At 46.5% G+C, this 71,633-nt stretch overlaps 1 protein-coding gene and 1 pseudogene across 1 annotated transcript; both read right to left on the bottom strand.

Moving 5' to 3' along the window:
- Positions 1 to 1,793: 1,793 nt before the first annotated feature.
- On the bottom strand, positions 1,794 to 16,053 carry LOC139702671 (sulfotransferase 2A1-like). The gene is made up of 6 exons (XM_071604294.1): positions 15,921 to 16,053; positions 14,100 to 14,308; positions 11,270 to 11,396; positions 7,454 to 7,548; positions 5,210 to 5,387; positions 1,794 to 1,906 (listed from the first exon to the last, which is right to left on the bottom strand). The coding sequence occupies exons 1-6, from the start codon at positions 16,051 to 16,053 to the stop codon at positions 1,794 to 1,796; spliced, it is 855 nt and encodes a 284-aa protein (XP_071460395.1).
- Positions 16,054 to 52,101: 36,048 nt separating this feature from the next.
- LOC114085642 (GTP-binding protein 4 pseudogene) lies at positions 52,102 to 54,002 on the bottom strand (annotated as a pseudogene).
- Positions 54,003 to 71,633: the final 17,631 nt, after the last annotated feature.

Here is a 71,633-nt window from a genome sequence, read left to right as displayed (position 1 = left end):
CTACGTCCACATTCCTTCCTTTCATTTTCTCCCTTGATGATTCCTACTTTTAAAAAATGATAGCCTACACCTGTAATCCCAGCAGCTCAGGAGGCTGAGGCAGGAGGATCAGGAGTTCAAAGCCAGCCTCAGCAACTCAGTGAGACCTGTCTCCAAAGAAAATACAAAATAGGGCTGGGGATGTGCCTCAGTGGTCGAGTGCCTCTGAGTTTAGTCCCCGGTACCCCACCCCCCAAATGTTGTGTTGGGTGTTATAATTGTACACAGCAGGGGGTCCAAGCTAATGTGTTTGGACCTGTATACATGGGATCCAGCACCCCCCTTCCCTTCCCTTCCCTTCCCCTCCCCCGGGGATCCCTCCTGAATCCCTCTCCTTTGCTCTACTCCTTTCCCTTCCATTCCCACGATATTCCTTTTTAAAAAATTCCTGTTTGTTCTCTTTAGCTTTTGCATATGAAGGAAAATCCCCACCCGTGACTCCTGGCCTGGCTGTTTCTCTGGGTGCTGTCCTTCTGTTCCATCTGTTCACCAGCACATGCCATCCTTTCTCCCTTCTTAAGGCTGGGTAAAACTCCACTGTTCTGGTGTAGATAGGAGGTGACCCCCAGAGGCTGGTGTGTGAGGCAGTGCGAGAGTATCCAGCCTTTGCCTGACCGGGCGTCCATCCTCTGATGGGATTTCCTCTTTCCTCTTCCTTGCCCTCTGCCATGATGTCTGCCTCCCCTCTGGCCCAGAGGAACAGAATCAGCCATCTATGGACTGAGACTTCTGAAACTGCGAACCTCAAATACACTCCCCCCCATAATTTTGTCAGGATCAAGTTTTCTTTCCCACTCATCTGCTGACAGACTCCCGGGCTGTTCCCAACTCGGCTGTTGGGCGTGGAACACTGTAGCGCGTTGAACAAATGCCAAGGAGTGGGCTCCCTGGGTCGGTTCCATTCCTAGTGCTTTGAGGAATCTCCTTAGCACCAGGTACTCTGTGGGGTGCTAGCCCTCATTTCTCAACATTGGGATCCTGGATGTAGTCAACATTCAGCCTTAACTCCTGACAGACCCCTAGATGAGACGACTTGCTCACACCCTCACAACACACCTACGAGACAAGCGTGACCCCTCAGACCCCAAGCCTTCAGTGTGGACACCTAAGACACCAGAATGATCTTGTAAGGGAAAAGACATTGCTATTTAACAGCAGAAAACAAATTTGACAGCACTGTAAGATTTCTAGTTTTCTGTAGCCTTCTAGACATTTGTAATATCACAAAGAGTTTTTAAAAACCCGAGTGTGCCAGGAGGTGAATAGGGAACCTGGTACCTTTGAACAAGCAGGTGGTTAAAGAAGCAAAGATCTGTGAAAGCAAAACGAAAGAGAATACACAAAGAAAAAGAAATGGAGGTGACCTTGGCAGCCAGGGACATTTTCAAGGGGAAGCGCGGCAGCCACAACGAGGGTGTGGGTCTATAGAGTTTTAGCAGAGTCAGGTCTTTGGGAGGAGGTAGCTACTCTTGGTGGGCTTTGGGTGGGCAGGGGGATGTGGGCTGAGTCATAGCAGGAGATTTTTTAGCTGCAGCAGGAGGGAGTCCTTGAGCAACCAGAGGAAGGATGATAGATAAGGGACAATGTGAGGGTTCAGAGTCCCCAGTTTCCTTTTTCCCTGGAGGGGTGTGAGTTTCCACCTCTTTAATTTGATAACTCGAGCCATAGGATTTATGCTACGAATCCCCATGAGGTACAGGTGCAGGGACAGGAGATGAAGCAGGGAACCAGGTGAGATCTGGAAGTTTCAGACATTATTCCCAGGGGAACAGCCCCTCAGGAAAACCTTTCATCTTCTCCTGGTACAGCTTATCAAAGGCTTCGGCTTGGGCCACTGTGAAGTGATTCTTCCAGTCCCCACAGGTGCCTGGCAAACACAAAGCAGAGACTCAGATGAGAGCTACCCACAGGTCTGACCCCAGCACATCTCCCTGATGTGTCTTGCCATCACCTGGGAAGGACACTGGGGTAACAGCAGAGCGTCCAGGGCTCACCGGGGAGCCACCTGCCATCACACCCTTTCATACTTTACCCACCTGGAAATGATTTCCTGCCTTCCCTCTCCTCTCTCCGGGCCCAGCCCACACACTATGCGCCCTTAATGATGGCGGCCACATCTTCTGATACATCTGGAACCTATCTGCTTCTCACTACTGCCATTTCCACCACCTTTGGCCAAGCCCACGGCATTTCCGACATGGATGACCGCAGTAGATTGTGAGAGGTCCCTGGGCTCTGACTGCTCACCTTTGCAAGTTGTCCCCAGCACGGCAGCCACTGTGACCTCTCCCCAGGTCCAGGGATCCAGCCCCTTCCTGCTCTGTCTCCCCCAACCTGGGTGTGACTCTAGGTGACGGGTCCCTTGTGGTTTCCCTCGCCGTCCCTTGTGACTCTCCACTTGCCTGTCACCTGGTTCTCTGGCTCAGCCTCACATGTGACAGGCTTCCCTCTCCTCAGCCGCATGTCTCGTCCCTCTTCCTCGGGGCTCTCCTAGCAGAGACTCACGTCTCGTCATCCCATCCGTTGGCCTCATTCAAGTCTCGACTCCAAGGCAACATTCCAAGTGAGGTCTCTCATCACCATTTAGAGTCGTTCATCTCCATCCTTATTTACTCACAGCAGTGATCAAGATGGACCTGCTCTGCGTGCAGCTTGTGTGTGCATATGGTATGGATTTCTAACATATCAGGAAATCAACATTCTTAAAAAAATGCCCAAGACTTCGTGTTTCAAAGAGTGACAGACATATTGTATATACTCAATAAATAATGACTGAAGGGATTTATGGAAAAACAAGGAGTGTACTAACAATGTGGCCATTTTACAGGTGAGAAAAGAAAGTCCTGGGTGGGCAGCCCAGCGAGAAAGCGATGGATGCAGAAACTATGTCCCCCATGTTGATGGGGAAGTCATGAGCGCAGCATTATTTTACGTATCCCATAAGTTAATTTTGAAGTGGTAGGGCAACATGTTAGTTAAATTAGTGTGACCTTTAGACTGCATACTAGTCTATTAATTGATATAGATCATGTAAATACAAATAGCATAACTCAACTCGAATGGATATGAATAATAGGGCAGAGGTCTGGTATGTACCTGGTATCCTGTAGATGTTACTCTCGTGTTCATCTTTATCTTCCTGGTTAGAATAGTTGTTTTTTTTAGTGGTCAGTGGACTTTATTTTATTTATTCACTGCGGTGCTGAGAATGGAACCCAGTGCCTCCCACGTGCTAGGCAAGCGCTCTAGAGCCCCAGCTCCAGCCTTAGGAGAGTTTTTGTGGATTTTCTCTGCTCATGTGTTGCCCAGAACATGACTGGCTACTGGTGATCCAGAACGAGGTCCTCCTTCCTAGAATTTTGGTAAATTTAGGATGTATGGCTTCCCACCCTGAAACGGCAGGCCCGAGGACTTCACCACAAGGTGACTGCGGGGCGTGACTCCACCCTGGCTTGTACCTGTGAACGCTTTGCCACCATAGACCTTGTGAGGAAACAGGGTGAAGGAAAGTTCCAAGCCACACGTGCTGCACACAGCCGGCGCTTATCTCAGTGCTGCAAACAGAACCTTCCAGGAAAGCTGTGATCCAGGAGGGAAGTCGGACATCAGCGGGGGAAGCACCTGCGTGTTGTGGTGAGGCTCCTGCTCGCTGGACGCAGGGCACCTGCTGATCCCGGAGCAGGATGAGGAGTGGGCTGCTGGGGCCGGCTGCTCGGGGTCTGCTCACTGGTGGTTGGACGACTCCGCGGGTTACTTTTCCTTTGTCTCACTGTGCTGGTCAGTCAGAGGAGAACCCCGTATTTCTCCTCCTGTGCCCCACGTGTCTGACCAATGCTAATTTGAAATCCTGCAGATCCTGCAGGTATCAATTTCTGTTTTTCCTCAATCCTCAGTGGTCAGACGTCTTACTCCAAATTCTTGGGCGAGGGCTGCCATAGCCACAAGGTGGGGTGCTCCTCAAAGAGTGGAGGCTGGAAGTCTGGACGAAGGTTCTGGAAGCTTCCTTCTGAGGGTTTCTGGGAGGATTTGTTCTAGGCCTTTCTTCTTGCTGGGGAGATGGTTGTCTTCTTCCTGGGTCTTCAGATTGACCTCCTTCCATGTCTCTGTCTAAATGTCCTCTTTTGCAGGCACGAGTCACAGTGGCCCGTGGCCAGTGTAATGGCCTCCTTTTGACCCAGACACCTGGGAAAGGCCCTGTCTCCAGAGGCAAGCGCGCTCTGAGGTCCTGGGGGCTGGAGCCGACACGGACTGTGATGTGACAATGGTGTGATGTTTTCAGGAAACCCAGTGAGCTCAGGGTCTCTTTATCGTGTTTACTCTTCTGTGTTAATGACTTGAGCGATTTTGATATTCTGATCAAGGGAAGTTTGGATGTTATAATGCGGTGGGTAAAGTGTCTCTACCCATGCTGGTGACTGCACTTTAACTTAAAAAGTCAGCATATGCTTTGATTAATATGTCTTTCTGTTGATTTAGCAAAAATCGTTGTAAAGTGCCTATTCTGTGATGTGTAATAACCAGAGACAGGAATGTGCAGAAATATCCAATAATACAGTGGTTCCAGGGCTGATAGTAATAACTAGAGGTAATAATAACCAGGATTGCCTGGGGAAAATACGACAGCTGAGGTGTGGAAGTGCCACCAAAGCCAGAGGGTGGCGACCTTGGCCGCTGGGAGGCACCTTGGGTGGAGCCTGGAGGATGTGGATCTGGTGGGAGGGATGGGCCATGGGGCAGGCCCTGAGGGCCACAGGGGTCCCTGTGGCTCTGGTCTCCCTCTCTGTCCACCCAGACCACCAGGAGCGGAGCAGCCCCCAGCCCCAAACAAACCCTTCCTCCTGGAAAGTCTCAGGTCCTTGGTGGCCCATGCCAAGCTGACTAATGGGACAATGGTGGCTCCCATCTACCAGGGTATAAGCACCAGGGGAGATTCTCCGGGGCTGGGCTTGGGGTTGTTGTAGGTGTGGGAGGTCCGGGAGGGCAGCAGCTCTCTCTGCTGTCACAGTGGCCCGCCCAGGCAGGACACAATGCCGCCTGCCCCTCCCAGGCCCTCTCAGCTTCCCCCAAGCGCCTGGGCGCCAGGAGTCAGGGTTGGTGGCGCAGTCCCCTCTGGTGAGTGGGCACGGCCTCCAGTCCTCCCACATTCCCAGGTCAGAGCCCTTCCTTTTACCTTTTCTTGTAACTAAGAACCCGGTGTTCATGAGCTCCTCAGGAAGGACAGCAAAGTTGGACATCTTGTTTTGTTTCATGACTTGGAAGGAGCTGTTCTTGAGGACGGAGTCCAGTTCTTCTGGATTTAACTGCTTCCCCAGGAACTGACAGATCCTCTCTATGGTGCTTCTTGGGTTCTAAGAGGAAAAAACCCCATGTGAGGATGGGAAAGAGCGAGACAAAAGCGAGAAGGAGAGGAGGGGCTGTAGAAGGAGGAGACAGAGAAGCAGGAAGAAAGAGAGGACCATGATCTGGAAGTGAGCAAGGACCAGGTGGAGTGGGTCAGCCTGAGGTCCCAGAGTCTCTGGAGGCTGAGGCCAGAGGATCACAGGTTGGAGGCCAGCCACACCTTGATAAAATCCTACGCAACTCAGTGAGATCCTGTCTCAAAATAAAATATAAAAAAGGGCTGGGGATGTGGCTCAGGGGTTAAGTGCCACTGGGTTCAATCCCCAGTACCCCACACCCCCACCAAAAAATCCTTCAAAAAACAGAAGTGAGGGCTGGGGTTGTGGCTCAGAGGTGGAGCGCTCGCCTGTCATCCATGAGGCACTGGGTTCGATCCTCAGCACCACATAAAAGTAAATTAAAGACATGGTGTCCACCTATAACTAAAAATAATAAAGATTAAAAAAGAAAAACAGACATGAAAAAGGATTGATTTGGATATAAGAAGAAAAAAAAAAAGGAAAGAGGCCAAGAAGAGCGGGCATGAGGGATGTGTAGGAGGTGAGGTGAGGACAGACGTGGGTTTCCTTTTTTATTTTTTTTATTTTGACACCTCCAAGACAGGGCCTGGGGTTTCTTCTCTATTTCTAGCAGTTTTATTGGAACACAGCTTTGTATATTTATGTGTTCATTGTGCTACTGGGGACTGAACCAGGGGTGGTTTCCCAGTGGGCTGCATCCCATTTATATTTTTATTTATTTTTTTCAATTTTGAGACAGGGTCTTGCCAAGTTGCTGAGGCTGGCCTTGAACTTGTGATCCTCCTGCCTTGGCCTCCCGAGTCACTGGGATCACAGGTGTGCACAACGACACCCAGCTTGAGGAAAGGGATTTTAATAACAAGAAATGATGTGCTTGGGATGGACGACCTTCTTCTCAGGACTACCGTGCTTTTATTATCATTTTTGCTCCATGGGCCCCAGTTACCATCTAACAAGAAGGTGCGTGGCTGTGGCAGTGACTCACAAGTTCTCTCTGAGTTGGGGGAGAAGTGCAGGGGGGCGGGGGCTTGCTCTGGAGCTGGGGCCAAGGCTTCCTGGCCCAGGAGGGCCCTGCAGCAGGCCGTGTGGCAGGCGGGGGTGTCTCAGGGGACGGAAACACCTGTGTCTCTGCCTCCCTCTGTTGTCTGTTTCCACTAAAGGTCAAGTTCTTTTCCAATGGTCCAGTCGCTGTTAGGGTTGTATTTTTTCATACTTTCTTTAAAAATTCCAAAAAATCAGAAAATTTTGAAATTTCTAATTCACATTAATCCCATTCATAATTAATTGACTCCCACAGAGCAACTGCACGTATCTACGATGTCGCTACAACGTGCCACGACCAGAACCAGGGCCCCGGCATGTCTATGCCTCAGACTAGGTCACCAGTCCGTGTGGGCGCCTTCAACTTCCTATTAGCTGTTTGGAAAGGCCTGAGCCCTCGTTGCCCCTCGTTGTCCCCTGGGCTGCGGGACAGCAAGCTCTGGTTCTGCTCTCCAAGGAGCCCCAGTCCCTCCTTCCAGTTTTGAGCACCCGTGGTACCTTTGGCACGTCTAGTTCTGGGCGTGTCCAATGCTTGTTGACACTGAGCTCCATCTCTGTCCTGTCTCAGGCAGCAGAGATGACAGACAGTTGGACAGCTGGACACACCTCGGGGAGGAAACCGTTCCCACCCGCCCCTCTCAACACTAGGTCCTCAGCAGCATTGTACCTCGTGCTCCCAGGAAAACCTGAACCCCATGGGGTGCAGGCCAGGCACAGGAGGGCCCTGTGGATGGTGCAAGAGGAAGTGAACTGGAAGACGTGGGGAGGGAGCCGGAGCTTGGGGAGGGTCAAGCAGAGCAGGGCGATGGAGGCCCAGGGCTCATCTCACTCTTGTGACCCCTGAGAGGCTCTGCTTTGACAGGGAGCGTGGAGGGGAGAAACTGAGGACCAGGGACGTCAGGGGGAGTGAGGATGTTGGGGCGCGGGCAGGCGCTGGCCATAACGGGGCTCACCTTCTGCAGATCCTCATAACTCAGCAGTAGGACGTTCGCCCTGTGTCTCACGGACATCCAGCCACGAATGTGCTCAAACCATGATCCATAGGGCGCTGCAGGGCGGGCACAGGGGGACAGGTCACACACTCCAGGAGAGCTGAGAAGCTACACTCCCCCCCCAGCCCCTGCCAGGCTGGTTAGGATACAGCTCACAGATGACACGCCTATGTACTTACAGCGTCCACGGGTTCCTCTTCTCACCATGGTCACCACTCTCTCTACATCTACCTTCCTCAGTGGCTCTGACAAAGATTAGCCTCAGGGAGGTCTCTAACAGTGGGATTAGCTCTTGGGTCTCCACTGCCCTACACACATACACACACACACACACGCATGCATGCACACACACACATGAACATACATGCAAGCACACATAGGCACACATGCATACACACGCACAAACACACATGCATGCCCACACTCACATGCACACACACACATGCACACACATGTATGCACACAGACATGCATAGGCACACACGCACAAGCACACACAGGCACACATGAACAGGCACACACACAGGCACACACGCACATGCACACACACACATGAACACACATGCATGCACACACAGGTGCGCACACACATGCACACACGTGTATGAACACACATGCATGCACACATACACATGCACACACATACATGCACACACATGCCTGCACACACACATGCATGCACACAGTGACATGTTGGGATCCAGATGATTGGCCTAGTCTTCACCTTGCACGCCCATGGTTGGTCATCGCTGGTGGCTAGGCAGCCTCCTGGATTGTGCCATGGGAAGGACCATGCACAAGAGGGGAAGCCACCTCTCCTCCAGGACCAGAGGGAGCTTGGAGGGCGGCTCTCTCTAGGAGCATCCGGATTCCTCCTGAGGGCAGGGCCTCTCCCACTGTCACCTCTGACAGGTTCCTGCCCCTCCCAATGTTGTCACCCTGGTGCTAAGCTCATGACACATGGCCATGGGGGGACATTTCAGCCATATCCAAACCACAGCGTTCTGCCCTGAGCCCCAAGGCTTGCCTGTCCTCCCCACAGGCCTGAAGTCCCAACGGTCCAGCACACTCAAAAGTTCAAGTTCAAGGCTTCATCTAAGACTCATGCCAACGTCTTTCAGGTGGGAACTCCGTTTCCCTGCTTCTGGCGTCCCTGGCTTGCTTCCTGTGGCTCCTGTGGTGACAGAGGTCACAGAATGACAGGAGCAGACCCCTGGGGCCTCTCTCAGCAGTGGAGGTGGGGTCTGGAATTTGGTGGTCTCAGAAAAGAAGCTTTTTCAGGGCCACAGAGCATCTCTCCCTTCTGCTGGTGGCACCCAGGAGGAAGGAACAGTGTCAGCCTGCCCCAGAGGCCACCAAATTGGGAATTGAGTGGGTAAATCTGCATAAATATGGGGTAGACGCCACAGTGGTTTTACTATATTTACTCTGAGCTCCCGGTTGGTGCTATGTTCTGAATGTGGATTGACGCCCCAAACTCAGACAGGAGTCTAATCCTGGAAGTTAAACTCAGGGTATTAAGAGGGACAAGTGCAGCTGGCCGTGTACAAAGGCGTGACCTTGGGAAGTGATCTGTTTAGGTCACTAGAGTCATGGGTCCTGATGGATCCCTGTGGCTTTTCAACCCCCCCTTCTTCATTTTTATGGCACTGGGGATTGAACCGTGGGTCACTCTACCACTGAGATTCACCCCAGTCCTTTTTATTGAGACAGGGTCTGGCTAAGTTGCTGAGGCTGGCCTCTAACTGGGGATCCTCCTGCCTCGTCCTCCCAGGTAGCTGGGATTACAGACATGCACCACAGTGCCCAGCCTCTTATGGCTTTGTAAGGAGGGGAAGAGAGAGCACACAGAGATACAGGAGCACTCTCCTCAGGATGAGAGGCAGCCCAGGGGCCCCTCACCGGTGCCCATGCCATGCTCTTTGGATATTGTACTTCTGGAACTGTGAGCCCACATAAACCCTTTTCATTTTAAAGTAGTCTGCCTTGGGGATTTTGATAGAGTAATGAAAAGCTGACTAATACAACTGGATAAGCAAGAAAGAGGCCTGTGCAGGAGTTCAAGGGAGATGGGGGCAAGGGTGGGGTTGTAGGTGATGGCGTCATCACCCACCACAACTGATTCCATTTTGTAAGATTCCTGGGGACCTCTGAAGCACAATCCAGACTTTTCTAGACACCAATGGCAGGATCAAATACACCACTAGTGAGAGGGACTCCCTGATGTCCATCATGTGGCTTCACTGCCCTCTTCTTCTGAAGGGGAGGCTGGGCGAGGCAGAAAGGAGGCCTGAAGCCTTCAGCTGGGGGCCGCGCTGCTCAGACAGCACTTTATGCTGAGGACGGGGATGGAGGTGTAAGGAGAAGGTCAAGTGTGCAGTGTGTGGCAGGTGACTGCAGTGTGGCATGCAGGGGAAGCCCAGCGGGGAGGCCACCAGGATCCAGGTGAGGAGCAGCAGTGTGGCTGTGGAAGGGATGGCTAGTGGATACTGTTACTTAACAAGGGCGATGAGACACCTGCCATGGGACAAGAGCCATCCCAATACCTGGGGACCAACCATGAGCTCTGGAGGTGCTGGGGTTGTAGTGTGAGGCTCAGGGATAAGGAACTAAATAGGTGCCTGTTGGTGACAAGGACCAAGGAAGGGAGCAAATAGATATGAGTGGAGCTGGGGGTGGATGTTGCCTTAATAGGAAGGAAAGATCCCCGACTGGTGACAACACAGGGCTCCATCGAGGTTCTGGGACTTGGTTACGAGTTAGATAAGGGAAGGTGGCCAGGGGCATGAGACAGGGGTGGCCAAGAGAGGACACCGTGCAGTAGGGTGGAGCTGGGCCTCACAGGTGGCTGGTTCTGCTGCCTGATCAGGAAGAATGGGAGGCGGCGAGTTCGGGGTGTGGGGAAGATGTGCTCAGGGGTGGACACAGGGCTTCGGTGCCTGTGGCGCCCCCTAGTGGACACACTGGCTTAGGTGCCTGTGGAGCTCCTGGTGGACACAGGGACTTAGATGCCTGTGGTGCTCCCTAGGGAGCTGTCTTGGGGCTGCGGGCTTGCGAGGCCCTCGCAGTGGGGATGTGGGCTTTTCACACAGCGTGGAGAGACACTGCAAAACTGAAAGCACCAAACCTCTGCTCCCAGAGAGCACAGAGCTCAGACTTTTGTTCTTGGTACCAAGGATTGGACCTGGGGCGTGTAATCACTGGGCCACACCCGGAGCCCCGTTTTAATATTTTAAAATTCTGAGACAGTTCTCACCAAGTTAGCCTCACCGAGTTGCTTAGGGCCTGAGTTGGTGAGGCTGGCCTTGAACTTGCAATCCTCCTGCCTCAGCCTCCTGAGCCACTGCGATCACAGGTGTGTGCTACTTCTCCCGGATTACTCAGCAAATTGTGAAGCAGAAAGGAAAAGAGGAGAAAGGGAGCTTTGAAAAGAAACGACTTTTCCAAAGAATGGTGGAAGGTCAGGATTTCATTTTTCAGGAAGACAAGGACAAGCTGACTTTCAGAAAGTCCCAAATCAGGGAGAGCTGAGAGAGGAGCGTGAGCAGAGGGTCGGTGCCGGGAACTCAGGGAAGGACAGCCAGGCGGCTCCCCACGGGCAGCGGGAGGGCTGGGCTGTGCTGGTGGGCAGCAGAGCAGGAACCTGGGCAGGTCTGGTTTCGGGGGTGATGGGCGGTGCATCCACAGGAGGCGGGAATCAGGGCCGCGGGTTGGGGCCAAGTGAGGTCTGAATGGGGACCCTGTGCACCCCAGCTTCTGTGCGTGGAGGACACTCACCATTTCCTTGGATGAACTGTTCAAAGAACTGTTCCAGTGAGTCTGGACTCTTAACAAAGTTGGTCCTGCTCCAGAAAAAATAGCCAGACACAAGAACATCTCTGGGATTTCTGATGATATAAATCACCTTAAATGGAAACAGGAGAGAATGAACAGTTGATACCCTCATTTCCACCTTTTTTGATCTTTACCTTTATTTATTTATTTGGGTACCAGGGATTGAACTCAGGGGTGCTTACCCACGGAGCCACATCCCCAGCACCCCCCTGTTTGGTTTTTATTTCGAGACAGGGTCTCACTGAGTTGCTTAGTGTCTCTCTAAGTTGCTGAGAAGGGCTTTGAACTGGCGATCCTCCTAGCTCAGCCTCCTGAACTGCTGGGGTTACAGGTGTGCGCTAACACGCCCAGATTTTACCTTTAATCTTGAGCTTTAATTTGCATTAAATGTCTCCTAAGTACGAATGAAATATTTTCGTGTGTGTCTGGAAATTTAACACAGCGGTGTGCTGAGTGAAGCTACCTGCCGTTTTTATTGTTTTTTGAGACAGGGTCTCCCTAGATTGCAGAGGCCGCCTTAAACCTGCAGTCTTCCTGCCTGTGTCCTGGGTTGCTGGGCTCACCAGTGTGTGCTCCCGTGCCTGGCTGATTGGATGATCTCAGTGACCACAGTCATTAAAGGGACATGCAGGTGAAGGTTCCTAGGAAATATCACGGTGGCCGGATGGACAAAGGCAAGAGGAACCCCTCGTATGTTCCTTCTCACCATGAGAAGTCTGTGTGCTTTAAGGATTGCCAACGGGGTGATGGATAAGTCATGGCATATTTATAGACATACAATATACAGTCATTCCCCACCCACGACACACATTCCATTGGGCGAATGAATCCAGATACCTAGGTGCTCACAGCCTGAGTCCATGTGCGGGAATAAAGAACAACCAGAACTAGTCCACACCTGGGCTTGGTGTGCAGTCCCGCAGTCCCTGTGGCTTGGGGGCTTTAGGTAGGAAGATCACAAGTTTGAAGCCAGTCCCACCAATGTAGTGTGGCCCGAAGCAACTTAGCAAGACCCTGTCTCCAAATAAAAAATAAAAATGGCTGTGGATGTGGCTCAGTGGTTAAGTGCCCTTGGGTTCAATCTCTGGCAGAAAAACGCAGCAAAATAAAACTAATTTACAGCTGTAATTAAGCATGGTATTTGCCTTTGTGGGTGGGCACTGACTGAGTGGGCATGAGGGAACTTTCTGGAATGGTAGAACTTTCTGGAACAACTCTCATCTGGAAGATGGTTACTTGCTGCAACAGTAGACTTTCTGGAAAGTAGAAGTGTTCTCATCCTATCAGGAAGATGGTAACCCAGTTGTGTACGTATCATCCAGATAATTATTTTTGTAGATGGACATGGTGCCTTTATTTTTATGTGGTGCTGAGTATGGAACCCAGTGCCTCACATGTTAGGCAAGTGCTCTACCACTGAGCCCCAGCCCCATACCTGAGATAGTGTTTGAGATTCACACACACACACACACACACACACACAAAGACACACACACACACACCCCACACACACACTCGGGCAGGATCACTTGGAGTTTGAATATCAGAATTTTCCTTTTCGTTTTGCAACAATTCTCCTGTGCATTATTCAAGGCCTCCGTTTCCCAGCCAGTGATTTATTTGCCAGACTCACATAGACACCTGCAGATAGTTGTAAGGGGACAAATTCATTGTTGCTGCACCCACATGACATTTCCAAGAGAGGAGATGATGATGAGGATGATTTTCATGCTGGGGATTTCCCTCAAGAGCACTGAGCCACATCCCCTTCCTTTTAATTTTTTTATTTTGAGATAAGTTCTCACTGAGTTGCTTAGGGCCTTGCTAGATCACTGAGACTGGCCTTGAATTTGTGATCCTCCTGCCTCAGCCTCCCAAGCCGCTGAGATTACAGCTGAGAGTCACTGTGCCTGGCCAACAGAGGAGATTCTGAGGTGATGTTTCCAGATGTAGTTTAAGTATAGAAATTAAAAAAAATCATACACAAATGAATACCTTCCAGCAAACTGTTTCCAAAAACAGCATGCAGTGGCTGGGACCCTGGCTCTCCCTGTTCCTTCTGATCAGCTCTAAGCCCCAGGGAGGCTCACGCGCTGGTGGACTCAGGCCCCTGCTCTGTGCAGCAGGTGGCCATCCTTAGAGAGAGTGGCCAGGCCTCCAGAGCCACCTGGGCTCCCGCAGCTGATATGACCAGCTGACTTCACTCTGAGGCAGGAGACTTACTATTCCTCTGTTAGGGCAGCAAAATTGGGGCAATCTAGTACATAATGCAGCTGTAAATGTAAGGTTGTACTTAAAATGTCATTTTCTAAGATTCTGTTTTTGTCCTTTTACACCAAGCTTTTTTTTTTTTTTTTTGTACCAGGGATTGAACCCAGAGGGACTTAACCCTGAGCCACATCCCCAGCCCTTTTGTACATTTGATTTAGACACAGGGTCTGGCTGAGTTGCTTAGGCCCTCACTAAGTTGCTGAAGCTGGCTTTGAACTCTTGATCCTCCTGCCTCAGCCTCCTGAGCTCTGGGGTTACAGACGTGAGCCACTGCACCTGGCTCCACCTTAACTCAGGCTCCAATAACCTGTGGGCCGTCCAGTCCTTGTCCTCAAGCATGGTTCTAGGTGTGGCAACATGGGCCTCACCGGATGCCCGCGGGTCCCAGTCCCTCTCTTCCTGCCCAATGAGAAGGCACCCCCAGCAGGATCTCTGGGGCTTTGGGGGCAGGTTAAAGTCTAAGAGGCATTTGTCAAGCATTTCTACAGCATCAGGCACTGACCTTGCCCTTGGAAGTGAAGAAGGACTTGGGGAAGAGGTGGAAAGGAAGGTGGGAGGTGAAGAAGCATGGGCCCTCCGAGTCTCTGTCTAACTGCTCGGTGTCACTTCTCTCTATCCAGGGCGAGCGCATCCAGAAGGGCACTGATTGAACCCACTTGGGGTCCCCGCGTGAGTGAATCAGGCAGAGAATTTCAATCAACCATAAGGTTCCTGGAAAAGAGGGAAAAGTGACGTTCACTCCTTTCAGTGTGACCTTTGAAGTAAAAATTATGGTAAAATAGATGAGCTTTCTGTGATAACCATTTAACGTTTTTTATTTATTGACTTATTTTTTGCAGTATTAGGAATTTCACCCAGAGACGCTATACCGCGGAGCCCCATTCCCAGCCCTCTTTATTTTTTTATTTTGAGACAGGTTCTTGTTGGGTTGGTGGTGCATGCCTGTAATCCCAGCAGCTCAGGAGGCTGAGGCAGAAGGATGGCAAGTTTGAGGCCAGCCTTAGCGAATCAGAGAATCCCTAAGCAACTTAGCAAGAGCCTATCTCAAAATATCCTGGGCATGAAGCTCAGTGGTAAAGTTCCCCTGGTTTCAATCCCTAGTATCTAAAAACAAAACTACAAACAAACAACTCCCCCAATCAAAAATAAAAAAATAAAAAAGCAAACAAAACAAGACAAAGACCCTCCCCTCCCCTCCTCAAAAAAAAAAAAAAAAAACAAAACCCTGGAGATAGATTCTCATTAAGTTGCCTGGGACTTGTGATCCTCCTGCCTCAGCCTCCTGAGCGGCTGGGATTCCAGGCATGTGCTGCTGCGCCTGGCTCATGACCACTTGAAAGCATGCACTCCATAGTGTTGTGTCCATTCCCAAAGTTGCTCAGCCAAGGTCCTGAGCGTTGTCATCTTGGAAAATGGAAACTCTGCTCATGAAGCAGCAGCTGCCCCACCTCTTCTCTTGCCCCTGTACCACTGTCCTGTTCTCTGTTGCCATGGACTTGACCACACTAGTAGTTTGCATTTTATGGCGCTCGTCCTTCTGTGCTGAACTTATTTCATTTAGCACGATGCCCTCAAGACTCATCTCCTGGGACAGCATCAGAATTTTCTTCCTTTCCAAGGCTGACAACTAAAATCGTCCATGTGTCACTCGACCACATTTTGTTTGGGCTCTTTTCTGAGATCCTTTTAATATGTTCCCACTGCCCTTGACTTTCCAACCCGTTCCCCTTCCAAGGCCATTGGCCTCAATGCTCACCCAGTTTGCAATTCTCCTGCCCCCAGTCCCCTCACATAGATGTGTAATGCGAGTCCTTTCAGTCCCTTGAATTTTCCAAACCCTTGCCGATTCCCAGCTGTTGTCCGTGCTGACTCCCCTACTCTGCAATACCCACCATATGACTCCATTCAGACTTTCATCTCTATTGAGCGGATATTTCCGTATTATGTGCTCATAGTAATATGAGCTGGGAAGTCACTGGTGTGGGACACTGCTCTTGCTTCCTTGCACCTCAAGACACCCAGAACATAGAGATTTCCCCAGGGAAATGTAGGGTGCCCTCTCCCACCCCCTTCTCCATACCACCACACAAATGCCTGAATCGGCTTAGGCTTCACTGCTACATTGGCTTCCAATACCTTTGATGATCTCTGCCGAGCACTTATGTCACTCTGTCCTGGTCTGAATGGAAGTGTCCTGGGCACTGCGCCTTTCTCCCCAAAGCAGCGCTCACTGGCGTGGAGAGCGCGGGCAGTCCCTCTACTGAGTGGATGAGGAACATCGCCCTGGCCTTTCTCATGGGCGGTTCCTGTCCTGTTTCCTCACCTGATTTGGGGTAAGACACGATTACTGTGTCTTCATCCTTCATCACAAACTTCTCACATGCTGTTCTTAAATTTTCAATTTGGTAAAAATTCGGGAAACGGATCCCTTCGAACCACACACCGTCCTCTGACATGCTGACAGACTGTGCGCGTGGCGTTAGGTTCCAGCTGTAGAGGTCGTGGCAGATGGCGGAGATGGAATTCAGTCTTAAAGTCAAAAGAATCATTAACTTTCCCAACTTTGCAGTGGAATTAATTGGCCGATAAGGAGAAATAAACATTGTGATCTGTGGATGAGAGGTTCCTCGTGTTGAGCAATTGTGAACCCAGCTCAAGGGCATCCTGGGGCCATCTGCTGGTGAGTGCTTGGCAGGAAGTGGTCATTCAAAAAATACACACACGAAACAAACATTTAGAAAAAGATTTATATTTCAGAATGTTTTTAGATGTCTTGAAAAATCATAGAGTACAGGAAGTTTCCAAATTCAGGTTTCAGTCAGATTTTTCTTAGTTTTTCCTTGCTCCAAAATCTGAGTGGAGGACTCCGAGGGCTAATGGTTTCAGTGTCCACACTAGACACCAAAGGGCGCTAGGCCCCGAGCGTGCCGTCTACTGACTTTAGGAATATTCCAAGAAATATCTGCTCTCCTCTGCTTCCTGGCTGTTGTGAACGGAGCAGGGCTCCCCGCCCCAAGCCCTTACCCCAGGATGTTCTGCTTCCCTGGGCCCATAGCAGGGGACTCGGCCCACCACGGACTGAACCCCTGGAGCAGTGAACAAGAATAAACTTTTATTCCTCTAAGTTGTTCTTGTCATGTATTTTGCTCACAGCGTCAAAAAACTAACACGTGGGGCTGGGGTTGTGGCTCAGCGGTAGAGCACTCGCCTAGCACATGTGAGGTCCTGTGAAATAAGGTATTGTGTCCACCTACAGCTAAAAATAAAACAAAAAACACCTAACACATGTGCCAATGATCCGTTTTATAAATGGCGGCAGCATGCTCAGGACCAATCTAGTTCTTTACTTTAGAGGGAGAAACACCGGGCCGTAGAGTGGTTAAGGGTTGTACTCAGCCATGCGCTGATCTCTGCCAAGTGGCAGACCTGGGACTGGAACCCAGAGAGGATCACTTCAGAGATGGCTGACAGTGTGTGGAATGGGGGTCAGCAAAAGGTGTCCTCCTCCTGACCTCTGAAACCTCCCAATGGGATCTCATTTGGGAAAGAGTCTTTGCAGATGTCATCAAGTTGAACACCTTGAGAGGAGACGGTGATGGATTCCCTGGTGTCCCTAAATTCAATGACAAATGTCTTTGTGAGGGACAGAAGACACACAGATGAAAAAGTCCTTGTGAAGATGCAGGCAAAGCCCGAGGGGACGCAGGCATGTTAAGGAATTTCTGAAGCCACTGGGCCATGGGAGGGTCCAGGACAGATTCTGCTCTAGGGCATCCACCCTGGAGCACCTGGCACCTTGATTCTGGACTGTGGAGGGGGCAGCAGTAAGGACCTGTTGTTTGAAGTCCCTGGGTTTGTGGTCATTGGTTATGGCAGTCACAGGAACCTAATATGGTACTCTTAGATTCGAATGGTATGTGGCTTCCTCCAGAGCTGCGAGTGTCCCCATTAGTTATTGTCCCCCACTTACGCTGTGCAAAGCTGAAGTTGTCACCACTGCTCAGAATCCTTTTTCCCTGGGGAATCTCTAGGTTCTGGGGGTCCTAAGGTGCAAGGAAGCAAGGACAGTCTCCTAAGGACACTGACTTCCCATAGAACTCAGAGCTCTCTCCTTTTCTATTTAAAACACTCACATATGTAGAAAAACCAACATGAACAATGTCACATGTAAAAGGACTCTGATGGCTTTTCTATTCTCTTTCACACCACTAAACTATATAATCTCAAACAAATAAACTCTATAACCTCTGCACAGACAAAAAGGATCTGCAGAATTTGCACAGGTTGTTATGCTCAAATTCGGGACCCCCAAAAGACCACCAGAGACCAAGATCGATGTAAGCAGCAAAGAGGTGTTTATTGCGAGCTAGCTCGGTCCTCCACGTGCACACACAGCAGCTGGTGACACTGAGAGGCCCCAAGCCCAGGGTTTGCAGCAGTTTTATACACTCTTTGGGGAAGGCAGGGATCTCCACATACATCATAGCATCTCTTAGCAAATCATCACACACCACAGGAAAAATCAAATAACAACTCTAAAACATGATTAGCACATTCACTGGTGGGAACAAGTTGGGTAAGGGTGACAGGTTACTACAAGAGGGGGATTCATTTGAACTGATTGGTTTAAGCCAAGGGGGTGTTCATGCTGAACTACATGTTTTCCCAACATCATAAACCACTGGGAGGGTCATCTGGCATCCCAGGTATTTCCCTGTCTCATGCTGATTGGTGGCTGCTAGGGGGATGCTATGGGTCCCCACCTAGCCTGAGTCAGGGACACCTGGCACAGCAGATCTCTCCTGTTATTTGTAGATAAACAACTCAGCAGGGTGGGAATGTGCCTAGGAGTGCTCTGTGGGTCTTTCCAAGGAAAAAGGTCATGTCCCTTCCTTGGAAGGCTTTGCTCTGAGGCAGAGGCCGGTTTTTCAAGATCTGCACAATTTTCCTTTTCCAGGAACCTGCAGAATTTACCCAAGTTCCTCTTGGAGAGAAGGTGGTGTTTCATCAGAGCAGGGCAGGGAGGCAGAGGAGGCCTGAGGTCGTCCTTGCCCCAGGGAAGCAGTGATGCTCCATTTAATGGCACTGCCCTGTGGTGTCATGCCACAGTCTGGCTGGGCACAAATGCCGCAGTCTGGCTGGGCACACAATCACGAGCCACCACACAGCTTGTAGATTCAAACAGCAACTCTTTATTCCCGAACTCACACCAGCCGTCTACAATCACGTTCTGGGGAAATCCACGTTCTCTGCCCAAATCCACGTTCTCTGCCCAACTCCACGTTCTCTGCCCAAATCCACGCCCACTGCCCAAATCCACGTTCTCTGCCCAAATTCACCTCCACTGGGCTTCTATCTCCAAAATATACTGTCTGAATCCCGTGAGAACTCAAGGGGAACTCAGGCAGCAGGATACGCCCTATTCCCAGCAGGAATAATCTTAAACCTTAAACCTGGAACCTAAACTGGGAACGCCCTAAACACGATTATCTTAAAACCGGGAACACCCTAATCTGCCTTGGTCCTTGAGCAAGGTCACCTACATTCAATGTCGCTGCAACATGTCAGCAACATGGGGTACGCTGGCAAGGAAATTGTCATACCTACTTGGCTAATGGCTCCCAGCAGTGTCACATCTCTGCTTTGAATACAATGCTCAGGAGCCTGAGAAACTGAACAAAATTGAGCTGCACTTCCCACTGGGTTGACCTTAGTCACATGCATAAGGCTTTCATCAGGAGACCAAGTTCAGCAGATTTTTGAGAATCCAGCTTACTTTTTGTTTCTTCTATCCTAATTCACTTCCACTTCTAGGAAATATCACCAATGTAATACCAAAAGCAATCATATTACACCTATGCTCACAAAAGCATCTTTTCTTCCATTGGGGATTGAACCCAGGGGCACTTAATAACTGGACACATCCCCAGTGCCCCCTCCTTTTTTAAAATTTGATTTAGAGACAGGGTCTCATGGAGTTGCTTAGGACCTCACTAAGTTGCTGAGGCTGGTTTCAAATCTGTGATCCTCCTGCTCCAGCCTCCCAAACCTCTGGGATTTCAGGTGTGTGCCACCACACTGGGTTCATAGCAGCATTATGCATAAGACCAAAGGGTAGGGAAACCCCTGTGTTCATCCAGATATGAATGGGTGTTCTGGAGTGGCTCAGTGATAGAGCACTTTCCTGGCAGGTCCAGGGCCCTGGGCTCCATCCCCAGTGCCAACAAAAAAGTTCTGGGGGAGGGTGTGGAATAGACTTGACCTGGGCAGCCTTGCCCCGTGGCTCAGGCCTGTAATCCCAGCAGCTCTGGAGGTTGAGGCAGGAGGATTTTGGAGTTCAAAGGCAGCCTCAGCAAAAGCGAGGCACTAAGCAACTCAGTGATACCCCATCTCTAAATAAAACACAAACTAGGGCTGGGGATGGGCTCAGTGGGCGAGTGCCCCTGGGTTCAATACCCAGTACCAAAAAGATAGAAAAAAAAGGTGTCACCTGAACTGCTGGGGAGAAGGCGCAGGCATCACTTATGCACACAGAACTTTTGGTGATGTCTAAAAGAATGGATATTGCATTCCCTGGGGGCTAATTGGGATTGCAGTCTGGGAAACACAGAAGCTACCTGGATGGCCCAGTGGCATTTTTTTTTTTTTTTTTAGAGTGAGAGAGAGAGAATTTTTTAATATTTTATTTTTAGTTTTTTTTTCTTGAAAACCTTTAATTTATTTGAGATAAAATTCAATGTAATTTGAACTTTTAATGAAAAAATTAATAAAATAATAACATGTGTTAGTCATTTTCAATGTACATTAAAGCATTTGGAAAATTTATTTAAATGTGTATGCTTAGATTATCAAAATATATATATACATAAGTTCTTAGCAATGTAAAATCATTACCTCATATTTTAATTATAAAATTATAAGTGATGAATCATGTGCAATAACACATTTAACACTATGATTTTGCTTTTAATCAAACTAAACCATTATTTATCAAGTAGATATTTTCAACTCAATTTGAGCAGTTCTAATTGTGAAACTGTAATTCACCATAGATATTTTAACCAATATTTTATTTTATTATTATTATTTTTTTATTGTTGGTTGTTCAAAACATTACATAGTTCTTGATATATCATCTTTCACACTTTGCTTCAAGTGGGTTATGAACTCCCATTTTTAGCCCATATACAGATTGCAGAATCACATCAATTACACATCCATTGATTTACATATTGCCATACTAGTGACTGTCGTGTTCTGCTACCTTTCCTATCCTCTACTATCCCCCCCTCCCCTCCCCTCTTCTCTCTCTACCCCCTCTACTGACCTTCATTTCTCCCCCTTGTATTATTTTTCCCTTTCCCCTCATTTCCTCTTGTATGTTCTTTTGTATAACCCTGAGGGTCTCCTTCCATTTCCATGCAATTTCCCTTTTCTCTCCCTTTCCCTCCCACCTCTCATCTCTGTTTAATGTTAATCTTCTTCTCATGCTCTTCGTCCCTACTCTGTTCTTAGTTACAGAGAACTAAATGGTGCCAGGGGCTGGACCCAGGTGGAGGCGGGGTGGGGCTGCACAATTTTATACTGGTTTCCCTGAGTTTCACCTGCCCTCAGGTTGGGGGGGAAGGGCTGGTCACTCAGGGGCTATAATGGCTCCTGGGTGCTTCCTGCATTTCAATGTCTTTGGGGTGTTTCCTTTAAGATGCAGCAGATCTCTGGGTATCCCAAACCCCTATCTCCTTTGAGACTGAAGCTGTTTGACACACACTGTAATCCAGCAATGCAGGGGGCTCTGGGGTTCAAGTTACAGGACAAGCTCAGCAATTTAGCAAGGCCCTAAGCAATTTAGTAGAGACCCTGTCTCAAAGTAAAAAAAATAGGAAGGGCTGAGGATGTGGCTCAGTGGTAAAGCACCCCTGGGTTCAGGGCCCGGTAGCAAAAGAAAAAGAGAAAAAAGGTTAGTTGCTTCCTTCTGGCAACATTTCTGCAAACTTGGTTCTTACCTGTTTTGCTCCAGCAGATTCCAGCAAGAGGACCTCCCTCCATCCACTGGCATCTGGAAATGGGGCCACGAGGAAGGATTTGAGGGAATTCCTCCCCCACCAGCTATTCCAAATGGTCTCTGACACTCTGTGTTGCCGAGGGCCAGTCCTTGTCCCATGTCAATCCAATAATGAGGACAGTTTGGAGAAAAAGGGAAAAGAAGGTTTATTGCTTTGGGAGCAAAGAAACACAGGGGACACTCCTGTCCCAGAGGCTGGGATTCTGCCCATCCGCAGGAACAGGGGGCTTTTTAAGAGGTGACTCAAAGGCTCTATTCCAGGGGCTCCCTGTTGGAGCTGGGATTCACCTGTCAATGTGAGAGAGAGGCATTTCTGAGACCTTTCCCCCAAGTCTGCATTACTGGGTTCCTGTGGTGGGTGTGTGCTCAGGGAGAGCTAAATGAGCCTCAAATGGAGAAGGAAGGTGATCCTGTTTCCCTGAGATTAGGGAGGGGAGAGATTAGGGAGGGGGGAGATTAGAGAGGAGCAGGGGAGGGGAAGAGACAGAAAGAGTCCATTTCAAAAAAACAGTTGCCAGGGCAGAGCTGTCCTTTGAGCTCACAGTCCTCCAGCCTCAGCCTCCTGAGTTCAGAGATTACAGGCATGCCACTGCACCTGGCCACAGTGTCCATCTTTGAGGGCCAGGACTTTGTTTTCATGGACACCACTTTGTTCCCAGCAGGTACATGAAGTGTGGAAAGGGGTGAGGGGAGCAGCAGTGGCAGTTTCTGTGCTGGGACTGAAGTGGGGACTCCAGCAGCTAGGCAGACACTCTACCTGGGTGGTGTCTCCAGCCTGGGGTGGGGCGTATCCCAGGCAGGACACTGAGCAGCAGTATTAGGTAAGGAGACAGACCTGTCCTAAGAATCTGTAAACGTTTCATGTCATTTTGAACTTGGCTGAGTTATTTTGAGGTCCCTGGTCTGTGACCCCCCCCTTATCAGTCCCCTTCATCCGAGGCCAGGAGGGACGAGGTCCGCCAGCATGGTGATGAACCCAGCCTAATTCCCTCCTAGATTGGGAGCCACCTCTTCACAAAAGTTAATTTCTCTTTTACTGTAAATTACTGCGATTTCTAAACTTGCTTGGAATGCCTGCCCGTGCCTCGAACTCACCATGCCTGGCTTCCCCTGACCAGATAACACCCCTCTCTGAAACCTCAGCTGTGCCTCATAAATTCTGACGTTGGATCCCAGTTCACTCCCTAAGTGCTGAACCCTGTAGACCATTAACCTGCTGCCTGCCTTTGGGTTATGCCTGTCAAAATCCTGTTCTCTGTAAGTTCTCAAGACACCCCCTTTGTGACTTGTAGTGCTATAAAGCTGTGCTCCTAGGGAGCTGGGGGGCTGTTCTCTCACCCACAGGTTTCTGGAGAGACAGTCCCGGCTGGTTGGAATTACAAGCTTGCTTTAATTTATTTTAAATTGGAGTTGGGGGTCTTTCCGTGGTGGTTTAACGATGGCTGAATGAAACCCAGGGGGCCCTTCAGAACCCTGAAGCCCTCTTACTCCACCCCCAGGAGACCTCGGCAGCCCTCCCTGGGCACACCCCTGAGCCTCCAGCCCCAGGGCCTGCAACTTGAAGAGTGGAGAGTGTCCTTGGGGGACCTGGTAGGAGGCTGGGGGCTCCCCAGGATGGAGTAGCAGTGACTGGAGTGGGCTCAGGTAGGTGGGTGGTGGACCAATTCCCTGGCCCTAAAGAGATGGGGCTCTGGCCGGGTCGGGAAGGAGGACACCCCGGGAAGTGGCTGGTGAGAGGCTGAGGCTGTGTGGGTGGGTCCTGTGGTTCCTGCACAGCAAGCCTCAGCTCCTGGGGGGAAGTTGGAATCCAGCAGGGAAACCCCTCCCAGGGCGGGCCCAGGGGGCGGGGGAGGTGGGGCTGGACCAGCCTGCAGGTGGGCTATTTAAGCCCGGGGTCTTGAGGGTTTGGTCCCACTCCTCTGAACTGGGCCTCCGCTGCCAGAGATAAAATGGAAAGAGAGGTCGCTGCCATGAATGACATAGTTGTCAAGGATGAGATGAAAAGAATGCGCGATACACTGGGTGAGCTAGTTGGGGGCCGCTCGGGCCTCCAAGCGGAGGGATGTCACAGGAGAAGGGCTGTCTCTGAAGGGGCGTCCAAGGGGGAGTTCCTGGAGTAGGGGGCTCTGTTTGGGACGAGCGGTTTTCTTGGCAAAAATACTCGAACATGCACCATTCAAAGCACAGGCTTCATAAATGAAGGCTCATTATGTGAGGAACCTTCAGGGAGTTTGAGACAGACTCTAATTACCTTCAAACCAGCTTCACCTAGCTCCAGCCTCCAGCTACCTATTAGAGTAGCAAGGTTTATTGAAGATGAGAGAGAGAGAGAGAGACATCACCCAGGGAGTGGACTTTTATTGGGGAACAAAACTCTGGGGAACATCCCATCCAGTGAATATTAAAGGGGGCAGTGTCCCAAGGTCAGAGGCAAAGATTTGGTCTTTGGGGTACAAGTCCTGAGAAGGGTGGGGAATCTCTGGACCCAAGATGTGCCTAAGCACCTCCCTCCCAGCCAGGGAGGTAACTCAAATCACGTGCCAGGATGGCCTCCCATAAGTAAAGAAGGAAGAATGGGGCCAGTCTCAAGCGGGAGAGGTCCTTTGGGGTTCCCAGCTCTTTTTACAGGAAACTTGGTAGCAGGGTTTGGAGACAGGGGCCTATAATCCCAGCAACTGAGGAGGCTGAGACAGGAGGATTGGAAGGTTGAGGACAGCCTCAGCAATTTATCGAGGCCCTAAGCAACTTAGGGGAGACCCGGTCTCAAATGGTTAAAAGGGCTGGGGATGTGTCTCAGGCTCCAAAGCTGGCCTGGGTTCCATCCCCAGTAGTTAAGGAAAAACGAAAGGAAAGTTGGGGAGAGGTGGGTGCAGAGACCTAGGACTGGTGTCCGTCTTCTGCTCTCAATTGGCTGGTGCTTCTGCTGGGGCTGGCTTCCTTACCTATGAATAGACAGCGACACAAAGTCCCCTAAATTATAGTGTCCTCAGATCTCATGTCTGTCTTGGCTGGATCTACTTATGGGAGGGAGGAATAATGGGTGGATCTGGAGGGATCCAGGAATCTGGGAGCGAGGCGTGTGTAAGTGAAAATGTCCCCCAGCCCTTCCTGTCTCTCCTTTGGCTTTGTCCCTTCTGTTCTCCTTCAGCGAGGGGGAGGTGGGCTCTGTGGCTGGGCTGTGGAGTGTCCATCCAGAGAAGAGCACAGCTTGTCCAGGGGGCTTCTGTCCTGCAGAGCAGGGAGGCCTGAGCCCCACCTGGGAGCTTGGGCTTGGTGATGGCAGAAGCCCTGGGTGGCCAGGGGACCCGCGGGCAAGACTTTAACCTGGGCTCCCGAGAAGGGGAGCCTGAGCTGACCCCAGAGGCAGGACGGCTCCCCAGCTCAGAGTGTGCTGTTTGGGAAGGCAGGGGCTGAGCGGGGATGGCCGTGTTCAGGTGCGGTTTAAAGATGTGTCCTCCTTGAGGTGGCCAGAGGGGAACACTGAGGAGGGTCCTCTGAGTCCTGGCAAGAGCCTCCTGGTTTCTGAGGCTGAGGGCAGTTCACCAAGCTCTGTGACCTGGCTGGGGAGGGGCGGTCTGTGGGCTTGTGTGCTGTCAGGCCATGAGTTAAAGCCCAGAGTGCATTTCCCTTTGGTCTCAGTGTCTCAGACCACTTTTTGCTGAGGCTGGCTTTGAACTCGACCCTCTTCCCTCAGCCTTCGGAGCCCCTGGGATTACAGGCGAGGGCCCCACACCCAGCTCAGATGTGGACTCTGAGGTGAAGATGTGCATTGGTGCCTGAGCAGAGCTTGGGGCCCAGTGGCCCCTGAAAGTGCCTTCAGCCCTGGGATGGGGAGTGCAGAGGCTGGGGAGGGTAGAGCAGGCGGGAGGCCAGGGCTCAGTGCTCTGGGGTGAGGGCCCTTCCTGGCCTGTCCCCCTGGGCCGAGGGTCCCGAGAGCACAGCAGCCGTTTCCAGGCCCATCTCAAAGCTGGCGAGGGGCAGGGCTGGGCTGGAAGGCGGAAGCCAGGTCTGACCCTGGGGCTGGTCCAGGTGTCACTTCCTGTCCACTGTGCTGCCGCCCACCTTGCCAGCTGAGTCCCTGTGGCCCAGGGGAGGGCAGTGTCAATGGGGGGTGGCTGAGGATGGTCTGTGGGGCTTCTCTGATTTTCTTCTTTCTCCCAGAGCCGTTGGTGTCGAGTGGGACTATTTTGATCCTCAGCAAAGAGCAGGTGGAGAAGCTGGAAGAGCACTTCCTGAAGGACCCCTTTCCATCCCACAGTACCCTGGTGGCCCTGGACTCCTGCCTCGGCCTAGAGGAGAAACAAGTGCGACACATGCAGGTGGGACTCAGGCTCCACACCCCTACCTAGCCCTGGCAGGGGAGGGCCTCCCACGCTCCCTCTGCAGAAGCCTGGGGCACACACGGGCCCAAGCTACCCTGGGTCCTCCTGGGCTCTGGCTGGACCCCAAGCTCAGCTTCTGCCTTCTGTGCTGCACAACTTTGATCAGCCCAGACTGTTGCCCGGTGCCCTTCCAGGACCCAGACCCCAGCACCCTCTAAACCCCAGGAGACCCTGGCAGATTCCTCCCGTCCCTGGGCTCTGGGTCCTCTCCCTCTGGGTTTTTCCCTCTTGCCTTCGACCTCCAGAGCCCAAGGGACTTCTCTGTTTTGGTTCTCATTTTGCAGAGCTGGGGACCGAACCCAGTGCCTTGGCTCCCAGTGTCAGACCAGCTCCCCACCACCAAGCTAGCACCCTGCCCTTTATTGGATGACCCAGGGTGGCCTTGAGCTCACCATCCTGTTTGAGCCACCCAAATGTCTGGATTAGAGGCACATGCCCTGGGCCCAGTGCCTGCACCCACATGCACCTTCTCACCTGGGGCCCAGGCAGGTGTGAGAAGTCCCTCTACATCTTTCCGTGTCTCTTTTGTCTCCCCAGGATTGGTTTAGTGTGGAACGTAAGATAAAGCATAAACGAGGCTATCATCTGTATGCACGAGGCTATCATCCATATGCAGGACACTTGCATCGGCCCTCACACTCATCCTGTGCCCACTCATCCTGGGCAGGCCCATCCTGGTCCAAATTCTGTTGTATATGCCCATCCTGCCAAGATAACCACTCTCCCAGCTCCAGAAGACCCAGAAGGTTCTCTATTCGGGTCCAGGCCTGTGGGAACCTCCGGGGTGGTTCCCAGCAGAGTTCCTGGCCCATGAGGGGAGAGGAAAAGGAACTAGAAGCCATCTTGAAGAGACTCTCCACTGCAGAGCCTGAGGAAGGTGACCTTGAAGACACAGACAAATCAGGTCCAGGAGATTTCTGAGTGGATGGGGGTTCTGCACCTGCCCCATTCCACAGGTCCCACAGGTCCTGTCTCTGGCTGCCATTCATCACCTGTCATTTGAGTCACCTGGGAGTGTCTGGGTCTCCAGTCTGAGTGGAATGGGTGTTCCTGGGTGCACTTCCTTCCCTTGATGCTGGCCCCGCCCCTGGCCAATGTTATCACTATCTTTCCTCGTTTATGGGGGTCTTGGTCTGCAGCCCAGTGCAGCGGTTGCCTGCATCTCCAGGAATGAAGGACCTCTGCTCTCCCACAAGGATTTCCCCACAGTCTCTGCTGAGCCACACCCACATCAGATCCCCACCCCCAGCTGCCTCTTTTAGAGTCCATATCCAATCTATTTCCATCATTTTGAAATAGTTTGGAGCTTTGTCTTAATTTAGGTATTTTTCCCCTCTTATTTCCTTTTGGTCTTTGCTTTGTTACTTGTTTGAGGTTATTTTTCTGCTGATTTTCCTCAATTTTCAATAAAGTTTCTTTTGCTTCAGTGAATCTTGCAGTTAGTATTCTCTTTTTTTTCATGATGGACTGTTAAACCATGATGCAAAGAAAAGACCACCAACTCCAATTTGAAATCAAACTAAAGCAAGCTTGTAATTCCAGCTAGCCAGGACTGTCCCTCTCCAGAAATCCATGAGATAGAAGACAGTTCTCCAGCTCTCTAAGAGCGCAGCTTAATAGCACAGGAAGTTGCAAAAAGGTTGGTGTCTGGAGAACATACAGACAACAGGATTTTGAGAAGCATAACACAAGGCAGGTAGTAGGTGAATGGTCTATATGGTTCGGCACTTAGGGAGTAAATTTAGATCCCAACATCAGGATTTATGAGGCACCATTAGGGTTTCAGAGAGGGCTGCTATCTGGCCAGGGGGTCCAGGCCTGGGTGAGTTCAAGGCATGCGCAGGCATTCCAAGCAAGTTTAAAGCATCCAAATACAGCCAGGCTAAATAGAAATCCTCATATTTTACGGAAAACAGAACTGAATCTTATAACTTTGACAAGATGGCTCCTGACCTTGAGGGAATCGGGATGGGCTTATCACTAACAAACTTTGTCTTAATTTCTTTGCTTTGTGGTTCTGGGGTTGGAGTCCAGCGCTTCCTGCATATCAAGGAGGAGTCCACCACTGAGCTGCATCTAAGACCCTGGAAATCCATTTTCTTTAAATCACTTCTCATCAGACTTGTTTCTGCTTCCTTTTACTACTTAAAGCAAGTTCCTTTCTTTTTGTGGTAGAATAATAAGCATTTAAAGTAAGTGCTCTCCAAAAGGCCCCAACTCCTTGGATGGTTACTCAGCGGGCACGCCTTAGCCAGGATTTTAGTTGAAACTGTCAACTCTTGAAGTTCTCATGCATTCCCTTGACACCACATCTCTGTGGAGTGGCCTCAGGCCAGTTTCTAATTTTTCATTCTATTTTACTTATCAAGATTGAAACATAGACATTATGTCCATTTCACAGTTCAGAAAACCAAGACTCACAGACTCACAGTCTAGCGACCCACAGCCATGTCCACGGCAGCACAGTGAGTGACAGCCAACCCAAGGGGCCAACCTCAGCAGATGAATGGGTGAAGAAAATGTGGCGTATGTACACGATGGAATGTTATTCATCCATAAAGAACAATGAAATTGTGTCATTTGCAGGAAAATGGATGGAGAGCAAAATAAGCCACACTCAGAGGGTCAAGGGTCATATGTCTTGTCTCATGTGGAAGCTAGAGAAGAAAAAGGAAAAGAAAGGTGTTGGTCTGGGGAGGAGCTCCTGAAAATCAGAGGGAGATCCTGGAGTAGAGGAAAGGGACTGGGGAGGGGAGAAGGGAGGGAATGTAGAACCGGGGGAGGTGATATTGGACAATATCTATCTATCTGTATCTATCTATCTACTGTGTGCAGGTACTGATCTGGAACAACAAACCCCACCATTATGTGCAACCCTAATGCATCAATTAAAAAAAAAAAAAAAGAATAAAGAAAGGAAACCAAGACTCACTGAGGTTAAAGTGACCTTCTGAACCTGCAAACATGTAATTTAGCACTGAGTATTGCTGTCCTTTCTTAGAAGCTATGAAATCAATTCTGCACACAAGGTAAGAGTTCAGGCACTAAAAGCTTTCTGCTTATGTTTATAAACCTAGGTCTGGCAATTATTGTGATGATCAACAAGCAACAGAACTTTCTGTGCCTTGTTTATCTTTTTTTTTGGTTAAACAGATTATGACCATTTTAGTTACAGGAGTTGACATACAAATAACATAACCCTCAGCAGTCACGTTCCATAAAATTCAGAAGGAGCCCTGCAGGCAAGGGGAGCAGCCATTGTGAAGTTTCCATGTGCTGGATGTAATTCTTCAATCACTTCACAAGGTTCTTATCTTTTTCAGGAAAATCCTCCAGATGTGATTTTTGGTTTCAGAAACAAGCCGTGGTCCCTCGGCATAATGTATTCTTGCCATTTTAAAAGATCATAGTCAACAAAATCAAAGAAGCTGATGGTGCACCCCTGCCACCACCACCAGGCCCCCTGGAGCAGACCCAAGGCACTGGGATCAGGCTGCAGCTGCAGCCCAGGAGGCCACATGGAGAAGCTGCAGGCAGCCATGTGGGTGGGGCAGGCTCTGGCTCTATGGGAAGGAGCTACAAGGGCTCGACTGGCCACGGGGCCAGTTTTTCTACTTGAGACCCAGCATCAGAACTCCAGATACAAGGCAGATCCCAGAACCGCTGCTGGGGCCTCAGCTGAGAGCACCCCGTCCACGTGGAGCCAGGTCCACTTCATGCTTTGAACATAACCCTGCTGCTCTGCACCCCATATCCTTTTTCTTTTTTTTGGTACTGGGGATTGAACTCAGGGGCTCTCAACCCCTGAGCCACATCCCCAGCCCATTTCATATTTTATTTAGAGACAGGGTCTCACTGAATTGCTGAGGGCCTTGCTGTTGCTGAGGCTGTCTTGAAATTCATGATCCTCCTGCCTCAGCCTCCTGAGGCACTGGAATTACAGGCATGTGCCACTGTGCCTGGCCTCAGCACCTTTTTAAGTTCTTTTTTATTTTGGTGGTGCTTGGGTATTGAGCATGTTAGGGAAGCACTCTACCAACTGAGCTGGAGTGCCCCCAGCTCCTTTTTAATGTTTTTTTTTTTTTTTGGGGGGGGGACAGGATCTCGCTAGGTTGCTGAGGCTGAGTTTGAACTACGGATCCTCCTGCCTCAGCCTCCAGAGTTGCTGGGATTATAGGAGTGTGCCATCATGCCTGGTTTGCCACTGCAGCTTATTTATTTATTTTTTAAGTTGTAGATGGACACAATACCTTTATTTATTTATTTTTTTATGTGGTGCTGAGATCAAACCCAGTGCCTCATGTGTGCTAGGCAAGTGCTCTACCATTGAGCCACATCCCCAGCCCCCTGTAGCTGATTTAACACTGACACCACCTCCTTTTTCTCTTCTCTTTCTCCCCCTCCCTAACCCTGGAGGAAGCAAGATTACCCTTTTTTCCATCTTAGGCTGAGTGGTCTATCCTCATACATCACAGAAATGAAGTCATCCAAACTTCACAGATGGCACCAGAAGACCTAAGAAATAGCTTTCTCCCAAGTCTGCAAGAGAATTATGACCCCTGACAGGGCACACCTGAAATGTAGTCTTTGACCCCTTTAAACCCTCTGTTCCCTCTGACAGGTAGAATCACATACTTTGGGATAGAGGTTCCCCGTGTTTCTCCTTTGCTTGCAAAGCAGTAAAACTTCTTTCTCCTTTTTCTCAAAACTGGGTCCTCATTATTAGATTGGCACTGGGGACAAGACTAAACTCTCAGTAATATAAGCACCGAGTGAAGGCCCTTGCATATATTTCTTTCTCTTTCTCTCTCTCTTTTTTTTTTTTTTTTGGAAAATAGGAGTAATAGTGCTGTTTATTGCAAAAGGTTTCTGAAGGGTTTCAATGAGGTCATCCACAGGATGGCTGGGCTGACACCTGCCTTGCAGAGAAGTGCAGGCCCTGGTTCTCCATGGGAGGACTTTGACTGGAAGTAAGTTTTCCATGATCCAGATAATGATCTCTAAATCAGTAGTTATGAAGGCCTGTTTGGGCTGGGGTGTCGCTCAGTGGTAGCCCGTTTGCCTAGTGTGTGCAGGGCCCTGGGTTTGATCCTCAGCACCACATAAAAAAATAAATAAAAGAAAGGTATTGTGTCCAACCACAACTAAAAAATAAATTAAAAAAAAAGTTCTGTTCTAGGGGTCTGGAAGAGGCATTTTCATGAGGTTTATGAAGTTTAAACTATTTTCCTGGTAGCACTGAGCCGTATTTGCTCTTTTAACTTTTTTCTTCATGGGCCAATAGAGATTTCCTGGGGCTCTGTGATGTGTGATGACAAGATCTCTTGGGGCTGATAAGCTATGTGCTTGTATAATCTTCTGTTTTAAGTTTTTCTCAGTTTTAATTATAACCCATATCAACTCAAGGTGCTTGGGAACTGTGTTAGTCAAGGTTCTTCTGGGAGATGGAAATAATAGAAAAAAATTTTTTCTCTCACATACACACAGCAACCTACATACAGGTATAGCTATGTGGGGAGGGTTTACAAAGGGAATTGACTTTCTAATTAGGAGGATTCCCACATAGACCTTCTGCAGGCTGGAGACCTGGGATTCTGGTAGAGGGGCCCAGTCTAAGTCTAAAGGCCCCAGAACCACGGATGGCAATGGTGGAACTCTCAGTCCAGGTGCAAAGTCTCAGGGCTGGGGACGTAGCTCAGTGGTAGAGTGCCTTCTAGCATGCATGGAGCCCTGGGTTCAATCATTTGAGAAACAGATAATGGTGGTTCATTTTCACAATGCAGTGTTCAGCTTCCTTGGGTCCTACTGTGACCATTTAAATTATAGCCCTTCCCTCTGCCCGTCCCAGTTTTTAAAGTAGCCAATCATGTCGATTGTACTTCTGAGCTCCTCCAATCCTCCTTGCAGGGCGAAGAGCAGCCCTGCATTGGGGTATAAGCAGGAGGACTGCCTGCCCAGGCTTACTTGCCATCCAGGTTCTGGTAGCACCCTCTTCTGGCAAAGTAAAGTTTGCTTTGCCCATCCATTTAAAAAAAAAAAAAAAGATTTATTTATTTATTTGGTGCTGAGGATCGAACCCAGTGCCTCACACGTGCTAGGCAAGTGCTCCACCACTGAACTACAACCTCGGCCCTGCCCACCCTCTTTTGAGTACATATTTGATTTCTTGTGGCGCCTGCATATTGGTAAACCCCCACCCCACCCCAGTACTGGGGGTGGCGTGGGGAGTGTCTCAGGTACCAGTTGTAAAGTTCTTATGTGCATTAAAACCCAGGGTATAATCTCCATCCAAGACCAAGTCCTGAGAAGCTGGACAGTAGCTGGCACAAGTCCTGAGTCTTGAGGGTAGATGTGGAGTTCTGAGTTCCAAGGGCAGGAGGAGGGCGTCCAGCTCCAGGAGAGAGATTGCAAATTCATGTTTCCTCTACTTTTTTGTTTTGCTCTCAGCTGATCAGCTGGTCCCTACCCACACTGAGGGCAGGTCTTCCTCACTTGGTCCACAGTTCAAATGCCACAAATATCACACAGCTATTCCAGAAGTAGTGTTTGCCAGCCACGTGTGTACCCTTAGAGGGAGCAAACTGACACCTAATATCAACCACCACAGGGAAGTCAAACATTTTAAAATTAAGGGCTGGGGCTGTGGCTCAGCGGTAGACTGCTTGCCAAGCACGTGTGAGGCACTGGGTTCGATCATGAATAAAACAAAGGTATTGTGTCCAACTACAACTAAAAGTATATGCAAAAAATTAAATGCTATAAAAATTTGAAAGTTATTAGGCTTCTTGAAGTCAACTCCTTGAGAACTGGTACATAGACTAATATTAATTTGGCCCTCTAAAAGAGGTCTTATTATCTGAGCACATCATTATTATATATTCCTTTAAAGAACTGAACGCAATGCTCAGTTTATTCACCATATTGGATTTCCTAACTCAGATGGAAATGTGAAAATAATTTCAACAATTTTAGAATAATTTCCTTTATCTTATTGGTTTAGTTTGCTCTTAAAAAGATCATAATGAAACAAATTAGAGCTCTCTGTTTATAATTTATTCATTAGTAGTTATAAAGCAAGCAATGACATATAAAATATCATGAAGTCCCCAAATAGTTCAGGTACAGCGTCATGTATGATTTCTTTTTTTTTTTTTAAAGAGAGAGAGGGGGGGAGAGAGAGGGAGAGAGAGAGAGAGACAGAATTTTTTTTTAATATTTACTTTTTTTTTTCGTTTTCGGTGGACACAACATCTTTGTTTGTATGTGGTGCTGAGGATCGAACCCGGGCCGCACGCATGCCAGGCGAGCTCATAACCACTTGAGCCACATCCCCAGCCCCTGTCATGTATAATTTCTAAAATTCTCCTCACATAGGAGACTCATAGAGCATTGGAAAGCAGGCCATGGGACAATGAGACTTTAAGAAAGAAGCTCTCTAAAATGGACTTAACCAACCTCAAAAGGAGGTTTGAGGATATTTGAGGATAAAGAATGTGGAGTTCTGGGGCTGGGATTGTGGCTCAGCAGTAGAGCATTTGCCTAGCATGTGGAAGACCCTGGGTTGGATCCACAGCACCACATAAAAATAAATAAAATGAAGGTCTGGCGTCCAACTACAGCTAAAAAATAAATATAAACAAAAAGAATGTGGTGTTTGACTTCCAAGGGCGACCAACATCTGCACATGCATTTTAAACAAATGAAACATAATTTTGCAATAAAAGGAGATTTCTGCCCCCTTGAAACTCTTTGGATCAGCTAGGGCTCAGACAGCAGAAGGCATGGACTTTGTCCAACAGCTCCCTCTCTTTGGAGAACAGGCAGAGTATCGCATTTGTTGTCCTAACTTAAGGTAAATATCCTTAGGAAAAAGGGGGAAAATAAAAAGAACTCCTGGATTACATGAGAGAAAATGTTTTTTAAAAATTTGTTTTTAGTTATCCATAGACTGTTTCTGTGGTGCTGTGAATCAAACCCAGTGCCTCATGCATGCTAAGCAAGCGCTCCACCACTGAGCCACATCCCAGCCCGAAAACATATTTTTTGTGAGAGAGTCACTGAAGGGATAGGTGTCAAACGAAGCTTGGGGAGTAGCCATTGGTCTGTATTTCACCCATGGGTCCCACTTAGAGTTTAGGCAGCCATGGGAAGCCACCCTTTCTTGTTTCAGTCCCCTTGGTGGTTATAACTGGATGCCATCCCCATACCATAAGGTGGCTTTGAAACCACGAGCCTTGTTTCTCACGGTTCCCCGGGCTGGAAAGTCCAGGATGAAGGCAGGTTGGGCACCTGGACAGGGCCAGCATCCAGCTCCTAGACAGGGCCTTCACGCAGTGTCCTGACGTGGTGGGAGAGGTGGGGGCTCTCTGGGTTTCCTTCAGAAGTGTGCTATTCCAGGTCCCCTCCCTCTGTTCATCCTCGGGCCTATGGTGGATGGGATTAGCCCACCCTCAGGACCTCATCCTCTGCCCAAATTCCAGCCTCCTTCTGTTGTCAACTTGGGAGGTAGGATTTCAATGTGAATTTGGGAGCAGGGACACAAATATTAGCATCACAGGTCACATGAGCTTCACGTAGGAAGGAGGTGAAATGGCAGGGCTGTGGATCTTGTGTAAGATTTTCTAAGTGCCCTTGACCTTAGTGGGTTCTCAGTGGGTAGGGTTGAATCTGAGTAAGAAACCAGGTCTCAGGGGACAACATGGTTTACTGTCCTCTCTGCCTGCACCCGTCCCTGGACATCTGCCTCCTGATGTGCAGCCTGTTCATCTGGAAGGTTCTGAGAAGGCTGGGAACTTGAGTCAAGCTTATAAAATTCACTTAGGTTACAAAGGAGAGCTTATTGGCTCAAACAACCCCACCAAGGAACCGGCAGGGGTCAGGTCCCAGATATGTGGATTGGAAGCCTCCCACCTCAGCCTCGCTGATTGTTCGTGGGCTTTGCCACACTATAATCACAGGTCTGACATCACCCCCTCACCTCCCAACAGTTCAGCTAACAAAAGATTTCAAACTATGAAGATGGTTGTCCCATGCTCACGGGAACAGGTGAATATAAATCCTGAGTCATCTCCCAGTTCCATGATCCGAGGGTTTGTCAGTAGCTATTAGGGGCTGGGTATGTGGCTCAAGTGTTAGCACTCTCGCCTAGCATGTGTGAGGCAGTGGGTTCAATTCTCAGCACCACATAAAAATAAAATAAAGATATTGTGTTAGTAGCTATTAGAGCAGAGCATCCTTGCACTCTGACCATCGATCCTCCCTCACTATGCACATTCACCAAAGACTTGCAAGAAAATGTTTATAGCAATGCTTCTCATAGACCCTTGATGAAGACCACCCAAGTGTCCCCCAAGAGAAAGACGGATGAACACCCACAAAACATTCACACAGCAGTAAAAGCCACAGGAGTGAGAATGCCTGGTCTACTGGTCCTGTGCAGCCCAGGATGGGCCTCCCCACAGCACTCCACAGGGGAGCAGACACAGGGCAGGGTTCACTGGGTATGAAGTACAGAAGCCAGTGTTTTTGGGACCCCGAGAGTGGCTCCTCCCGGTCGAGAGGGCATGGAGAGGGCTGGAAGGGATCTTTTCTTCTTTTGGTTTTGTGGTTTTGGGGATTCAACCCAGGCCCACTAACCAAGTGCTCTACCACTCTGCCTCATTCTTAGCCTCTGTTCTGTTTCTTAATATCAGCTAATGGAGAGTTTCATTATGAGAATTAACCTAGGTAACATATGCATCTTAATATACATGTGTCTGTGTGTGTCATGGATAAACCAGCTGTGATTACCCACAATGGACCCACTATTCAGTCCTGAGAAGCAAAGCACTGACACATGGTGTAATGCAGACAGATCCCAAAACCATTTGAAGGAATGAAAGAAACCAGGCACAAAATGTCATGTATTGCATGATTGTTTTAGAGGAAATCCCGTGCGTATGCAAAGCAGGTGAGAGGCTGCCCAGGGCTGGATGGAGGAGGTGATGGGAGTGGCTGCTTAGTGGGTACAGGGTCTCCTTTCAGGTGATGAAACTGTTTTCATACTCAAACAGAAATGAGGGCTGGACAGTGCCATGATTGTGCTAAATGTCACTGAATTGTTCATTTTTAAAAGGTCAATTGTGTGTCAGTTGATTTGTACCCCCCAGATTTAAAAAACTACAATATAATTTAATTGAAAAAGTTTGAAATGGTGGGGGGGAATTTGAAGTTCTCTGAGAATTTAGTTAACTTTCCAAAGAGGACACAGGATCTTGATTTGAGTGCAAGCTGCTCCTCACAAATGCCAGCCTTGGTCCTCACCCCGCACACGTTGTAATGGTTACCCCTGGGCTGTGGCTGTGCATTGTTTCAGGACAAGGAGTCCTCCATGTAGAAAAGTGCGCAAGTCGTTATTGATCAGAATGGTGAGGACTTGCAAGGACAGGATTCCATTTTGAGAAGTTGAAGAATCTGTAACTTCTGATCCTTTGAAAGCACCAAGAATTACCTAAATGCTGTGGAGACATGAACAAGGGAGAGTCAGGTCACAGTCCATCTCAGCCTCCAAAGATCAAGGTCACCCTAACTTCTCTCCCTGAGCATCATCTTTTTCCATCTCGGATGGGAGATCTGGTCTACCCCAAGAACTAACTCACAGGAGTCCAGGAAGCAGGGGATGTAGAGGTGCCTTTGAGTTCCATGGAATAAGAAGGGTGTGCTTCTTTTGCGTGATTAACTTCAATGCACCATTATTGAGTATTTTAATGACTACCCAAGTTATGGAGACTGTTATTTGAACAAACTTTACTATGTTGAACATTGACAGTGTTTTGGAAATTGTTAGAAATGGCAGTCTCATAATGTTCATACAGCATAATTTGGAATAAACGTTCCTTTCGCTTTAGGATCAAATGGAGAAGGTCTTCCTAACCCTCTACATGTCCACCTTCATGACCATTGTAAATGGTAACGAATTAGTTCTGGATGTCTTCCTAAAAAATATCCCTTTATAGGTAAGAAAGCAGGCTGGTGAGTAGTTGTGGCCACTCAAAGCAGAAAGTTGACAGGAGTTAAAAAATTATTTCCACACATAAAATTCATCACCACTTGTTAAGGGGAGTTATAACCCCCCTGGAATGTCTTTCTTCTCTCCTCTCTCTGTCTCTTTAAAAATATTGTATTAGTTGTCAGTGGACCTTTATTTTATTTATTGATACATGGTGCTAAGAATCAAACCCAGTACCTCACACATGCTAGTCAAGGGCTCTGCCACTGAGCCCCAGGCCCTGCCCCTTGGAATGTCTCTTGATGTGAGGGTTGTCACATTATGGGTGACACTGTGGATGGAACCAAGCATGGATTCCTTTCATAGGGCCAGTAGGAAGCTCAGCTCCACACACAGCCTCAGTAGGAGCTGGGACAGTGCCAACTCTCCCCATCACCCCGAAGATACCTTGATTTCTGAATCCATTAATTTTATGATCGCACAACTAATTATTTTCATTAGCATTTTCAAATCTTTTTGGATTGAGGCAGTCAGAAAGAAAGGAGGGACCCAGGAAAGAAAGCAGACATGACCCACAGGCTCCCGAGAATCCATCCATGATGTTTAGTACCTGGAGCTGGATCATCTGACCCTGTGATGGCAACAGGGACCCCATCACTGGTGGGGGACAGACATCCCCCTCCCAGGTGTTGTTCTGTTAAAATTCTCTCTGGAGTGGCACTGGGATGGGTCCTGGGGCAGGGCCGGCACTGGCTCATGCAGTGCTTCAGGGACAGGAGAAGCCCCCAGCAAACAGCAGTCCAATGGGACTGGGTGGCTTCTGCTCAGCACCACTGACTCCTATTTCCAGGAATAAGCACCTGGTGGATGAGGGGCCTGAGGCTGAGTGTGACAACCAGAGGGGCTTGGGCGTCTCTCCCAGAAGCCAAGTTCCCGAGCAGCCCAGGAAGAACTAGCACTGGCTGGAGCCCAGGAGTAAGTCCCCAGGAAGCCAGTTTGAGGAACAGGGACCCTCTGCATGTACAAACAGCACAAGCACTGAGGCTGTGTCCCAGGGAGCCCTGGGACGTCTCTGGAGACCCAACAGGAAGGGGGGCCACGTCACTCCCCAGAGTCCCCGTGAGTGCAGGGCTGTGACTGAGCCTAGAGTGGAATGACCACCCCGCAGGACCCCTCGTGTCTTCACCAGTGTTGTGATGATGTGTGCAGGGACCTTTCCAAAGAGTGGCAGCAGGAGTTTCCCGTGTGCACTGAGCCGGGAGGTGGCGGGGAAGACTGACCTCAGCCACACGGAGCCTGTGTTAGGTGAGGGCCTCGTCTCTGAGCCCTGACAGGCTAAGGTGCTCAGGCCCTGCCTCTGTCTCGGGTCCCTAGGATTGGCAGTTCCATGGGCAGAGAGGGCGGAGGGGATGTTCATGAGAGCCTCGAGGAGGGGCGCGTTTGATGCTGCCTGTTGCTAAGTGGCTTCTGATGACGCCTTGCTGAGGTGATGGGCTTTGACCCCCAGGTTTGGCTGTGACCCAAACTTCCTAAACCTCACTTCTGCCCTTTCTCAAGGTACATGATTCCTAACATGAGCTCCTGAGGTCGCTGTGAAATGTAGATGAGCCACATCCCCAGGCCACCCCCCTGCCCCCGCCTTTTGATATAAAGTCTCTTTAAGTTGCTGAAGCTGGTCTTGAACTTGTGATCCTCCTGCCTCAGCCTCCAATTTGCTGAGATTACAGGAGTGTGCTATCCCACCCAGGTATACTCTGTTTTTCTTTTGCTCATCTTCTTTTCGTGGCATTAGCCTGCTTCAGTCAAAGCCTGTCAAACACTTGTCACTTAGCCAGGCTCCTGCCTGCGAGTTCCCAGAGTCCAAACCCAACCTGCCACCTGTTTCTGTGTGACCCATGAACTAATAGCTTTACTATTTTAAAATGGTTCAGACCCTGTCTTTAAAAAATAGCCAATAGTGATTGACATTTATGCCCCTGAAGTTTATATGAGAAATTTCAGGATGTATTTCACTCAGCATTATTTTATATATACATATATATAATTTTTTTTTTTTTTTTTTTTGCTGGTGGCTGCTTGGATCTCCCAAGGCAGAGTTGAATAGTTGTGTCAGGGATCTCTGGCTACTAAATCTTTTATATTTCTAAAGACAACATTTACTGCGCCTTGATCTAGGTCATGGCAAGTCCTCAGGTGTCCCCCCCCACTGAGTCCAAAGGGCTCTCATGCTGTGGGTTTGAGAAGACCCCAATCCCACCCTTCCTGACAGCCTTACTGCAGAGGGGACATTGCTTCCACTTTCAGTCTGTGTTGTAATTGCTGGTCAGTGAGCACCAACTCCGATCCAAAACATAGTGTTCTTTGGTACAGTTTTCGAAAGTTCTTTGCTTGAATGTGAAGGGGAAGGTGCACCTGGGGGGATCTGCAGATAGTGGGCAGGAGAAGGGGCTGTGAACACAGTCTTCAGATCGTCTCTGCTGATCTTACAGAGCATCAGGATTTTCTGCCAAGATCTTTAAATGTCAGTGAAAATTATACAGAAAAGCCCTCATTTGAACTGAGGCCTTCCTGATACCCCAAACCATGCAGCACTGTGTTCCCAACACCCCTTGTGTGCTGGCACTAAGCTCTCCCTCCTTAGTTAACTCACCAGTCGCTGTGCAGTATCGCCATCTTCCTCGGAAGACGTGGTCAAGGGAGCAACAATCAAAGTCACTGTGGACCGCGGTGCAGCTGTGGTAGACGTCACCATAGATAAATGGAATGGCGCACTCATGCAGAATAATTTCTGGCAAGAGAACACATGTGGAGTGCAGGGCAGCCCCCGGGGAATGGACCTCAAGCGTGTATCTGGTCATCTGCATTTGGCTCGCTCTCCCTCGCCCCACTACCTGTTGGTGCCACTAACTGCCTTTCGTGTGTGGTGAAAATCCGAGGGGACTGTCGAAGGAGGCCTTCCTCTGCACAGAGCAGGTGCAGGGGGGCTGCTGGCTTTCTGAGGATGCCCGTCCTCCAGCAACCACACCGACTCCCTTGGCCTGACCCTGAGTCCTCCTGTCTCTGCTCTCCCCTCCCTCTCTCCTAGACAGGCGTGTCTCCTAGGCTGCCAGAGTGAGCCCCCCGCACCTCCACACTCTCCGCTTCCCCCACCGGCTTCCTACCCCAGAATTCTGCCCTGACTGCAGCAGTGACTTGGCCTGCAGCTCCCAGCCCACCTGCGCTGCAGGGGAGCCAGCTTCCTCAGTGACACCTGCTGCTGGCCTGCTGAGGCCCCCGTTCTAAGTGCAAGAAATCGCATGCAATGGTTGATGTTCTCACCAGATTAAGGACCTGAGGCGTATGTGGGCTGAAGGATAGGAAAACTATCTTGATTCAATCATACCAAAATGTGAGCTGTATCAAAACATCACATGCTTCTCCATCAACATATAAACGTATTACTTGCCCACTGAAAGGAAAGTAAAAAGAAAGAGCCCCTCCCCCATTCAGTTGCTGGTGTCACTTTCAATGGAGAAGAGAACATTTTTCTGGAAGCTTAGGAGAAAAGATTTGGATGGGCAACTGATGGGCATGTTCAACCATCTGACGTGGCTGTTCTGACCTGGGACAGACTTTCCTATGAGGAAAATGACACAGGAAATGGTGAGGTCACAGCAAAGGGCAAGAAACTTTTGGGAATCTAATGATGTTAAAAGGATGGAAATAATATCTGAGGTACTGAATAATAGAGGTGGTCTCCCTACCTTTAATTAGAAGATTTAAATGGGAAATCAAATCTGAAACAGAAAAAAAGTAAAATTTAGACCACATAACATTCTCCTTTCCCAGAATAACAGCTATTTAATGCAGCCTGACGTTCCCGTATCTGACTGTTCTCCCGAGGTAGGAGCATCTACAATACCCCATCAGGGATGACTGTAAGCATTTCCAACTGGGGATCCTGCTTCTCCCCAGGGAAGCCCCCTTATGCAGTTATGAGCTGGGTGTCTCCACAGTCCTCCTTTGTGTAGGTGAGAGAAAGTGCAGCTCATCCAATGTCCTGATTTCTATCCCTTTTTGGAACCCAGTAGTTCTGCCACAATAAATACCAGTCAGTGAGACACTCTCCAAAGAATGAGAAGCAGGAGAGCACTGCCACACATGTGCCATGAGACTGGTGGGCATATGTGAAGATCTTGGGCCAAGGGCAGTTATTAAAGGCAGTCAGGATGGCTGCAGCACACGGTCTGGAGTGGGCTCCTCAGCTGGACTCACAGAGCCTGGTGCTGGCACAGGGTGGGCACACAGCGGCACTGGCAGCGGTGCTGTCTGAAGCCTGTTTTCTTGTGCAGTGACCTTTGTGAAGTTCATGATTCTGGCAGAGGCTTTCATTATGGTTGGTATTACCAGGGAACCTGCCTTCATAGCATCCCAGGTTTACTCACTTATTGCATTTCTGATTTTGTTGGAATTCACACGAGTGACTCCATTTTGATCCTGACAGCATTTGTACTTCGGAAAGGCAGAGAGTCTAGATTCTAGATTTTATCCTTGTGCAAACATTTCATGAAAAGGAGCTGTTCAGTTCCGGGGGCTAAATGTTCACAGTAGCCTCAATGATTTCTCCCTGGGTAATTTTCTTTTATTCTGCCTGAGCTTATATGACGGAGTGAGTGTCCCCATGATCCCAACTCTATGCAGAGAGCCATCACACAGCATTCACTGATGCTTGACTGGAAGCCACCATGCTGCAGTGACAGTCTTTCTCCCTCACAACCCCCTGGGGTTGGAGCTGTGTTACACAACTCCCTACTTGCATCCCAGGGACCCTGGCCTAGAAAATTCTGCAGCCACAAACATGTAGGCACAGAAGGGCACCTTGCAGCAATCATGGGTTGTGGACTGGTGAAATCAGTGTCAAAGTCAGGGACTTTGAAGACTGTCCTAAAGCAGAGGGCTTTGCTGCTTCAGGGCCCATGGCAGGGACTGAACAAAGCCTGGGAATCACGTGGACACTGCCATGTTTTTTACTCTTTTTCTGTGGCCCAAACTGAAGACTGGGTAAATTTTTAGCAAGAGTTTTCTTTGATTTTTTTCCTCCCATATTTATTGACACATGATAATGATAAAGAATACTGGGGTTCACTGTGCCCATACACAATTTCATCAAGGTCATTCCCCAGTCCCCTTGCTCTCCCATCCTCTGACCCCTGGTCTGATTCCTTTACTCTGGGGTCTCCCTCTCATTTCATGAGATCCTGCCATTTTATTCATTTTTTTCTCTCTAGCTTCTGCATATGAGAGAAACAAGCGACCCTGCCTGTCAGAGACAGGCTTATTTTACTTAACATAATCATCTCCAATATCATCCATGTTCCTTCAGTGATATAGTTTAGCTCACCTTTGTGGCTGAATAAAACTCCATGGTGTATATAGACTACATTTTTCTCTCTACATTCATCTGTTGACAAACGCATGAACTGCTTCTCTAACTTAGGTATGGTGCTATAAACATAGCTCTGCGTACCTTGCTGTAGCATGCTGACTTCAGTTCTTTTGGATAAATACCAAGGAATGGGATAGCTGTGTCATGTAGCCATTCTGTTACCTTTCACCCGTCATCCCTCCTCAAGAAAGCCCTGTAATTCTACTGAAAGCTACAGATTCAGTTGGTGAATTCACAAGCACATGTGTTAAGTTTTTACTCTATATTCTACATGAAGAATAGCTTATTCCTTCATTCCGTTATGGCTTTCTGTCCATTCAAGGGAGAGGCAGATATCAGTCATTGTTCCAATGATACTGAGATCTTCTCAGACATTTTTCTAGTTATGCCTCATATCCCACCATGTATGGAACAGAAATGGAAAACTCTGATAAAGGCAAAGAAATTGTGAGGGTGTGGAGGGGTTGTTATTCCACATACTAGACTGCATTTTTGAACTTGCTTCCTTACCAACACATCTAGGAGAACTTTGTAGAACAATACTAAGTTGTATCCCTGTGTCTTATAGGTTTTAGTGCCATACAGATGAGAAGTCAAGGCTCATCCTTTCTTACCAGCTGCCACACTGAATTGAAAATATAAAGTTTCTGCAGACGTTGATTCCCTCCTGTTCTGAACTCTCCCCTCACCCCTCACCAGCCTCTCCCCGTCACCTGCATCCAGGCCACACAAGCAGACAGCCAGCAGCACCCAAACCACCAGGTGCCTCATCTCCTCTGATAGCCCTCAGAGGACATGCACCTGGGCGAGCCTCACCTCCGAGTTTATACTCTGCCTTTCTGCTCCTCCTCCTCTGGTCACTCTCACCCCTACCCTGCCACATTTTCTTCCTTGTCCTGAATCTCAGGGTGCTTAAAAATCAGGAACCACCAATGTTAGGATATTCTAGAGCTGCATCCTGAAAGCTGATCCCTGGAGCAGCACTGTCACCATTGCGGGGTGGGGGGTAGGGGTGGGGGTATGGGGGGTGGGGGAATGGTGTGTGTGTGTGTGTTTGGGGATTAGGGGCGGTTGTAAGAAATGCAAAACCTCAGCCTCTCCCTGCACCTGCTGAAACTGGTGGTGCAGGAACCTGCCTTGTAGCAAGCCCTCCAGAGGCTCTCATGGGTGCTTAAACTTGGGAATCACTGTGGTATAGTGTGCCCAGCACTTTCATATCCGCTTCACATCATTTTATCCCTTGACTATTACTTTTGAAATGAGAGGAGAGCATGGTAGGATGGGAAAGGCGAGTGAAGTCCCCTGAGCAGGTAAAGGTCAGAGAGCCAAGCACGCGGTCTGTTGCCACTCAGCACAAGGAGAGGACCATCTTAATTGCAGTTCCTGGTGTGTGCTTGGTGGATTTTGGAATTTGTTTCCCATGCCACCATCTCTGGAGCCATATGAGACAACAGAATAGGGAAGACCAAGAGACAGAAGTTGGAGTGTTGAAGAGGGGAGAAAGAAGAGGAGAGTTGGAAAGATAAGCCCCCATACTGAGGTGGGCATCTTGAGTGCAGTTGCCTGGTGCGACTCAAGACCATTCAACATGAAGAACAGATAGTCTCTGAGGCCAAGCTTTCTGTCCATTCAAGGGGGGAGGCAGCTATCAGTCACTGTTCCACCGATACTGAGATCTTCTCAGACATTTTTCCAGTTATGCCTCATATCCCACCATGTATAGAGCAGAAATGGAGAACTTTGTTAAAGGCAAGGAAACTGGGGAACCCAAGACTTCCAACCCATATGCTCTTATTTTGCTCTTATTAACAGATGGTCTTCACAAGCCTCCAGGGTCTCAGTGGGTAAGGGGGATTCCCGTCAGTCAAGAGTGAGCCCCAGGGTGGCATCCATGCTCTGCACACATGAGCTCCTAAAAATCTCAGCATGATATCCTCCCATGTGAATTGCACCCCGAGTTCCACTGGGGAAGGTGAGGCTCAGAATGGAAGCATCATTTGTGAGCCTAAGGGTCTATTCTGGAGGTGGAGAGCAAGGAGGCATGCAGAACTCCGAGTTCAGTCCCTGGTGTCTTCCACCACATGGTGAGTGAGGCCCTACAGCCTGAGCATTCCTAGGAAGCCTGGTTTCTTTAGGGTCGTCGGGACTATGCCTTCATCCAATTGAAAACATTGATTCAGTGTTTACTGTGGACCAAGTCAGTCTACATGAGTAGAAGACAAGCAATACCCATCCCAAAGACAGAAATCACTCAATTTCTTTTACTCGCTAAATGAGTGACTTTGGAGTTATTTTTGCTGCCTGAGCCAAAAATATTTGGGCTAGAAGAATCCAGCTGAGAGCCCAATGGATGCTGCATGTTTTTCTTCTTTCAGCTAATTCCAGGTTACTATTTTCCATCACAACACAATACGGGATCCAGAACAATTACAATCCAAGATGCACACATCTAAGGGAATGGAAGTGGTCTTTCAGTATCTCTCATTTCAAAGTAATACTTGTGGCAAGTAGTTGATCTCCTGTTACTTATTAAGTGAGATAGTCCATCTTTGACTTGTTTGCCTATCTTCCTTCATTCCTGAATACTCTCTTAATGTTCTTAATTCTAGCCATGATGTCTCCCAAAGATAATGGGCAGTTATATCCTTGAATGTCCATGAGGTATGGAAGTTGTGATAAATATGTAAATGTTGGTTCTAGAGATTTGTCCATGCTGTACACTAATCGCAGGTCCAGGACACTGTGAGCAGAAGCCAGGACATCCTACCTTCTGGATGCACTGGGGTAGACATAAGAGAGAACCCATTATTCCTTTACTGCTCAATTTAACAGTTATCAAGTACGAAGGTGCTTGGCCATCTGTGAAAAAATGATTTTCAGAACCACAATTGAATTGTAGCCAACAGTCCTGGGTGGGAAAGATTGAAAGTAAAGTCCCGAGTTCATCAACCTGCCAAGTGACCGAGCAGCACTTGCAGTTCAAAGCTTCCACGTGAAAGCACCGCTCACAGGCCAGTGAAAACTGCTGTTGATTCTGACAGAGAGGAATCCTGCAGGGCTCACTTTTTTAATCTTCTGAGAAAGTGAATGTACTTGCATTGGGTTTCCATTTAGAATACCAACTTGCAATGCCAGCTCTGGACATGGACAACATATGAGCATTATCATCAGATGGACTGACCTTCAAATCCTTGACTTTGCCCTTTCTAGTGGGCACATTAGCTAATGGACTCTCTGACACAGGGGTTATTTGATATCTTTGCTCATAGGCTCATGGCAGAAGAAAAAAACAGGTGTTTAACTTTCATGGGAATTTTTTTTTAATTACTGGTGATTAAACCCAGAACCTCATGCATTTTAGGCAGGAGATGTACCAGAGTTACATTCTCAGCAGTATTTATATTTAAGACAGGGTCTCATTACATTACCCAGGCTGGCCTCAAACACTTCCTATAGTATAGCCTATAAACACTTCCTATTGTACCCGGGATATAAACCTGTGCCATCACACCTGGCTAAGTTTTGTCATGTATAAAAGTTGAATAATGTAGGTAAGACAGAATATTCTGGAAACTGTGTTAGTCAGCTAGAGCTGCCAATACAAAATGCCCCTAGAGCTGAGCAGTCGACCACACAGACTTTCTGTCAATCCACACACATCCCAAACCCCATCAGACCTCAGGTCATTTACACTTGGGCTCTGTCTACCAGGAAGCACTCCTGAAAGATGGGGTGCAGAACTCCCTCCCTTCCAACCTTCCTCAGGTCTCTGGGAAGCCACATGACTGGCTCAGAAGGGCCCTTCTCATCACTCTAACATGGCAACTCTGACAACTCCATCTCCCCGCCTTAATATTCCACAGTAATTATCTCTGCCTGACTTGTTACTCCATATTCATATCCTCACCTACATTTATATACACATCTGTGAATGTGTGAGTTTATACCTTTCTCCCTAACTACACTGCATATTCTGGGATGGTGGGGACTTGGCTTCATGTAATACTCTATCCCCAGTAAGGTAAAACATTGCCTGAAATGAACAAGGAAAACTACATTCTAATAACGGAAGGCTTCAATTGACACATGTATAGGGTATTCCATGTAAGTGGCAATATGAACCCCAAATAGTCAGTGATGATTCATATCCAAGGGAAACTATGTAATCTGAAGCAACTAAATTGCTTGAACAAATGACAAAAAGTTTGTTTACAATATTTACCTCTATTTCAAGGCACATGATGCATTGCAATTAATGAGAGTAACGCACTGCCATAGAACACCAGAACTTATTCTGCCTATCTTACTCTGACATTGTACCCATGAGCTAACCTCTTGCCACTCCTTCCTACCCTCCAAGGCTGAACTCTGTTCTGTTTAGCTCTCAAACAGCACTGGCTTCATGAATGAAGGTTCAAAACGTGACAAACCTCTAGGGAGTTTTGAATTAAAGAGACAATACTCTAATTACCTCCAGGATGGCTTCTCCTAGCTCCAGCCTCCAGCCACCTAATGTGGTAGCAAGGTTTACTGAAGAGGCTAGTGAGTGAGAGAGAACACACCAAGGAGTGAACTTTTATTGGGGAACAACAAATTCTGGGGAAAATCCCATCCAATGAAGATTAAGGGGGGCAGCATCCCAAGGTCAGGGGTGACGATTGGGTCTTTGGGGTAGTGATCAGACTCGCCTGCACACAGACAAGCCCTCGGACCTGAGAAGTGTGGGGAAAGCTCTGGACACAAGATGTGCCTAAGAGCCTCTTGCCCAGCCAGGAAAGTAACTCAAATCACATGCGAGGATGGCCTCCCACAGTTCTGATCTCTTGTCATTGAGGTAGACTATTCTAGATTCCTCCTATGAGTTAAAGATATGGTATGGGTCTTTCTGTGGCTGGTCTAATTCACTTATAATATCATACAAGTCTATCCATGTTGCCATCAATGACAGCATGAATAGTTTCTTATGACTGAATGGATTCCACACTTTTTTCTGCATTCATTACTTTATGGACATTCAACTATTAGAGGAATTTATCAGACTTCATAGAAACATTCAGTGACAGTAAAGAATGAATGAAATGTTATAAAACTACTCATACAAATATTGTGAGCCAACAATTTATATCTAGCCAAGCTGCCATCAATTAGATGGCTCCAGAGAGAATTATGAACATCAGAAATGACTTATGATAATTTCAAAGCAGGTCACTGACATTAAACTCAGGGACAGCAACAGCCATTCTTTTTGATAACTCAGTAGCTTGGGCCTAAATGCTCTTTGGGCCTAAATGCTCTTTCCACATTAAATCTCAAATTCCTCCCCCAAACCTACAAGGAAGGCGTGGTCTGTTCATTTGACAAATAATGATTAAGTTGTGCTATTTTTGGTGGTATTTTCTCTGGCTCTGCTTTTAATTTCATCTTCATTTATGTTTATTTTTCTTGGCTTCTAACTTTGGTTGTGTAGGTTTCTAAATCATGTCCTGCTGTTGGAAGATCCAAAATTTGTGGGGTAATTAGAAATATTTGTTGCTTCTCTCAAATCTGAGCTGCTAATTGTTAAGATAGGAGATGTGGAGACACACACACACACACACACACACATACACAGATGATGTGTGAACTGGTGGATCATCCCTTGTTTTAAGCAGCCATAATCACTGCATGATCTGTATTGTCAAGAAAAAAGTCTTTATATGTCTTGTTTAATTTACCTAAGATGAATTCCATGAGTGACACTTTGGGAAAACTGCATAAAACAAGACATTCTGAATGGAGCCAGCTCTTACTTCTCAGAACTGGAAACCTGGATGGAACACATGGGGGGCAAAAGGAGCCTGGAATATCCTGCAAGGCTGCAATGAGAACCTCTGCTCACATCCTCAACAACACATGTGCAAGATCACCACAAGGCACTCAAACTCCAGGGTCGTGTGCGACTAACAACTGAGAATGGTAGAAAGTTCTTAAAGAGGGAATGTCTTCACTAATTGACAGCAGAACTAGCTCTGAACCAAGTTCATTTACTTCTCACTTGAAATGTCAAGGTTTTGAGGCCAAGCTCTTGGGGCAAGGAGAAAGATTTATTTGGGAAGGTAGCAAACCTAAAGGATGGGAGGCTATCACCAACGAGGCCATCCTAGGGAGCTCCATTATGCTAAATGGTTAGACAGAGAGGGAAAGAAGGAGCAGAGGGAGAATGGGCAGGAAAGAATCGATGACTGGAGACTTCTAGGTGCCACTCCCATGGCCCAGAACAGGACACTGTCTTAATTACTCTCATCTTGGTGTATTCAGCCTTCATGAGGAGGAGGTATATTACATAGGTTTAGTTCAAATTAATGTTGCAGAACAACTCTGGGTGAACCATTTGATAAATATTATTGTCTACATAGAGAGGTGATCAGAAATTGGACCAATGGTTTCAGGTAGTAAAGGAGACAGGAACACTCTGAAGGGAAGAGATGGTAAAGTTTTCAATTCTGTTGGTCACCCATCAACAATTTGCAGGCCAAAGTAGATTTAGTGCTTTCAGCAACTGTCATCTTTAAGTTCCTTCAAAGAAACCTGGGCAATCATTATCATGATATAATACACACACCAGAGGCACTATCTTCAGCAAAATTACTCAAAGACTAATAATATAATGCTCACTGCATGATCTCCCAAATTAGTGAATGTTAAAATCATTGAGAGATGAATTTGAGTTTCTCATCTGTTTGTTGATGACTGTCTAGTGAAAAAATATTTTGTCTGGTTATAACAATAATAGTAGCAGTAGCAATACTAAAGTTAAATAAAAGCAAATGAATCCAGAGGGTTATTTATGCTTTCTTTGGTTGCAAATCATTGGAGATAATTTGGCAAGAGGCCAACAGGTGAACAGTCATGTTTGTTTCTAGAGGTACCTGCTAGCAAAAGCCTTATCTTTGTTTATATTCGGTCCCACCCTCAAAGTAGTACTTGAAATAAGAGAAAATTGGTGACGGAGAAACCCAGGGTCCTTCGCAGAAGAACAGGTAATAAAATCATGTCTTAAGTCTCAATATAATTCTCAAGCAGTCTTTATATATCAGCATGGATGATATCAGCCACAGGTGGCATTGTTGAAATGTGAATTGATGAATAGATTGCACAATTCTCCATGCATATCAGTTTTGAAAGCTCCATAAATACTATTTACTGTTTATAGTCAAATCCAGCAGGAGATAAAAATTGTATTTCTCAAGATAGAATAACAATCAATTGTGGAGACACATGTGATTCAAAGGAAAGGAGCCTTAACTGCTATAGATATTATTTCTTATTTTAAAAATCTGATACAGTAGTAGGTAATATTCCTATTATTTATAAATCCTTTAATATATTTGAAACATTTCAATTAAAAAAATCTAGGAAACCATCATGTGAATAGGGGTACCCTGGCATTTTGTAATCAGTAATTGAGCAAGGAAGCAAAATTTTTATAATCCAAGGCTCGAGGATGATGTAACAGATTTTATACCATGACCACATGTCATGCACATTTAAAAGGAAAAAGAATAATCATCAGAGGCTGGGTGTAGTGGCACCTGCTCATAATCCCAGCCACTCAGGAAGCAAGGGCAAGAGGATCACAAGTTCAAAACCAGTCTCGGCAACTTAGGGAAGTCCTAAGCAACTCAGGGAGACCCTATCTCTAAATAAAATACAAAAAAGGGCTGGGGATCTGGCTCAGTGGTAAAGCACCCCTGGGAGGAAGGAAGACCGGCATCAGTACATGTGTAAGATCCAAAAGTTTGGACATTATTCCCAGGGGAACAGCCCCTTAGGAAGACCTTTCATCTTCTCCTATATTTTATCAAAGGCTTCAGCTTGGGCAACTGTGAAGTGATTCTCCCAGTCCCCACAGATGCCTGGCAAACACGAAGCTGAGACTCAGATGAGAGCTACCCACAGGTCTGACCCCAGCACATCTCCCTGATGTATCTTGCCATCACCTGGGAAGGACACTGGGGCTAATAGCAGAACCTCCAGGGCTCACCAGGGAGCCGCCTGATCATCACACCCTTTCATACTTTACCCACCTGGAAATGATTTCCTGCCTTCCCTCTAGTCTCTCCTGGCCCAGCCCACACACTATGTGTCCTTAATGATGGCGGCCACATCTTCTGTCAACTTCTCCGACCTCTATATCTGCCACGTGTGCTAAGAAAACAGCATTTCTGACCTGGTTGTCTTTTGGAGGAAAACTGGTCTTCTGCTTTTGACTGCTCTTCAGAAGCTCTCCGCCTCCGCACGGCAGCCATCTTGATCTCTCCCAGAATCCGTGGGATCCAGCCACTTCCGGCTCCGAGTCTCCCAGACTTCCGGTTTTAGTGCATGCCCTTTTAGGTCCTAGGTGATTGGGTTCCTGGTGTTTTCCGACCCTCTCCTGTGTGGTTATCTATTTGCGTCCTCCACTCCTTGCACTTGCTCTTTTGATTTTGAGCTCAGACACAGACAACCTGCCCCACTCCTCTGTTTGCATTTCATGTTGCCTCCGCCTGGAGTGCTGTCCTCATGGATATCACCACTGCTTCTCTGGGTCCTTCCAAGATCTGACTCCAGCAGAATCTTCTCAATGATGTATGCCTTTTCTACCCATTTCATAACTGTACATCTCCTTCCATGCTGTGTTTTACTTCCTAGAAGTTATTGGGTTAGATGAGTTCTATGTATTTACATTTTCACGTGTAAGTGTGGAATAGATTTCTAATATATTGAAAGTCAGAATATGTTCCTCTCAAATTGCCAAATATTTAGTGTTTTGAACAGCAACAGACATATATATTCAATACATAATTGTATTATTATTAATAAAAGAATTTTATTCTTAATAATAGAAAGTATTGATAAAAGAATGAGGAAGGAACTAACATTATCCCTATTTTAAAGACAAGCCCTGTAGAGGTTATACATTTTTTTAAAAAAATTTTTCTTCTGAAGATTTATTTTAGATAAAATGGTTGAAGACAGATTACGATGATATATTGTACAAAAAGACTAGAAAAAATTTGAGAGAGTATTTTAAGCATAGGGTTCTAACACACTTATAAGTGGATCTGCTTCCTATCCTGCAGGTGAGGGCTAGTCGCCTCTGACTATGCCCACCAAGTGGAGTGCTTTCTTCAAAAAAAGGGTTCTTCAGGGGTGATGATCCAAACCTCCCTATTGCTAAAGGAAGTGTTTTCTCCATCAGAATAACCAAGTGATACCAGTAAATCTTTCTACTTCTGCAAATCTTTCCTAGCAGTCTATTGAAAGTCTATTATCTACTACATTGTTTATGAGGGATGGCTTTATCAATATTTTACTTTCATGAGCCATACTTTCTTGTTTCTTTGTATGCCTTGTGATTCTGTTGTTGAAAACTTGACATCTGAACCTTATGTGGTGACTCTGAAGCAAAAACTCCATTAAATACAGAAAAACCATTTTTCAAAATTTATAGTAACTTAAAGTGATAAAAGTTTCCCACATCTATGTATGGTTATCCAGTTTTCAGGAAACAAACAAATACTTTAGTTATTCCCACTGTCTTTTCAGTTACTAGATCATGATTCCAATTTCATGAACACAAACCATTCCAAACCAAGCATTAAACAGCAACACTCTACCCGAACCATGTCAACTGAACAGGATGCTCTCTCCTGTCCACTTTCCAGAGAGTAAGTGCTTGGGCTTCATATCAAACACATGTCTATCTGCCTCCCCTTTCTTCTCCAAGAAGTTCATTTTCTTCTGAGCATTCTTCATCATAGTCTTGGCTTTCTTCACCATCTTGACATCCCAAAGGCCAGAAACATGATGTGGAGTTCGAGAGCAGCTCTGACTCCAGGTTATAGAAGAGGGAGGAACAGATTCTTTCTGCTTTCTCTTCCTAGTGACACTCCAAGATCTTTCCTGGACTGCATGGTGAGCATTGTCTTTATCATCCATGTCAACACCTCAACACCAAGGTTATGCATCTGATTCTCTGAAACTGTCTGCTGAAACTTCTTAGCAGTTTGACGCATCCTGGGTCCCTGTGTATCCTTTTCCTTGGATTCTAGGATTTTCAGCTTCTTTTTTTTTCTCTAACTTGTTTTGCCAGTTGTCTGATTTCCACCATTTCCTTGTCTTCACTTTCAGATTCACTATCATATTCACCAGCAGCTGTTCTTAGCTCTTCTTCTTTTTCTAACTCTTCCAATTCCTTCATGATGGCAGGATCAATATAATCAGCTACATTATGGCTTTCCCAAATCTCTGGTATCTTTTCATAGTTTTCAGATGAATTTGTTAAATCCCAGTATTTTTGAAGATCCAAAATATAATCACCTCCCATTTCCAGCTCAAGATCTTGTTCCTTTTCCTTCTTGGACTCCCCAACTTTCAATGTCTTCCTGTATGCCACCACTTCTTCTGGGATAAAAGGAGTCTTCTCTTGTTAGGTACAGCTAAATGCACCTGTTCAGGACATCATTCACTTTATTTCCTTTAATTTTGGTTCCCACTTGGTGTGCCAAAAGCCTGCCACGAGACTCTATTTTAACTTTAATAACGCACTCCTCAGGGTGCTGGTCTCTGTTACAGGGAATTCTTTAGCTTGTAAGTCTACAAATATTTTCTGATCATCTTCAGAAAGTCTTACTATTTGTTTCATATCACATTTTTTGCTACAATTATAAGAGGCTTATTGATGAAGAGAGTTCTGATATCCTGGGAGAGTTCTAATTGTTCTTTCAGCCTGTGTCCACACTGTTCAGACAAGTCCATCACATACAGAACTGCAGCTCTGAGGTGGGCCAGGGCTGTGATAGCCTGCATTTTGATGGTGTTACAGGGGGGGTATCTCAATGTGCCAACTAAATGTGTCCACATCTGCTCTTGTCACCTTATTGATGAAGCTGGATTTCCCAACATTTGTGTACCCACACAACAGCAGAGTCCTTGTATTTGGGTCAATGGTCGCAAGCAGGACAAATGTCGATGCACTTGTTCTAAATATTCCAAACTCTGCCTCTGCTGCTTGATAATGGTGCACATTCACCCGAGAGCAGCATGCTTTAGCTGCTTAGAGAGATAGAGAGAATTGCCATATTTCATAAGCTGTACATGATCTTTAGCAACAATGCAATTTGGGAAAATCTGTTATAATCTGTGAGAGTCTGTCATGGTAATTCTGCTTAGTAAATTCAAATTTTCTTATATAAAAATGTCTAATGCAATGTATTTGATAATGTTTATGAATCACTGTTGGAGTCTTTTTTTTTTTTTTTTCAAAGAGAGTGAGAGAGAGAGAGAGAGAGAGAGAGAGAGAATTTTTTAACATTTATTTTTTAGTTTTTTGGCGGGCACAACATCTTTGTTTGTATGTGGTGCTGAGGATCGAACCCGGGTCGCAAGCATGCCAGGCGAGCGTGCTACCGCTTGAGCCACATCCCCAGCCCTGTTGGAGTCTTTTGTTGAGTTTTTGATAATGCCAGGTTGCTAAAGTCCATGGTGGACAGCACCAGCATAATCTTTGTGAAGTTGTAGTGTGCCATGCTGGCAGTTGTTTGCATGAGGAGATGTCACAGGTTACCTAATGAAATAATGGTGGATTTGGAATTGAAGTCAGAAATATCAGCACCAAAAATCATGATTACATGATTACATGATTATTTTATGTGTCACAAGAATTAATTTATTGTATAGAAATAAATAACATACTCCACTTGCATGAATGTAAATAATATCTTAGATTGTCTAATGTGTAATTGTTTCTGTGCACACATTCATTGTTACTCTTTGGTTCAACTTTATCTTCATTATTTGAACAATTTCTATGGCTTTCTTATGCTCAGGTGTCAAAAACAATATGCCTGAATACTGTAATTCAAAAAGAGCTCTGTGCTACAAGAATCTTTAGATAAATTCAATATGGTCCCTGCTGTAAAATATTTCTATTCTGACATCTAAATTATACTAATTCATAACCCTACATATCTTTTAGGTGTAATTTTCTGTCCACATTTTTTCTCATTCCTTATCTTTCAATAATCTCCCCCAAACTCTTGTGTATTATTTGGTAGGGCAGCCATACCAAGACACTTATAGGATTAAAATGTGTTTTCTCACAGCTCTGGAGGGTCACATGGTGTGCAACAATGAGGATCAACCTGGGTTTCCCAGTGTGGTTGAGTTTGGGACACCTCAAGAGACAGGGCTTGGGCTTACTGAAGAGACTTGGAAATACTTCCAGGCGATGACCAAAGTAAACCAAGGACAGGTCCAGGAGGCTCTTGACAAAATTCATACATACACCAAGTAAGTCTGTGTCCCATACCTGATCTTTGCATAACACATAGAATCTTAAAAAATTATTTATTTATTTATTTGTTTTTGTTTTTTATCCTGATTTGTTATATATGACAATAGAATGTTTTACAATTCATATTACATATATAGAGCACAATTTTTCATATCTCTGGTTGTATACAAAGTATATTCACACCATTTGTGTCTTCATACATGTACTTTGGATAATGATGTCCATCACATTCCATCATCATTTCTAATCTCATGCCCCTTCCCTTCCCCTCCCACACTTTGCCCTATCTAGAGTTCGTCTCCCTCCCATGCTCCCCCAACCTACCCCACTATACAACAGCTTGATGCTGGTTGCTTTAATGAATCATCATAATAATTATTTATTAGATGGTTAGTGTGTGTCCAATACTGTTAAAACATTATATTAACTAGATTTCTTTTAAAAGTCATGTTTGTTGAGATATAATTTATATATGGTACAATTTGCCCTATTTAGTTTTATAGTTACATGAATTTTGATAACACAAATATAAAAAATGACAACATAAATATATGGATATATAGTACTACAGTGAAGATACAGAATATGTTACCTTGTTCTCCTTTATTTCTTTTTTTTAAACAAATAGAGAAATTAATTTTAATATATTTTCATTTAACCCAGTGGATTACCAACATAATTTGCAATGAAAATAATTGTTAGTAAGATATTTCATGTTCATTTTCTTTGTCCTAGTAATTCTTTGGAATCTAGTGTCTATTTAACACATAGCACACCTCAATTCAGACTAGACAAATTTCAAATACACAGTAGCCTCATGTAACCAATGGGTGCCATATTGTCTCTTTTCTCCATCTTTCAACTTTTGGTGAAACTTATGCTGTAGGCTACATGATAAGTCCTCTTGTGATGTGGTTTCTTGTTGAGTTCCACGAGAAAGGGACACCAAAGAGATAAACTTAGAATATACAAGAGTAGAGTGAAGTGTTTTTTATTCCTCCCTAAAAGATTCTATTAGACTATGAATTTGTTTCTTCATGCTTTTGGTGGGAATAACTTTAGTTAGGTCATCTTCTCCTACAAGGTTTTCATAATGGCTCTCTTCTTTTACCTCCTACCTCTTCAAGTTTACAGAAAGAAAGGTGCTTCACAAAATTTGTTAGTTTTCCTCAATCTTGCCCTTAACCTTTATAAATACCTTATTAAATGATTTTTACTCTGATTGCTCTTTTTTATCCTCGAATCTCGAATAAGAGATTTTTAATTATAAGAGAGTAAAATATACCTCATTTCATATCACAGGCAATGTATATACATATACCAAATAATTATATATTAAAATATAACATAAAATCCTAAAACTTTTAAAGGAAATAGGGTAACTTTGTGAAGAGAAATGGAAACAAACAAACAAACAAAATACAAAATAAACAAAAACCTGAAAAATTAAGATGTTATTTTCGTTAAAATTTTTATGTGTAAACGTTTATCCAAAAGGGTTGAAAGAGACATGAATTGTATTACAGGTCATTTTTGTTTATTTTTGGTATTTATCTTGACTTGGTTTCTCCTTTGATTGTCTTTTCCTTTATTGTATTTCTTCTTTTTGGAGATTTTCATTGTTGTTTTTCATTTCCTCTTCATGAAATATGTTGCCAAGAATGTTCCATAGGGCTGGGGATGTGGCTGAAGCGGTAGCATGCTCGCCTGGCACGCGTGCGGCCCGGGTTCGATCCTCAGCACCACATACAAACAAAGATGTTGTGTCCGCCAAAAAAATAAAATAAAAAAAAAGAATGTTCCATAGTGCAGACTTTCTTGCTGTAAATTCTTTTAGCTTTTGTTTGTCATGGAAGGTTTTTATTTCATCATCAAATTTTAAGCTTAATTTTGCTGGACATAAGATTCTTGGTTGGCATCCATTATATTTTAGAGCTTGATATATGTTGTTCCAGGATCTCCTGGCTTCGAGAGTCTGGGTTGAAAAATCTGCTGAGATCTGAATTGGTCTTCCCTTATAGGTACTCTGATTTTTCTCTCTTGTGACCTTTAAAATTCTATCCTTATTCTGTATGCTAGGCATTTTCATTATAACGTGTCTTGTTGTAATTTTGTAAATTTGGTGTCCTTTGGCCTCTTGGATTTGATTTTTCAGTTCATTCTTCAGGCTTGGGAATTTTTCTGCTATTATTTCATTGAAGGGATTGTGCATTCTGTTGGTTTGAATCTCTGAACCCTTCTCTATCCAAATAAATCTTAAATTTGGTCTTCTGATGGTATCCCATAATTCTTGGATATTCTGTTCATGGTTTCTTACTATCTTCATTGTGAGGTCAACTTTATTTTCAAATTGTATATTTTGTCTTCATTATCTAAGGTCCTGACTTCCAAGTCATCCAGTCTATTGGTGATGCTATCTATTGAGTTTTTTAATTGGCTTATTGTTTCTTTCATTTCAAGGATTTCTGTTTTTATTTTTCCATTATCGTTATCTCTTTCTTGAAATAATTTTTTTTGCAACTTGTATTTGCTCTCTTATCTCATTGTTGGTATGATCGGTGGTCACTTGTATTTGTTCTCTTATCTTTTTTTTAGAATGATTGCTTTTTGCCTGTATCTGCTCACTTAGGTCACTCTTTAATTCCCAGATCATTTTAGTTATGTGTATTCTGAATATGACATTTCACTTAGTGTGCTATCTATGGATTCTATTGTTGTTGTATCTTGGTTTGTTTGGGGTACTTTCCTCCCTTGTTTTTTCCATGATGTCTGGGAGCTGGTCACTCTGACCCCAGGATAACAGTGAGGAGCCATGCCACTGGTGCCAGGTGGTATCTGATTATCAAAATTCTCATTGGAGTTGTGGGAAGGTGTCCTGGGGAAGAGGCTGGTGCCAGCTCCTCAGTGCTTCAGGGACCAGAGAGCTCCCCAGTTCACAGGAATCCAGTGGGGCTGGATGGCTATTGGGGAGCCCTGTTGATACCCCACACTATGGAATGAAACACAGTGGGTCCAAAATAGGCAATGGATGGCTGAGTGTAAAAACCAGAGTCACTGGCATCTCACCAAGAAGCAAAGGAGCAGCCCAGGACTGAGTTATTATTGACTGGAATCCAGAGGAGTCTCAAGTCTCATGCAGTCAGTTGGGGGGAATAATGGGACTTTCACACACAGGAAACAACACAGTTTCTGTGTCTGGGTGCCCTATAGTGCTGGGAGGCATCTGGAGTCTCAAGAAGAAAGGTGGTCACTTCCCAGAGTCCCAATGTGATCATGGAAAATCAGTGACTGAGCCCAGACTGGAATGAAAGTCCCCACAGGAGCCCCCGTCTGTTTCACAGGGGTTATGGATGATGACTCCAAGGACATTTCCAAATGAACACCCCGTGCAGAGAGCAGTGGGGTGGCAGTGATTCTGATATTAGCCACCGCACCATCTGCCTCTCATGTGGGCTTCGTCTCTGGGATCCACTGGGTCAGACACTCAGGCTCTGTGTCCCTTTCCTCTTCATAGGATGGCAGTTCTGATGGGGAGAGAGGTCAGGAGTGGAGTGTTCATAACACAGCCTCCAGCAAGACCCCCGTATGCTCCCTTAGCAAGTGGTCTGTGGTTGGTGGTCACTAAGACAATGGGCTGCATGTTAGTCAGCGTCCATTCATGTGACCAAAATACCAGGGGCCACTTAGGTGAGGAAAAGTTGATTTGGGGCTTATGGTTTTTAGAGGCCTCGGACCATGGTTGGCTGACTCGGTTTCTCTGGGTCTGAGGTGAGTCAGAACATCATGGTGGCAGAGCATGGTGGAGAAAAGCTATCAGTTATGGCAGCCAGGAAGCAGAGTGAGCTAGAGAGGGGCAGGGAGAAGATGCTGTCCCAGGGCGTGTCCCCAGTCACGTCTTTCCTCCAGCTATGCACCGCCTGCCTTCCACACAGTAATTCAACCAAAAATCCATGCAATTGATTACACCACGAGGCTGCGGCTCTCCTAATCTAATTCTTTTACCCCTGAGCATTTGTGTGTGGCCTAACACATGCGCTTTGGGGGAGACACTGAAGATCCAAACTATAACGGGCCTGGCAACCAGGTTTGGCTCTGGCTCAAGCCTCTGCACCTTTATTTTCCTCATTTGCATATGGACATAATGATTTTCAACATCAATTCCTGAGGTCATCGTGAAGGTCAAAGGAGACTGTGCTTGAAGTCCTCGGCGTGGCCTCTGAAGCATGCTGGGCACTCGGTGAGTCCTCTCCATGTCCAGGCATTGCTTCTTGTATTGCACTTTGGTTTAAGGAGCTTCACAGATTTCACATTTTTTTTTTTCAAATTAAAGGTTTGTAGAAGGAAACACTTAACACCAGGATGGTCAGCAGAGAGTGTTTGTTTGGGAGCCTGCAGTGTTCCTTTGAGGGGCAGCGAGAGGCAGGTGAATGGTGTTGTTTGGCCACTGGGAAGACACCGGGGGCAGCAGACCTCTCTTGCCAGCATGCAGACTCCTGCAGCTTTGTGCTTCTTGCATTGTTTCAGGCTCTTGGTTCCTGAAGCTTGTTAGTCACGACACTTGGCAAGATCTAGTGTCATACAAAGAGGCTCCTCCAAGGAAATCTACAGTGGCCCCGATCTGTGGGCTTCTGCAGGTTGCCCACACTTCCCTGGGTGGCAGCGGCTGTAGAACACCCTGGGGAGCTTCCTGCCAGACTTTAGCCTGTAGAGGCTGGCAGAACGTCATGTGAATAAGGCCTCCTCTAGAATGCCACACAGGATCCCAATGGCCAGGTCTGGCTACCAAACCATGGCAAATAATTGGGATATGTAATTCCCTCGGGGGTGCACCTGGAAGGTGCATTGGTGATTCTCCCAGGTAAAGGTGCATGTGTCCTGGGATTTGGGGTTTAAGGATATGCTGCAGAGACCATTTGCCAAATCCACCGTGTCATGGATTTACAAGTCATCAGTTCCTCCAGAACTCATGCTACATGTGAACAGCAGTTCCTGAGGCTGGGGCGACGTTCATTCCAGGTAATTCTCCTGCTTTAAGCTCCATCAGGCTCCTCACCATCCACAGGGGTCTGAGGCGAGGGCTTTGTGCAGGGTGCATAACCCGCTCTGTCCAGTTCCTAGCAGCACCTGTTATCTCTTTGTCCCTCCTGGAGATGACATCATTTAATAATCATGCCATGTGCTGGGATGGGAAACAACAGCAGGTCCCTAGCCTCCTCTGGGAGCACAGGCCACCACCCCCCTCACCTGGAGATGGGATTCTCCTGTGGCTGTTTCTAGGACAGTTCCTAAGAGACTCTTCATCCTCAAAATGTTTATTGGTATTTGGAAGTCTCAGACGCCCCAGAACCTCAACTGTGTGGCTAGGAGGGTCAAGGACTCTTGTCCCCCTGAGAGGCCCAACACTGGGGCAGGTGGACAGTTCTGTCTGCGGTTGGGCTGTGGCCGTCTCCACCCCACAGGAGAGGAAAGATGTGGTGGTCTCAGCCTGGTCCTTCTCTATTTCTCCCCTGTGGGTCTGAAGTCCACCCCTGTGCCCTACCCAGCTGCCATCTACACTGCTGAGCTGCTGTGGCTAGGGAGTGCATGGGTGGCTGTTGGGGCTGTCACAGAATGAAGCAAGGGGGAAACACACCGAAAACACCTGGACGTCCTTCCAGAATCTTCTGGTTAGTTCTTCTTCCTTCCATTTCTTTTGAATCTCGTTGAAAATTCAGTTGTTTTGCCTCAACTGAACCTGTGCCCGCAGGTGCCCACAGTGCCCCAAGCAGCTGCAAAGGTCAGAGTGAAGTGCTCAGATCCCGCTGCAGGACCCTCCTGGGAAAAGTGAGCAACGTTCAGCCTCTGCATGGCCACCGCCAGGGCTCAATAAGGAGTCACCAGACGGTTTCCTTGGGCTCAGAGCTGGGCCAATTTCTTTCAGTGTTTTAGGCAACAACAGAAATACCAGCTGGAGTGCCAGGGAATGTCCAGGTCCCCGCTTGGGCTCAAGCCTGAGGAGAACATGCAGCTGGCCAGTGACAGTGTGGCCCAGGCACTCCTGCTTCTCAGGGGAGGACAGACAGGTAGGGGGCCTGGGGACCCTAGAGCAGTTATGCCTGGTGACACAGGATAATGTGCTGTGATTCACCGCTGTCCCCTGATGACCTGGGGTACTGAGTGCTCTGGCCTCAGGTGGTCCCCCATTTCTGCTGGGCTGTGCTCTGTATTTGACTAGTTATCCCTTGCCAATGCTGTGGTTCTGCCCTGTGCTGGATTGAACCTGGTCTCCTCCTGCAGAGCATCTGCCCCAATGCTGCACCCGGTGTGAGTTACCTGCGGTTATGGAATCTTTTTTGGTTTTGACGAGATCCTGCTCTGTTGCCTGGGGTGACCTCAAATTCCTGCCCTATAATGACCCTCCTGCCTCAGCATCCGGCTTCTGTAGTCTTTCATAGGAAAGCACATTTTTAGAAAATAAAATCCATTGTTCATAAAAATATGATTTGTTTGCAGCCTGTAGCGTGTGTGTGCGTGTGTGCGTGTGTGCGTGTGCGTGTGCGTATTTTTGTATTACTAGGGATTGAACACAGGAGAGCTGTATACACAAGCCTTTTTAGTTTTTAGACAGGGTCTTGCTAAGTGGCTGATCTGGCCTTCATTTGTGATCGTCCTGCCAAGTCGCTGGGATCACCAGCATAAGTCACCATGCCCGACTGCTATTATATAGTTTATTTCCATCATTTGGTCAGGTCATAGGAAGCGTAATAGTTCTAGTACCAATGAAGATAAAATTCAAATATTTTAGGCTACAATTGATGTAAATCATTTAAATATCAGTTGCAATTTATTTATTTATTTTTAAAATATTTATTTTTTAGTTGTAGTTGGACACAATACCTTTAATTATTTATTTAATTGGGTGCTAAGGATCGAACCCAGGGCCTTCCATGTGCTAGATGAGCGCTCTACCACTGCCACAACCCCAGCCCTCAGCTGCAATTTAAACAAAATATAATACGAAGGCAAATTCTTAAGAAACATTTTATGGAAAAAAGTTTACTTATGAATAAGTGAGATTTATTTAACTGACAGTGGGTGGAAGTTATCTGATCCTTGGCAAACTACTAATCTGGCATGCAAAAATAAGCTTTTGGAAAACTTTCTATAATTCATGATCTGTCATCTGAATCATCTTAAACAGAAAACAATTCTCATTCTTGGTCAATCAATCTACTTGCAATCTGGGGTGTGCCAGCTCAGCAGAGGCACATCTTATAAAAGTCTCAGGAGATCCCAGAGTTGTGTCAGAGCAAGTGCAGAGATGATCATCATCTGTGCAATGACCTTATCACCCAGTGGGCCAGCACATCAGGCTAGTCCCTGGCCTTTCCACGACCTCCCTCTACTCCCCCTCTATTAGTGTGGCCTCCTTCAAGGATGCCATCAAGAGTTTCCCAGGGACTGATTTCCACTTCAGTGCTGGGAAACAGTGTGACTCCATATGGAATGGGAGACCCTCCAAAATCTTCTCCCTGAGGTCAGAAATAAGACAAGGATTCCTGAATTTGCCATGACTAATCGGCCTTGTCCTGGAAGTGTAGCCACAGCAATTGGATAAGAAAAAGAAATTAAAGGCATCTACAATGAACGAACAGGGAAAACTGTTACTACTCACGGATCATGGAATTTTTAAAAAAAATTCTAGACAACTTACACACACACACACAAGAAAACACAACACACAAAAAAACTGTTGCAGATGATATGAAAGTTGTAGGATCCAAGGTAAAACACAAGGGTTGGTTGCATTTCCTTACACTAGCAATGAGATTGGAAAAATAATTTAAGAAAGCTATTACATTTGCAAGGGCATCAAAGAGAATAAGATGTTTAGGAATAAAGTTAACCAAGGAGGTATAAGACTTTCAAACTGAAAGCAATGAGATATTGTTGGAGCAGATTGAAGGAGACCTAGATGAGGGGAGGACACATCCTGTGTGTGGACTGGAAACACAGTTTTAAGCAGAGGGATCTGAAAGGAGCATGTCAGAAATGATTCCCAGGCTGAGCCGAAAGCAAAAGGAAAACGTCGGTTGTAACGAGGAAAAAAAAAAAATGGAAGAGCCAGCTGCTATGTGCAACTGTGTTACTCTAATAAAATAACTCAACTAAACTAGAATACATGTGTGTGACCTGGTTTATGAAACAGGAGGAAGGCAAGTTCTAGGCCAGCCTCAGCAATTTAGATGGCCCTAAGCATCTTAGTGAGACCCTGTCTCAAAAATGAGAAATGAAAAATAAAAAAGGCTGGGATGTAACTCAGTGGGAAAGCTGGGTTCAGTGCCCCAGTACCAATAAATAAGTAAGCAAATAAATAAAGTGTCCTATGTCATAGCTGACAAGGGACTTGTTCCCAAAATATGTAAAGAACTCTCAAAACTTCAGCAGTGAGAAAACAACCAATTTTCTTTCTGCCCTCCCCCCACCTCCCCAGCACTGGGGTGGAACCAGGCCTCTGTGCAGTTAGGCTGGCACTCTACCACTGAGCTGCACCCCCTTGCCGCAGTCTGGCTGGGCACAAAATCACGAGCCACTCACAGCCTTGTAGATTCAAACAGCAATTCTTTATTCCCGAACTAACACCGGCACTCTACAAGCACGTTCTGGGGGAAATCCACCGGTACTCTACATCCCAAATACTCTCTCAATCCTGTGAGAACTCAACGGGAACCTGAGGCAGCAGGATACGCCCTATTCCCAGCAGGAATCACCTTAACCTGGAACCACCCTAAACCCGGATGCCCTAAACTCCAGATCTGCCCTAAACCCTGATCCGCCCTAAACCCAGATCCACCCTGGTCCTTGAGCAGGGTCACCTTACTCAAACTTCATGCAATGTCACTGCAAATGACCTGGGTCCAAGGCAAGCCCATTTCCACAATGGAGAGTCCTTCCTCTGAGCAACATTGGGTAGGCTAACAAGGAAATTGCCATGTGTCGTACCTACTTAGCTATGGCTTTCAGAACCCCCTGAGTTTTTATTTTATTTTTATTTTGAGACAAAGTCTCCCTAAGTTGCCCACCCTGGCAACAAACTCACCATCCTCTTGCCTCAGTCTCCCAAGTGGCTGGGGTTATAGATGTGCACCACACCCAGCCCAATTTTTCTTCTTTTTGTTTGTTTTGTACTGGGAATTGAATCCAGGGACACTTTACAAACAGAGTTAGTTACCCAGTCCTTTTTTCCTATGTTCTTTTTTTTAGGGCCGGGGATGTGGCTGAGTTGTAGAACACTTGCTTTGCATACATGAGGCTCTGGGTTGGATCCCCAGCACCACAAAAAGAAAAAGAAAAAATTCTACCTCCTCCTCCTCCTCCTCTTCCCTCTCCTCCTCCCCCTCTTCCCTCTCCTCCTCCTCCTCCTCTTCCTTAAAGAGCATATATTCAGTCTGGGTCTTTTTGAGAGATCTGTGAAACTGGCTCATTTTCTAAAAAAAAAAAAAAAAAAAAAAGGTGGTTTAGAAATCAGAAGATTAAGCTGCACTTGGTGGCATAAACCTGTAATTCCCCAGTAGCTTGGGAGGCTGAGGCAGGAGGATCTCAAATTTTGAGGCTAGCCTCAGTGACTTAGTGAGGCCCTGTCTTAAAATTTAAAAGAGAAAAGAAAAGAAAGGGCTGTGGATGTGGCTCAGCTATTAAGCATCCTGGGGTTCAATCCCTGACACCTCCCCCAAATTAGAAGGCTATTCTCCCCAAATGAGGAGCTCTCGTTCACAAGCTGGGGATGTCAAACTGCATGAGCCTCTTCAGCTCCTCCTGTGGCCGCCCACTGCACCAATGGCTTCATCATTGCTCTTGATGGCAATGGTCTGGTGACAAGATGCAGGCCCCTCCAAGTGTTCCATTGATGCAGCAGAGACAGACCTGCAGTCCTTGAACCCCTGGTGAGAAAACACCTTGTCTGGCTCTGGAGTTTCCAACATCTGACACAAAGTTGTTCATTCCAAATCTTTTCTCTAAAGACTCTGCATTGGGTTTCAGAGGTTAGGGCAGGGTCCACTGACTCCATGGTTCTGGGCCCCAGGTGAGGCAGGACATCATGGTGGATGGGTGTGTTGGGGAAAGTGACTCAGGACATGGCAACCAGATACAGAGCTTTATTTTTTGAGACAGGGTATTACAAAATGGTCCAGGATCTCACTACATTGCTGAAGCTGGTCTTGAACTTGCAATCCTTCTGCCTTAGCCTTCAGAGTTGCTGGGAATTACAAGGCATATACTCTGAGCCCAGCATTACAGCCTCATTTCCCCACATGTAAAGAATTGGTGCATTATAGTTGTACATAATGATAGGTTTGTGGTTACGAGGCCATGCAGGCTCACAATAGAACAATATAAATTGGCCAATTTTACTTCCAATGCTCCCTCTCCCCACCCTCCTCTCACACCCTGTTCCTTTCCTCTGCTGGTCTCCCTCTGATTCTCATGAGATCCCCACCCCTCCTACCTTTCTTTTTCTTTCCCTCTCTAGCTTCCACATATGAGAAGAAAGTAAGATCCTTTACCTTCTGAATTTGGCTTATTTCACTTAACACAATGGTCTCAGTTCCATCCATTTTCTTGCAAATGACATAATTTCATCTTTTTTTTTGTCTGAATAAAATTTCTGTCGTAATAAACCCATCTTCTTTATCCACTTATCTGTGGTTGGACACCTGGGCTGTATTTTGTGTCTGGCTTCCTTTACTCAGAAAGCTTATGGGATTCATGCTCCTGTGTAGTATTTCATTGGATGAATTCATCAAAATTATATATATATATATATATATATATATATATATATATATATATATATATATATTTATATTTATATTTCATGTGATTTGGGAAATCTCTGGTGTGGAGTTATAAATCTGTAGTGCACCTTTAAGTGTGCCTTTCTGTGTATGTCTTGGTGGAGAATTCTACACCCTGGACAAGAATTTTTGGATCATAAGATGTATGTGCCTGTAAGGGTAAAAGAAATTGAAGTTAAAGCATAAAAGTTAAAGGGTAAAAGACCGGGTATTGTAAAGTTTCTAAGCTGCAAGGTCTGAGTTAAAATGTAAAGGATTAGGTATTGTTAGGTTTCTATGCTACCTGCAAAACCTGAAATCCCTGTAGCTGTTAGGACAATACTGGAACTGCCCAGTAAATATTCCCACTGACTCCATGGTTGTCTAATAACCTGGGACTCTGTGTAACTTGTCACATAGTCAGTTAGGCCCTAAAACCAATCAGTTTGAATGTGTACTCCGCTTAGGAGTGACCAATCACCCCTGTCCGACCTGTTCCCGCCAATGAATGAACTAATCATGTTTAGGAGTTATTGTTCAATTTTCCCGCGCCTCATGATGATTTGTGGTGATGTATGTAAAGTCCCGCCCTCCCCCAAAAAAGTGTACTTAAGCACTGCTTGACCTCTGCTCTGGGCTCTGGGCTGCCCTCCCTTCTTGAGTGAGCCTGCCTGGAGCCTCAGCACGCTGAATTGGATCCTCAATAAACTCCCTCCTGCTTATTGCATGAAGCCAGTCTCTTGTGGTCTCTTCCTCCGACGCTTCGCCGGACCTTTACAGTGCCTTTTTCCCAAAGGTGTTCCAATGTACATTTCCATAGACCATGGTTCTCAATCCTAGTTGAATTGATATTTCCCCTTTGAATTTAGCTTAACCTACAGTAATAAAAAGAAATATAATGCTACCTCTGTGACTTTTCCCTGTGTTTCTACCACTCACATGTGAGGTCTATGGCAAGCCTCCCTGGTCCCTGGAAGGAGCCAGGACCAAGCCCTAGGTGGTTGACCCCTGGGCCTGGGAAGGTGAGGTGTTGTTGCCTCCTTGTGACCATAGGACGTCTTCTTGAGAGGCATGTGGCTCTGAAGGTCCCTTCTGCCTGAGCCACTGAGAGTGCCTCCTCTTTGATCTGACTCTGCTAATCTTGAGACCTGGAAGTAACAATAAAGCCTTCACTATTAAGTTCTTTTCTGTTGGGAGTGGTGAATGAATGATTGCTTTGAACTGACCCCTGGACAGAGGTGACAGCACTCCTGGGAATTTCTCAGTGGGAAGGAGCTGATTGAAAACTGCCCTGTTGATGGTGACCCCTGTTAAAAGGGAGAACTCTGTGCTTGCCTTAGAATTCTTTAGCTCATAGCTTTGAGTTCAGATGCCAGCTTCCAAGGATACAGGCTCCTGAGCATAGCAAGGTAAGTACAATGTTAACTTTCAATCCTGCCTGCTTAGTAGACACTTAGAACAGTGTACTTCCTGGGTGCCACAGGAAGCTCCAAGCATTGAAACAGAATGTTTAGAGCCTTGTAACTTTTTGGTGCACAAAGAACAATGCCTCTATAGTGCTTAACTTCTTGATTAAGAGACCCTGTATATATAAACTTGCTGGGCCAGCTGTTTAGTCACTGTTTCTCCATCAGGGAGCAGTGTCCCAACCGATCCTAGCTTTTCAATATCTCTGGTTTTTTTTTTTTTTTTGGTGGTTCCCTCATCATCCCTCATGTGTTTCTCAGGCTCAGCTGGGCAGGTCCTGGGAATTTCCTGTCAGGTGTTTTGTTTAGAAGAATTTTAGGGAAGAGTTAAAAGTTAAAATGGGTTTGGTCAACATTGGTTGCCACTGTATTTACTTAGCAGAAAAATAGTAAGAGCATATGGTGCATTATTAAAATGATTTATTTAAGGCATGGTGGCTATGACTATGGGTGGCACTGTGTGTGTGTGTGTGTGTGTGTGTGTGTGTGTGTGTGTGTGTGTGTTACTGAGGACTGAACCTACTGAGCCACATCCTCAGCCCTTTTTACTTTGAGACAGGACCTTGCTAAGTGGCTGAAGCTGGCCTGGAACTTGGGATTCTCCTGCCTCAGCCTCCCAAGTGGCTGGAATTATAGGCATGTGCCAGTGCACCTGGCTTATTTTTAATTTTGAGATAGAGTCTGGTCAAATTGCACAGGCTGGGTTTAAAATTTAGATCCTCCTGCCCCTTCCTCCTGTGTAGCTGGGGTTGTAGGTATGCCCTACCATGCCTAGCTAGCTCTTTTGTAATTTTTACAACGAATAAAAATAAAACGCATACATTCACACATAGATAAATAATAAGGGCTTCACTTTCTCCAAAGTAGAATGCACTGGAGATTCATGTCTTTAACTCTGAGTTTATGTTCACCATAAACCTGGATAGCAGCCCAGGTGGGCCACCATGAATCCCAGTGATCAATAGTTGCAACCAGAGGGATCTGATCCATGTGCAGCAATTTGATGCCATTTCCACTCTGCTCTATGAAAAAGAGAAATTCTTGCTGTCTCACATTTGATGGGACAGAGATATGGGAAGTTCCAAGACCAGCTTTTGAAATCACTTCCTCCCCCGTTCCTGATTGTCTGATCCCTCTCCTGAGCCCAGGACCGGATGAATATATAGCAGAGTTTTACAAGAACTTTAAAGAAGAACTAATACCAATACTCTTCAATCTATTTCAGGAGATAGAAAAAGAGGGAGTACTTCCAAATTCATTCTATGAGGCCAACATTACCTTGATCCCAAAACCAGATAAAGACACTTCAAAGAAAGAAAACTTCAGACCAATATCCCTAATGAATTTAGATGCAAAAATCCTCAATAAAATTCTGGCAAATTGGATGCAACTGATTTTTTAAAATGGACCTGTTTTTGGGCTGGGGATGTGGCTCAACTGGTTGCGTGCTTGCCTGGCATGCATGTGGCCTGGGTTCGATCCTCAGCATCACATACAAACAAAGATGTTGTGTCTGCTGAAAATTAAAAAATAAATATTAAAAAATTCTCTCTCTCTCTCTCCTCTCTCACTCTCTCTTTAAAAAAAATGGACCTGTCTTTCTCTTCCTCCTTCCCTGCTCCTCCTTAATCTCTCTCTTTTCCTATTCTCAGGGGAAACAGGATTACCTTTCTTTCCCATTTTAGGCAGATTTATCTGTCCCTGAGCACACACCCACCATAGGAATGAAGTAATCCAGACTTTGGGGATGGGACCAGGAGAGCTCAGAAATAACTATCTCCCAAATTAACCAGTGAATCCAGCTTCAATGAGAGAACACATGAAATGTAGTCTTTGAATCACTCCTTTTAAAGCCCCCTGTTCCTTCTGATGGGTAGAATCACAGTCTCCAGGACAGGAGTCCTCTGTGTTTTTCATTTGCTAGCAAAACAATAAAACTTGTTTTTTCTTTTTCTCAAAAATAAAAAATAGTTGTCCATTTCCCTCTTGATCTTTCAGGAGCCTGTGATGGATGATTCCTGGTACCATATGATGTGTGATGACATCCCTACTTGAAGGGCTGATAAGAAATGTGCTTGTATGTTTTTGTGCTTTCAATATTTCTTAGTTTAAATTTCTAGTGATAAATGTAAAGCACAAAACAATAAGTGTTTGGGAGCTCTCATCAAGAATCTCCTGTATTGTAACACCACACACACACACACACACACACACACACACACACCACATGTGTAGATACAGGAGACAGGGTTTATTAGGGGAATTTGCTGATATAACTTTGAAGAATTCCCACAGTAGGCCTTCTGCAGGCTGGAGACCCAGGATGCTGCAGAGCAGCTCAGCCCAAGCCAAAGGCCTCAGAACCATGGATGTCAATGGCTGAACTCTTAGCACAAAGCCAGAGTCCAGAGAATCAGGGGAGTGGATGATGCAAACCCTCAGTGCAGTGGCCAGAGAAGCTGGAGTTCTGACATCACAGGGCAGAAGAAGGGCAAAGAGCTCCATGAGGAAGAGCAAGAAGCCACCTTCCACTGTGGGTTGCTTTCTGTGGAGAACTGACCAGCTCAGCTGGAGCACACCCACACCTAGGGAGGTCTTCCTCACTCAGTCCACTGCTCAAACACCAAGGTTTCCAGCAACACCACACAGATATCCTCAGAAATAAAGCTTGCAGCTATCTGTGTGCCCTTAGCCATGATCTTAATATTTGTGTGCCTTCTGTGGTGGGGCAGCAGAACTTTATGAAAGAAATTCCCCCAATTTCACTTTTAATAAGGGTAGAGAGTGACCCAACACAATCCTTGCTAATCAATATGCTGACTGTGCATCTAAAACAAACAAAGCCCAATTTTGCAATCAAAACAGATTTTTACCCTTGGAACAGTTTAATTTGGCCAGGACTCAGACAACAAAAGACATGGACTTTGCCTAGTAGCTGCCCTCTCTGAAGAATAAGCAGAGTATTGCATTTGTTTTCACCACTCAAGGTAAACATCCTCCCCAAAGAAAAAAGCTTAAAAAAAGAACTCCTGAATTTAATGAGAGGAAGAAATATATATATATACTTTGTGGGAATTGCTGAAGGGACAGATGCTGAAAGAACAGTCTGGCAAGTATGAGAAGATCCACGTCTCACCCCTGTTGCCACCTACAGTGTGGGAGGCTTCAGCAAGCTGCTGTGTTTTGCTTCAGTTTTCTGTCTGAGCTCCCTTGGCTGATATAACAAAATACCAGATGGTGGCTCATAAACAGCAAGATCTCATTTTTAACAGCCCTGGGGGCTGGGAAGTCCAGGATCCAGGCCGACTTGGCATCTGGACAGGGTCAGCTTTGTAGCTCACTGATAGAGCCTTCAAGACATGTCCCGACATGGTGGGAAAGAGGAGGGTTCTTTATGGGTTTCCTTCATCAGTGCACCAACCCCGTTCACAAAGACCCCATGTTTATGATCTAATGCTCTCCTAAAAGTTTAGACTCACAGCCATCATCTTGGAGTTAGGATTTCAACTTGAATGTGGAGGAATGGACACTAGTTTTAAGATCACAGCACTCACATGCATCAGGTGGCACAAGGCCAAAGTGAAGGGCTGTGGAGTTAATGAAGTTATATAGGTTCCATTACCTACCTCACTGGGTAGGTGTTGAGCTCAAATAAGAAATAAGTTTTCATGTGACAACACGGTTTCCCCTAGCCTCTTTCTCCCCCACTTCCAAGGACATCTGCCTCCTGATGTGCAGGGTTGTTTATCTGGAAAACTCTGTGAAGGCTGAGAATAAGATTTCTTGAGTCAAACTCACAGAATTAACTTAAACAACAAGAGACAGCTAATAGGCTAAATAATTGACTTTCTGAATTAAGAACTACCCACTTTGTTCTTTCCAACTCCTGTGGGCCACACTGTAACAAGAAGGCATAAATCTCTGTTTTGACCTGCCAACAGTTCAGCTAACAGAGAAGAGTCAGAATAGTGACTCTGGTTGGCTCATGGTCACTGAGACAAATGTAAACCTGAGTCATCTCCCAGTTCCATGGCTCTGAGGGTTTGTCAGGAACTATTAGAGCAGAATATACTTGTACTCTGACCCAGCAATTCCTATCTCATGGTGTATATTCACCAAAGACTTGCAAGAAAATATTCATAGCAATGCTTCATCATGGACCCTTGATGAAGACCACCCAAGTGTACATCAAGAGAAACACGGATGAACCACCATGGCACATTCACTCAACAGAAAGCCCACATGACCGAGGATGCAGGGTCTGCATCTGCATAGCCAAGGTGTGGGCCTCCCACACAGCACTCTGCAAGAGGAGCCGGACACAATGACAGGATTCTTGTGTATAAAATACAGAAGCCAATGTTGTCAGGACCCAGAAAGTGGTTATTGTTTGTAGAGGAGCAATGCAGAGAGCTAGAAAGGATTTGGGGAATTCAACCCAAGCTCTTACCCATCTAACCATGCTCCCCGCCTCGTCCTTAGCCTCTGTTTTGTTTCTTAATATAATCACAGTTAACAGAGTGTTTCACTTAGGAGAATCAACCTAGCTAACAAACATGCCTTTATAAATATATAATACATATA

Source organism: Marmota flaviventris, chromosome 18 (assembly GCF_047511675.1).
Source record: "Marmota flaviventris isolate mMarFla1 chromosome 18, mMarFla1.hap1, whole genome shotgun sequence".
Taxonomy (NCBI): Eukaryota; Metazoa; Chordata; class Mammalia; order Rodentia; family Sciuridae; genus Marmota; species Marmota flaviventris.
Note: the sequence above shows the minus strand (reverse complement) of the source record. Positions and strands in the feature narration are given on the sequence as shown.

Coding starts and splice junctions, on each gene's coding strand:
- LOC139702671 (XM_071604294.1), bottom strand. CDS start 16,053: ATGTCAGAGGACGGTGTGTGGTTCGAAGGGATCCGTTTCCCGAATTTT. Junction 14,309..15,920: donor CGTGTCTTACCCCAAATCAG/GTGAGGAAACAG, acceptor CCTCTTTTCCAG/GAACCTTATGGTTGATTGAA. Junction 11,397..14,099: donor TCTTCACTTCCAAGGGCAAG/GTCAGTGCCTGA, acceptor TTTCCATTTAAG/GTGATTTATATCATCAGAAA.